At 47.6% G+C, this 62,376-nt stretch overlaps 3 protein-coding genes and 1 pseudogene across 3 annotated transcripts; 1 reads left to right on the top strand and 3 right to left on the bottom strand.

The window, feature by feature from the left end:
• Positions 1 to 5,533: 5,533 nt before the first annotated feature.
• Positions 5,534 to 9,436, top strand: CUNH16orf54 (chromosome unknown C16orf54 homolog). Its single transcript, XM_027404585.2, has 2 exons — positions 5,534 to 5,730; positions 7,329 to 9,436. The coding sequence occupies exon 2, from the start codon at positions 7,382 to 7,384 to the stop codon at positions 8,057 to 8,059; it is 678 nt and encodes a 225-aa protein (XP_027260386.1). The 5' UTR covers positions 5,534 to 5,730; positions 7,329 to 7,381; the 3' UTR covers positions 8,060 to 9,436.
• A 13,136-nt stretch (positions 9,437 to 22,572) lies between these two features.
• On the bottom strand, positions 22,573 to 54,243 carry Qprt (quinolinate phosphoribosyltransferase). Its single transcript, XM_035441614.1, has 4 exons — positions 54,123 to 54,243; positions 23,408 to 23,943; positions 23,038 to 23,169; positions 22,573 to 22,958 (listed from the first exon to the last, which is right to left on the bottom strand). Exons 1-4 carry the CDS (start codon positions 54,241 to 54,243, stop codon positions 22,740 to 22,742), a joined length of 1,008 nt encoding a protein of 335 aa, XP_035297505.1. The 3' UTR covers positions 22,573 to 22,739.
• Positions 52,366 to 55,951, bottom strand: Spn (sialophorin). The gene is made up of 2 exons (XM_027404582.2): positions 55,797 to 55,951; positions 52,366 to 55,421 (listed from the first exon to the last, which is right to left on the bottom strand). Exons 1-2 carry the CDS (start codon positions 55,926 to 55,928, stop codon positions 54,246 to 54,248), a joined length of 1,308 nt encoding a protein of 435 aa, XP_027260383.2. The 5' UTR covers positions 55,929 to 55,951; the 3' UTR covers positions 52,366 to 54,245.
• A 3,602-nt stretch (positions 55,952 to 59,553) lies between these two features.
• Positions 59,554 to 61,158, bottom strand: LOC100755494 (annotated as a pseudogene).
• Between the last annotated feature and the right edge of the window lie 1,218 nt (positions 61,159 to 62,376).

The raw sequence follows: 62,376 nt of genomic DNA, 5'->3' as shown, positions 1-62,376 counted from the left end.
AGCTAGTGAGAGATCACTGACTCTGGACTACAGCTGCAGAACCTGCATAGGACTGAACTAGACCGTCTGAATGCAGGTGGCAGTGGGAGGACTGGGAAGTTTATGAGGCCACTGGCAGTAGGTCCAGGATCTTTCCCTAGTACATGAACTGGCTTTTTGGAACCCATTTCTTATAAAGAGATACCTTGCTCAGCCAAGACACAGTGGGGAGGGCCTTGGTCTGGCCTCATTGTAATGATGGAACAGACTTGGTATGGTAGGCCATACCCTCTTTGAGGAACAAATGGGGGGTGGGGTGAGGGGAAGGTGTGGGAGTAGGATGAGAGGAAGGAGAACTGGGATTAACATGTAAAATTAAAAAGTAAAAATAAAATAAAGTAAAAAAGTTTCCCTTTACAAGAGTTGCTGTGGTCATGGTGTCTCTTTATAGCAACAGAACACTGATAAAGACAAAGTCCATTGTGGGCCACATAGCAGGAACTTGTTTCAAAAGAGGAGGGGTGGCAAATACTGTATATCCAGTCGGTTAGTAAAGTTCAAGCTACTGTGGATGGGTAAGTACGCATGTAAGGAAGCCAAACCATGGATTCGGAGACTGAATGTGGGGTCACAGTACAAATACCGAACTAAAGGTGAGAGAGCTGGTTTAGGGACAGATTATAAAGGATCTGTGTGCTAAGAGGAGAGATTGAACTCCATCTTGTTGGCAGCAATGAATCCTCATTTTAAAGCAAGGAGAGAATGAATGGGGCTAGATCGATATTTTAAAAGTTTTATCATATGTATTTATTCTTGTGCATGGGTGCTCACGTGCCATGGCACACACATAGAAGTCAGTGGACAGCTTGGGAGAGTTAATTCTCTCCTTCCACCATGTGGGCCCTGGGGATGGAACTCGGGTTATCAGGCTTGGTGGCACATGCCTTTACTCACTGAGTCATCTCTCTGTCCCCAGATCTATCTAAAAAGATGTCCTTGGAAAAGGTCAAGATGGCAAAGAAAGAAGAGAGAACGGAGCACATAGGGAGCAGTGGAAACAGACAGGAGAAGAGGGGCACTACTATGAGTAGTTCATGTCGCCACCCACACCAGGAGACTGATGGAGAAGATGGAGAGGTTGGATGTCTTTCATAGTTCTGTCCTTGCAAACTACACAGGTCACAACGCTGCCAATTCAAATAAACAGCAAGAACGGGCTTAGAGAGAGGAAATGGCGAGTCTTTCCAACAACCTTTTATGATGAAATATTACACGAACATAGAAAAGCACACAAAAAGAAATGGATTGCATGATAAGTAATAAAGCTATTTTTAAATTTTTATTGACTGTATCTGCCTGTGACCATGTGTGTCCCCATGTGTGTGCACAAGGAGGTCAGAGAACAGCTTCTGGGAACTGGTTCTCTCCTTCTGTCACGATTTCTGGGATCAAGCTCAGATAGTCAGGCTTAGCGGCAAGTGCCTTTGCATGCTGAGCCATTTCACTGGCCCTCTTCCTGCCTCTTTATTTTGAGTTACCTGTGGGATATAACTGGAAATTCTGGTCTGGAGCCTAGGAAAGATGCCACGGACCACATGCCCCATCTGGCAGAAAAAGTCCTAGGATTGCATATATTAGCACTTATGCACTTAAATTCAGAGCCAGAGGTATTTAGAGAGATGGCTCAGACCACGTGTTGCCCTTGCAGAGGACCCATTTTGGTTCCCTGTATGCACATGGTGGGTCACAAACACCTACATCTCTACTTCCAGAGGTTCTGATGCCTTCTTTTGACCTCCATGGCACCAGGCATGCACTTGGTACACCTAAATACATACCGGTCAGACACTCACACCATAAGATAAACAAATCCCAAAATATTAATACAGAGTACATGCCTGTAATGCCAGCACTTGACAGGTGGCAGCAGAAGGATCAGGAGTTCAAGTCCTTCTGGTTATGTAGCTAGTTTGAAACTAGCTTGTTCTATATTAGTGTACGTGCACACACACACACACACACACACACACACACACACACACACACACACACACCTCCAAAATGAACTAATGAAAATCTCAGAAACTCAGTTCAAACTACTTAGCAAAAGGGAAGTGTGTTACTAGAAGGAACTCAAAGGCAGGATTCCAGATGTCAAAAGGAACCTGGAACTCATGTTCAGTGTCATGAACACCCCCAGTACTCTTCTATGAACCCCCAACTCTTCTACTTCTCTGCCCACAAATGCAAGACAGGGCCACCAGTGGTTGCCAGCTTTTACATATAACACATTTGCTCCCTCAGAGAGCCATTAGTTTCACTTCTAAATTCCAAGGACATCTGGGACATAGCTCAGTGGTAGAATGCTGGCCAAGCATGTGCAAGTCCTTGGATTTTGTCTGCAAGACTAGAAGGAGAAAGTTTTGTTAAAGGTGAGTGTGGTAGCGTGGACCTACAATTAGCCCTTGAAAGGGAAGGCGAAAGAACTGCACATCTGACGCCAGCTAGTGCTTCACAGAGACACTGTTTGAAAGAATAGAAACACTCCATCAAGATGGAAGTGTCTGCCAGGTGTTGGTGGCACACACCTTCAATTCCAGCACTCAGGAGGTAGAGTCAGACCTTTGCGAGTTCAAGGCTGGCCAGGGCTACACAGAGAAACCCCCGTCTCAAAAACTGAATTGTTCAACTCAGAAGAAAAGAAACTGGAAGCTAAAGATGCCATGCAGTGAAACAGCACCCATTCAGAAAGACATCTCCTCAAAGAGACGAGAAAACTGGGATAATGGTCAAGTCCTAGGAGAGCTAGCTGCATCACTTGTTGTCCAGTCTCTGTGTGATGGGAAAGTATAGGGATTACCTGAAGTCCTGGATAAAGTAATCTATGAGCCTGGACCATCTCAGCTAGCAGCTTTGAAATTGTTCTGGATGTAGAATTTTGAGGAAACTGCAACAGAGGCATTCTGAGAGGCTAGATTACCTGGGCTGTTTGTCTTCATTGGAGCCTAGTCCTTTTTTTTTTTTTTTTTTTTTTTTTTTGTCTGAAAACACACAGACCAGAATTTCCAGTTATATCCCACAGGTAACTCAAAATAAAGAGGAAGCGGGCCAGTGAAATGGCTTAGCATGCAAAGGCACTTGCCACTAAACCTGACTATCTGAGCTTGATCCCAGAAATCGTGACTACTTTTTATTACTTTTTTAAATCTTTTTTTTTTATTTTTTACATTCCAATCCCAGTTCCTCTCCCTCTCCTTCCTACCATCCTATCTGCTCCTCAGAGAGGGGAAAGCCTCTCCTAGGATGTCAACTAAGTCTGTCCCATCACCATGTTGAAGCAGGACCAAAGCACCCTTCCCCACCCATGTCTAGGCTGAGCAAGGTATCTCTCCATAGAGAATGGGCTCCAAAAAACCAGTTTATGCATTAGAGTTAGATCTTGGTCCCACTGCCAGTGGCCTCATATACTGCCCAAGCCACACCATTGTCACCTGTGTTCAGGGGTCCTAGCTCAGTCCTATGCCAGTTCCCCAGTTGACAGTGTGGAGTCAGTAATCTCTCACTAGCTCTGGTCAGCTGATTCTGTGGGTTTCCCCATAGTGGTCTTGACTTCTTTGTTCATATTATTGCTCCTCCCTCACTCCGATTGTACTCCGGGATGTGAACACACAAACCTTTAAAGGTAACATACATGTCTGTATCGACACAGTGCGGAATGTATCATGTGCACAAGCCAGCTGAAGATGATTTTTTGTTCTATGTTTGAGCAGGTAAAAGGCATCTGTCATCTTTATAAGTCTGTTTGGACTGTATAACCTCTATCCATGCCATATGAAAGGATGACATGTAATAGTAAGTCATGAGCACTGCAGTCAACAAGATTTATCTTGTCTCATCCAGTCTCAGAGCTGTTCCCATGACTAGGGATCAGCATGCACATCATGTGTCCTGTAGTCTTTCTTGGCCTTTTTCCTCCATGCCTATAGCCAAGATTTTCAGGAGGTCTCCCCCAGTCAAATCTGATCTTCATGAATTTTAAAGGAATCCATAGTTTTTCCTGTTTCCTATGGAAACAAAAGCACAACCTCTCCACCAATGCAACACGCTTTCTGATTTCCATTATTAAGCTAAGACTTTCTTAAAATATATAGATCGTTTAATTTAGCAGTTTCCACAATCCAATATCTCTCAGCAGTTATTGTTTTTGTTTATTAGCATTTTAAAATTGGAATGTTGGTGCTGTAGAACTGTGGTAAAGTGCTTGCCTAGCATGAGAACTACAAACAAACACCCCCTCTCCCCAAAAAAAGAAAGAAGAGAAGAACGAAGGGGGGAAAGACTGAGAGATGGCTCAGTCAGGAAGTGCTGCTTGACAAGCATGAGGACCTGAGCTCAGGTCTTGGTGCCCACTTTAAAAAGCGGGGCACAAGCCGGGCGTTGGTGGCGCATGCCTTTAATCCCAGCACTCGGGAGGCAGAGGCAGGCGGATCTCTGTGAGTTCAAGACCAGCCTGGTCTACAAGAGCTAGTTCCACGACAGCCTCCAAAGCCACAGAGAAACCCTGTCTCAAAAAACAAAAAAACAAACAAACAAAGAAACAAAAAAGTGGGGCATAGCAATGCACACCTGTAATCTCAGGCTGGGGGAGCAGAGAGGATCTTTGGTGCTCACTGGACAACCAGTTTTGAAGAATCAGCTAGCTTAGTGTTCAGAAAGGGAGAGAGAGGTGGGGGGGGAGAGAGAGACTGTGTCTTTAAAAAGCAAGCTGGGAGCTGGAAAGTTGGCTCAGTAGTTAAGAGCATTTGATGCTCTTGCAGAGGACATGGGTTCAATTCCTAGCACCTACAAAGTAGCTCACAGCTGTCTGTCACTCAACTTCCAAAAGATCTGATGTTCTTTTCCGGCCTCCTTGAACACCAGGCATGCTTATGGCGCACATACATGCAGGTGAAAAAAAAAAAAACACCCAAATACATAAAATAAAAAATAGGGTGAAAACTAAATAGACATGACATAGACCCCTGGTCTTCACACACACATGCAAACGCTACAAACTGAAATTCAAAGATGGCTTAAGCAATGCCAGTTAATAGTTATTCTCATAGCATTTACACAGTATTAGGTATCTGAAGTAATGGAGAAACGAGACCAGGCATGGTGGCTCAGGACTGAAATCCCAGCTCTCAGAAGGCCAAAGCATGAGATTCAAGGCCAACCTGGGCCTGTCTCAAACGAAACAAAACAAAACAAAACAAAACAAAACGGGAAGTATGAAGGCAGCTGGATGAAGTAAGAGTGGTGCAGGGGGCTAGGTGGCAGCAGAGGCTTGCAGAGGCCCCGCTAGGGACAGGAACTGTGCACCCTCCCAGGAGCAGGCCGCAGGATGCACCACAGTGCTCTGGGAGGAGCTGAGCCGGTCTCTAGTGTTCGCCACCTCTGGGTGAATGTGCGGGCTCCGGGGTTGGCTATGGGGTGAGACTGACTTTAGAGCAGCTGCTCATTACGGCTCCACCTTACTCAGGAAGTGCTTCTTCACCACACTGACCACATCCCCAGGTTGCCTTGGAAACACTCTATGGGGGCAGGAAGAGTTGGGGCACAGTCACCCAGCAACAGGTGGTAGCCTCCCTTCCGCCTTCTTCTGAGGCCAGCCCTCCAGGGCCTTTCAGATAGCTACACACACCCTCCCAGCATGCACTCGGAAGAACGGCTCTGAAGACAGAGAAATTCAAGATCCAGTCAAGGTGAAAGGTGAGGTGAGGGGTTCAGAAGCAGCTGCAAATGGGGGGCTTGTGGCAGAGATGTGGACAAGTGGCAACAAGAGAGGCAAACGGGCTAGTGACTGGGCAGAGCTGGACAAGTTGGATAGGTGCCCAGGTCACAGACCTGGTACAGCCAAAAGCACAACAGAGCCAACAGCTGGGTCACCCTTTAGAGGGTTGGTAAGGTGACTGAAGAGGGGGTAACATAGGAGAGTACAACATGGGAGGTTTTCTCTCATTCCTGTCACCCCACTTCTTGAGACTGACAGCTGTAGACCTTGATCTGCCGTCCGGGGGCCTAGGAGGGGAAGTGAGGCCTGTGACTGTGTAGTGGCGCCTCAGCGGCTTCTTCTCTAGCTTCCCCTGGCTTGCTCTTGTCCTCTCTGGGTCCCCTTTGCTCCTCTCTGGTTTTGCCACCCATCCTCAATAAGCCAATTAGAGGAGACAAAATGACAGTGGGAAGCAGAAAGGAGACTTATTCAATGTGGCCACACTCTGGGGAGTGCGGCAAAGAGAGCTGGCGGGCGCTCATAGCGTGTACACACACACACACACACACACACACACACACACACACACACACACACACTCACACACATACACACACACTCTCACACACATACACACACACTCTCACACATACATACACTCTCACACACACTCATACACTCACACTCACATACATACTCACACTCTCACATACACACACACACACACACTCTCTCACACACATACACACACTCACACTCTCTCACACACACACTCACACTCTCACACATACATACACTCTCACACACACTCATACACTCACACTCACATACATACTCACACTCTGACATACACACACACACACTCTCACACACAGTCACACAGTCACACTCTCACATACACATTCACACATATACACACTCTCACACACTCACAGACATGCACACACTCACACTCACACACATACACACTCACACATGCACACACTCACACTCTCTCTCACACACACATACACACTCACACACAGTCACACACTCACGCTCTCTCTCACACACACTCACACACACACACTCACACATACACACACACTCACACTCTCTCACACACACACTCACACTCTCACACACACACTCACACTCTCACACATACATACACTTTCACACACACTCACACTCACATACATACTCACACTCTGACATACACACACACACACACACACACTCTCACACTCAGTCACAAAGTCACACTCTCACATACACATTCACACATATACACACTCTCACACACATACACACTCACACATGCACACACTCACACTCTCTCTCTCTCACACACACACACACATACACACTCACACACAGTCACACACTCACGCTCTCTCACACACACAAACACTCACACATACACACACTTACACACACAGTCTGTCTCTGAGGTCCTGAAGTGAAATTACAGTATAAGGCAAATGATTTGCAGTCCGAGTCAAGATGTGGTCCACCCACTGTCTGATCTTGTGAAGTGGTCAAGTTGTTAGAACGGTGTTGAATCTCTTTCCAGGACACAGGGTCCCCTCTCACTGGCTCCCTTTCCTTCTCTTAGCGGAGACATTCCCTGCTTCACCTGTTGTCCCTCCTCATCATTGAGTCTCCCAGATGCCTTCAACTCCTGGGCAGCCCTCAGGGCACACGGAGGGGGTCCCGGAGCCTACAGCGGAGGCAGCCATGTGGGCAGCATTCCCCTGTGGCCCTTGTATTCCCATCATGCTGGGCTTGGCCTCTCTCACAGCCTTCTTCATCATAACTACTGCGGTACTGGCTGAACGCCTGTTCCGCCGCCCACACCCAGACTCCAGCAAGCATGCGCCCACCCTCGTATGGCGTCCTGGAGGAGAACTGTGGATTGAGCCCACAAGCAGTGCCCGGGAGCGCTCTGAGGACTGGTATGGCTCCTCCATACCCCTGCTGATGGACAGGGCTCCAGACCCCCCAACTCCTGGGGGAACATTGGAGGGCAGAGCAACTGCTCCACCAGCCCCTTCAATCCCACACTCTTCTCCCAGCTCCTTAGTTCCCCAGACCCCACCAGAAGTCCCAGCCCAGAGCACCTTCTGGAGGCCTCAAGCCCAAGAGGAGAGGCTCCATGCCACAGGCCTAGTGAGCTGGGTCGAGCCTGACATGAGTCAAGAGGCTGGAATGCAGGTTGGGAGCCCCAAGTCCTGGAGGATGAGGCAGGGGAGCCTTGAACCTGACTGGGGTCTCCAGCCTCGGGTCACCCTGGAGCAGATCTCTGCGTTCTGGAAAAGGGAAGGCAGGACCAGTGTCGGCTTCTGAATCCTCAGAGCCTGTAAGACTAGCCTCCCATCTCAGATGAGCTGAAAGGAGTCAGCTGCAGCTTCAGGCCTGGACACCACTCTGGATGTTTCTCTAGGCCCTGCCTAGAGTCTAGGGACTTTTGTGTGGAAATTTCTATCTTTGGCACCTGGCTGGTGGGCAGGCTGAGAGTGGGGACAGCCTGTGCACTGTGGCTTGCACTAAAGTTCAGCTTTGGTTAAACTGTCCGGGTTGTGGGCCAGAAGGCTTCAAGATGGCATGTCAGGATACAAATTTACCTAAGACACCATGTCATCATGAAGAGGTCCTGTGTGGGATGCTGAGCAACAGTGAGGAACAGATGATTATGTGTCAATCACGTGGGCAGGAGATGGCAGGAATCTTGCTCTCCAGAGACACTGACCCTATCTGTGCCCGGACACTCTCACCGACCACTGTGAGGCCCTCCAGCAAAATAGAGACCAAGCCCAGGAGGAGTCTTTGACTGTATACAAACATTGGCTTTATCACATGGAGTTTGCTAAGCCAAGCTGGAGAGGCCGTCTCTTGACTGGAACTGGGCCATACTCAAAATGCATCAACAGGCTGCTCTGTCCATTGGCTTATGGCTGCACACATCCTAGAACACAGAGCTTTATTATTCGATGTTAAGGAAAGCCTGGGCTAAAAAGAACTAAATTCATTCCAATATGGAAATGAAGACTGTCGAAGAGAAGGAAAACTCCCCAAAGTCTGCCACCCATCCCCAGCTTGCTGGAGTGGCCCAAAGAAGCAGCTTTACTCCAAGACAGACTTACTTATAATGACCCATCCCATGGACACAGACCCCCAGATATCTGTGGACTCGAGGAGATAGCAGTAGGAGAGCAATGGAGTTTCCAGTCCCTGAAACTCTGAGCTCCCAAACTTCAGTCAAGAATATGAAGATTTTGCCATATTTGTTTACCTCTTGTATTTGCTTTATATTTTTACTTAAGTTGGTTCACTATTTGCTTAATAAATTTGTTTTAAAAAGGAACTTTGGGGGGTATGGCATCCATAAATGGAAAATCAGTATTACTTGACACAAGTAAAAAAAATAGTATGAAAATCAACTAAGCATGCTGATGGGGGAAGTCCTTCTGTGTATATGTTTGTCTTATTGGTTAATAAATAAAGCACTGTTGGCCAATAGGAAAGCAAGAAAGGTAGGGCTAGGAGTTGAAGAAGAGGATTCTGGGAAATGTAGTAGAGACGGAGTCGCCATGTGATTCCGGGAAGGAGAGGATGCATGCCACCGGCATCCTCAATAAATCTTTATAAAATATATAGATTAATGGTCATGGTTGATAATTAAGACTGAGAAAGTCAGTAAGAAATCCTAGTCATTGGCCAGCAGCAGTGTACCTAATATAAGTCTCTGTGTGTTATTTAGGGGCAGCAGAACTCAGTCGGCTGGAGGAAAGAGTTATCCTTACAGTATGCTAGTGCAGGCCTTTAATCCCAGCACACAGGAAGCTGAGGCAGGTGGATCTCTTTGATTTCCAGACTAGCCAACTGCTACATTGAGACCTGACTCAAAAGAAAACAAAAGCATGAAAATAAATGCAATGTAAACAATGAATTCCTAAGGAGACAGAGTTGCTTACTGGAGACGTTGACCTCAAATTCTGCTCCCAGTTAAAGGAAAAGAGGATGAGCTGGAGGTGGTGGCACATGCCAGAAATTCCAGCACTCTGGAGGCTAAGACAGGAAGATCCCCAGTTCAAGGTCAGGCTAGGCTACTTAGTAAGCTCCTGTCTCAAAGAAAGAAAGGAAGGACAAGAGGGAGGGACAGAGGACAGAAGGGAGGGGAGGGGTTCTCGCTGTGCCTCTGACTCATGAGCTGGGGGAACAGTCATTTCTCATTCGCCATCAGCTAACAGGACTGAATTTTGGGTTCTGCCTGTGATGTGTAAACAGAAGGTACAGGGTTTAGAACTTGCCCATGTGCATTGCAAGAACCCAGAAGAGGCATCTCGGTATAGAGGTCAAATCCAGGTAGGGCTCCTGGATCCTGACCTGACCTTTTATCATCTACTTGGAGACTTTAGAAAAAGTGCTGTGGATTTTTTGTTTTTTTGTTTTGTTTTTGTTTTTTGTTTTTGTTTTTGTTTTTGGTCTCATACTCTATCTGTACAATAAGAGAGTCCAGAGGTAGACAGGAGCTTTGCTGGGAATTCCCAGTTGTGAAGCTGGAGGGGAAGGTCCTATAAATGAAGGGCGGCTGAATGGAAGGATGGATAATCGGATGGAAGGAAAGAGGAGTGGATAAATGGAAAGATGGGTGGGTGGGTGGATAGCTGGATGGGTGGATGGAAGGAAGGATGGATGGATGGGTGAATACAGAGCAGAATGTGTCTTAGTTGGGGTTTCAGTTGCTGTGATAAAACACCGTGCCTGAAAAGCAGCTTGGGATGGAAAGGTGGGCTTGTTTTGCTTACACCTCCAGATCACTGTTTCATCATCAAAGGAAGCCAGGGAAGGAACTCAAACAGGGCAGGAACCTGGTGGCAGGAGTTGATGCAAAGGCCAAGGCAAAAGCTGCTCCCCATGGCTTAACCAACCTGCTTTCTTATAGCACCTAGGACTGCCTATCCAGGGCTGGCCCCACCCACAAAGGGCTGGGCTCTGCCCACACCAATCACTTACTAAGAAAAGAACCACAAGCAGGGTGGTGGTGGCGCACGCCTTTAATCCCAGCATTTGGGAGGCAGAGGCAGGAAGAGCTCTGGGTTCGAGGCCAGCCTGGGCTACACAGAGAAACCCTGTCTCAAAAAACAAACAGAAAGAAACTGGAAACTGATCAATAGATTAAAACCTGCAGCTCTGAGACCAGGCATGTCCCTGTGTCAGCAGTTCCAGTTAGCCAAGCTAGTCACCAGGCTGGGCGGAGGGGACAGCTTGAACGTTTGAGTTGAAGTCTAGTTTGAGCAGGATAATGAAATTCCTTCTCAAAGGAGAAAAAAAACTATGAACTGGAAGAATTTTCCTTCAAGAAGACAGAGGAATTGTGTTAGCACTTTCTTTGTTTTCACCACTTTGAGTGTAGATTTACTAAATAAAAGTGAGAACTCCCAAGAGTGGGGGAGGTCCCAGGGGAGGAATACCAGTTTGGTATATTTTTAAAATTAATTTCTTTTTCAGATTTATCTATTTTATTTTTTGTATGAGAGTTTTGCCTGTATCTATGTATCTGCACCACATGTGTGCCTACAGTTGGTTGTGAGCCACCGTGTGGATACTGAGAACTAAACCTGATTTCTCTGCAAGAACAGAAAGTGCTCTTATTTGCTGGGCTATCTCTCTAGCCCTTGTTTGCTTTTTAATACAATGCTGTGTAGTCCTGGCTGGCCTTTACCTACCAATCCCCCTGCCTCATTCTCCCAAATGTTGGCGTTACAGGCACACATGTAACCTGTGGAGGCCAAAAGTTTATGTAAACTATTTTCCTAGATCGCTCTCCATATTATTCAACACCCCACACACTCATACATACATCATGTATGTGAAGGTCACAGGACAGCTCACAGGAGCTGGTTATCTCTTTCCACCCTGTAAATCCTTGAAACTGAACTACGGGATCAGGGCTGGCAGCAGGTGCCTTTGCCCACTGATCCACCTCATTGGTCCACTTTATTTTTTTTAAGTTTTATTTTATGTGTATGGGTGTTCTACCTGCATGTATGCCTGTGTGCCACCTATGTTTAGTGCCCAAGGAGGCTAGAAGAGGGTGTCACATCCCCTAGGACTCAAGTTGGGGATATTGTGACCCACCATCTAGGTGCTAGAAATGGGACCTGGGTCCCCTGGAGGAGCACCCAGTGCTCTTGATCACTGAGTCATCGTCACTTTAGTCCAACCTTTGGCATTTGAGCATGCTGAGTTCACAGTCTTCCTGTCATCTTTCTCACTGAGGCATCTCTCTAGCCTGCCATTAGATGTGTTGACCCCCATCTTGAGACGTTCTCTTCCCTTAGCCTCTGTGATCTATGGTGCCTGTCCCTCCCTCTACCCCCACCCCATGTCTGCTTTCTTAGAGACTCACCTTGAATAGCCCTTCTCTGACTCTGAACACTCGTCCTGGGCAATTTCACCCATGGCTTCAACTTCAGCCGCCTCTTGCCTGAGTGACCCCAGACTCCCTACCTCCAGCTGCGGCAGATATAGCCCCTCTAAATCTATTCTCCCATTATCCTGCAGAAACAATAGTACAGGTTGTAACGGGCTTCATGGTCACCCGAAAGAAAGGCCCTGCTTCCCAGAATCTATTGCAGCTAAGAACGGCCATGTAACTGTGCTAGAATCCAGACATGGTGTGAAATATCACAGATGAGGGCAGTATCTCGGGGACAGCTGAACACTTACAGAGAAAGACCTGGAGGGCCTGTGGACATCACAGCAGGCCTGAATTGCCTGCTTAGTGATATTGCACATTAAAAACTACTGTTTTGTTTTTAGATAAATGACTGCCACTGTGGGTTTTTTAACCTGAAGCAGAACCCGTGCCTCCACTAAAATGCTTCATGTTCCCGCAGCCACTTTCCCTTCCACGAGTGACCATACCCTCGGGTCTCTCTCAGACTCAAGAGCCACCTAGCTACACCTAGTTATTCCCTCACAATTATCTCAGGTGCACTGCTATTCCCACACACACTCAGGGAAGCTTCCTTCATGCCCCACCCACCAGCCCAACCATTCCAGCTAGCCCATATTCCACCTACTTCCTTCCCTACCAGCCCCCTGGTCTCCTTCCTGTCTCCTTCCATTTTTCACATTGAATCTTGCCTTAGTCTCTTGTCTTATTGCTGTAACAAAATTCCAGACAGAAGCTACTTAAGAAAGGGTTCATTTTGGCTCCAAATTTGAGGGTTCCCTCCATGGAAGGGAAAGTGTGGCCTCAGGAGGTGAAGCAACTGCTCACATTCAAACCATAATCAGTGTAGTTGTTTGAATGAGAACCCCCCTCCCCCGTGCCGTGGGCTCACTTTTTAAATGTTTTGTTCCTAGGAAGTGGACTGTTTAGGAAGGATTCAGAAGTGTGGCCTTGTTGGAGGAAGTGTGTCACTGGGGATGGGTGATAAGATTTCAAAAGCCCATGCCATCCCCAGTTTCTCTCTCTCTCTCTCTCTCTCTCTCTCTCTCTCTCTCTCTCTCTCTCTCTCTCTCTCTCTGTGTGTGTGTGTGTGTGTGTTTCTCCCTCCCTCCCTCCCTCTCTCTCCAGTTTTTAGATCAGAGGTCAGCTCGCAGCTGCTGCTCCAGCACATGCCTGACGGCCTGCCACCATGCCCCCTGCCATCACGGTCATGGCTCACCCTTGGAAACTGTAAACAAGCCCCCAATTTAGATGCTTTCTTTTATAAGTTGCCTTGGACATGGTCACAGCCATGGAACAGTGACCGAGACAGTGGGAAAGCAGGAGTCAACCAGTGAAAGCAGTTGCTCAGTTCACGTTCCCCTTTTCATTCAGCCCAGGTACGGTCCACAGCTAGGGTGTGTCATCCTACCACACGTAACCTAATTAGAAACCCCACTATAGACATGCCCAGATGTTTGTCTTCCAGGTGGGTCTAGATCCTGTCAAGTGATCAGTGTTCACCACTGCATGTCCTGTAGTAGGAGACCAGCTACAGAACACTGCATCTGGCTTGGATTCCCCAGTAACTTTTGTTACTGTTACCTTTTGTTTGAAGTGTTTGATCTTATCTGAGTTCTTCCTGAAGAGTTCTGAATCTTTGCAAAACTTAGTTGTGAGAGAACTTGGCAAACCAAGAGGTCTTGTGACTGGAGATTGCTTGGGCAAATGGTTCCTTAAAACAGCTCCAGATAAGAGGTTTTGGAAAGCGGAAATTGCTTGCTAAAAGTATAAATTGTGTAACATAAAAAAAAATAAAAATAAAAAAAACTTTTTGTGAAGCAAGGGGCAGTCAGTTCACCAGAAGCTGGCTCCCCTGCTGTTGTAGCTAACCCTAAAATTCATCCTGGAGGGGCCCTTCTCTTTCACAGACCCTTATAAAACAGTATGCCAACAATGCTCACCTCCTAAATCTCAATAAATACTCCTCCCCCTCTCTGTTTTTTGATGTATGCTCATGTTTGTGTGAATGTGTGCACACATGTGTTTAGATACAAGTGCATGTGTGTCTCTAGGCCAGAGGTTGATGTCTTTCTCAATCTTTTTCCACCTTTGTTTTTTGAGACAGGGTCTCCCCCTGAACCTGAAAATCTCCAATTTGGCTAGGCTGGCCAATGAGCTCCTGGAATCCACTGGTCTCCACTTCCCAATACCCAGATTATAGGCTCATCCTTTATACCCGGCTTTTATGTGGATGTGAGGGATCGGAACGCAGGTCCCCATGCTTGGACAGGACTACGTTACTGAGATCTCCAAACCCTTCTCCTGCTTCTCACAATGTATCCCAGTCTGGCCTCAAACCCTTGACCCTCCTGTCTCCATCTACTGAGTGTCGCCAGAATATAGACATGCACCTGCTCATCTTTCTGATTTGTTTTCTTTCTTTCTTTCTTTCTTTCTTTCTTTCTTTCTTTCTTTCTTCTTCTTCTTCTTCTTCTTCTTCTTCTTCTTCTTCTTCTTCTTCTTCTTCTTCTTTTTTTTTTTTTTGAGACAGGGTTTCTCTGTGTAGCCCTGGCTGTCCTGGAACTCTCAATCTGTAGACCAGGCAGATCTCAAACTCAGAGATCTGCCTGCCTCCCAAGTGCTGGGATTAAAGGCATGTGCCACCACCTCTCGGCCTGATTTTCTAAAAGAAAGACAGAAATATATGTTTAGGTAAAATCAGATAAGACAATTTCTTTCTTTCTTTCTTTCTTTCTTTTTTTCTTTCTTTTTTTTTTTTTTTTTGGTTTTTTGAGACAGGGTTTCTCTGTGCAGAGATAAACTTTTAACAATGGTTTCCCACCTCCCAGCTTCCCAGCTAGACAGGTACAGCAGACAAGTTTTCTCTGTGGCTTTGGAGGCTGTCCTGGAACTATCTCTTGTAGACCAGGCTGGTCTCGAACTCACAGAGATCTGCCTGCCTCTGCCTCCCGAGTGCTGGGATTAAAGGCGTGCGCCACCAACTCCTGGCGATAAAACAATTTCTTAATGTATATAAATCTTTACCTCTAAGATCTAAATGAAATATATCTTGGCCATATTGATCATGTCAGCCATCAACCAAAAGTCCGTTCCACACAGAACTGAACAATTTGTCTGGAAAGTGGGTTGCAGAGTCCATTGTCTTGGTCAGGTCACTGTCCACCACTTTGGCACTATCTACATGTTGAGACAGATAATTCTTCCTTGTGACAAGCCTTCTTGGTATCTCAAAACTGGGAGCCAGTAACATTCCTCTTATCTATGACAATGTGACACTGCCCAGTGTCCCCCCTGGTAGGGGAGGAAGCAAGAGACATTGCTTTAAAGTAGTGGAATACTTTAACCAGTTCATAAAACTTCCTGAACAGCATGCAACTTGCTCAGATGCCAAAATAAGGAAGGTTCTGGAAACTAATACAATGACTGCAATAATAACAATTATTTTAATAGTAGTATTGGTATTGGGGATTGGATCCAAGAAGAAATATTTTTAACAGTTTTATGCTATAAAACAAAATGATTTTAAAAATGGGAAATAGCTGGGCATGGTGGCGGACGCCTTTAATCCCAACACACAGGAGCAAAGGCAGGCAGATTTCTGTGAGTCCAAGGCCAGCCTGGTCTACATAGTAAGTTCCAGGACAGTCAGGGCTACATACTGAGACCCTGTCTCAAAACAAAAACAAAAAGAGAAACAAAAAGCTAATTGATCAATTCATGCAACATAAAGCAGACAGAATTCCCAAAAAGCAAAACCAGAGGAAATGGAGGTGGGGTTGGGCGGGGGGACCAAACAGAGGTCTTTTCTGTGGAGAACCTCTGAGGCAGTAACGATGGTGTGTGTTTGTGCTGTTCACCCCCAGAGTACACTGCAAGACTCTGAGATTTCACTCCCGGATCCTGGGACTCCAGCTTCCAGGCAGAATGGAGCATCAGTGGCTGGATTTCTGCCACCACCACAGTGAAGACACACAATTCAAGAAGCAGCAGACCATCACGAGTGACCAGAGCAGTAACATTCCAGAAAGAAAGTGAACACCTAGGCCTGTGAGGGGCTGCCCAGAGGACTTTCTGAGCTGGAGAGACGGAACTGATAGTCAGGGAACAGCAGCAGAGGCTTCAGCTGCTTCCCCAGAGGACAGAGCTGAGCATCCCGGAGCCCCAGTCTTTACAGGGTTCTTCTCAAGTGCTCAGCAAGGAATCAATAAACATGTGTGTGTGTGCACTCGAACAAGCTACTCAAGGCCAGGGAAAGAGGCACCTGCAGGATCAGCCAGACCAGTGCCAGGACTGACACAAAGCCAGGGCAGCTCCAGCCAGTTAGACACACCCAGAGTTCACAAGATGATGGCTAGACTATTCAGGAAGGCCTTGCCTCAATGGTGGGGATGACTAACCCACGACCAAATACTCTATCTTAAAAATGATCTCAACCATATGCAAAGGTCTGGCATTTATCTGACAAGTAATAAAAGATTAGTAGGCATAAAAAGGCAGGGACGAGACAATATAGAGTGGGGAGAAAATATTTGCAAGCAGCGTTTTGATAAGGGGTCAATATTTACAAAGCATAAGGAACTTGGGCAGAGGATCAGAAGCCATGCTCTTGTTTGCATAGAGTAAAACCCACCAGAAACAACCTGACTCACAGAAGTGCACGGCAGAAGGGCGGACTCCTGGGCTGGAGGTTAGGGAGAGGTGGGGGAAGTGGCCAAAGGGTAGAAGATTGGAGTGAAAAAGAAGCTAGTGTTTTCGGGGAGGTATATGTAGCATATTCAATCATTAGCATTTCATACACTGGCAAAATAGAAAGATGGAAATCATGGGGACGTGGGAAGGAAAAGAGGCCCCTGAGTCTGGGGTAAAATTAGTCACAGAGATGTTTGTCTCCCTACAGAGGTCTCCAGTGAGGATGTTAAAAGCAACTAGCTAGCCAGTCATGGTGACACATACCTTTAGTCTCAGCACTTCAGAGGCAGAGGCCAGCAAATCACTGTGAGTTTGAGGCCAGCTTGCTGTAAATAGTGGGTTTTGGGCCAGCCAGGCCTACATAGTAAGAATTTGTCTCAAACAAAACAAAGTGAAAAAACAAGCCAGGGACCTGTGAAATCACTCACCCACAAAGGGTGCTTACAACAACTCTGACAGTCTGAATTTGACCCTGGGAACCCACATGTTGGGAAATTTTAATTCTTGTTTGAAATGACAGCCTTTGAATAATTGTAACGTAGAAAATCACGAAACTCTATTGAGCCATTGTAAAGACACTGAAGTGAAGTTCTCTCAGGGTCTTAAGACTTAAATGTCCTTTCTTCAGTCTCCTAGTCTCTCTCTCTCTCTCTTAGTCCCTGTCTCTCCGCACTCCCCCTCTCATTCCCAACACAAATGCTTAAATCCATTCAAAACACATATTTATTCCTTATCTTTTTTTTTTTTTTTGAGACAGGGTCTTACTATGTCACCTTGGCTGGCCTCAAACTAATAGAGTTTCCCCTGCCTCTGCCTCCTGAGTGCTGGGATTAAAGGTGTGTGTAACTATATCCACCCTTATCTTAATAAACTTGATAATGTGACTCCATTCTAACTTTTCATGAAATTCATGTCTGTGTTGTAGTCAAGAATCCAACCTTAGGGACTGGAGAGATGGCTCAGCAGGTAAGAGCACTGGGTGCTCCTCCAGAGGACCTGGGTTCAGTTCCCAGCACCCACATGGTTCCTTGCAACTGTCTGTAATTCCAGCTTCAGGGATCTGATGTCTTCATCTGGCCTCCACAGGACCCAGGCATGCACATGGTTCAGATACATACATGTAGTCAAAACACTATTTTTTGTTTATCTTGTTTTTAATTATTGTGTGCGTGCGCGCGTGTGCGTGTGCGCGCGCGTGTGTGCGCGCGCGTGTGTGCATGCATGTGCGTGCGTGCGTGCGTGCGTGCGTGCGTGTGTGTGTGTGTGTGTGTGTGTGTGTGTGTGTGTGTGTGCATGTCACTCGATGTATTTTGTCACAGAGCTACATCCCCACCCCTTGTTGTCTTGACTAGCTTTCCATATACTCCAGGCTGGTCTTGATCCTTTGGCCTCAGCCTTTAACATTCCACCTCGCTGGGCCTGGGCTCACTCTGTAGCACTGGGGAAGGAGGCTGCCTAGCGCCCACCACACTAGAGATCTATGATGATCTCTTCACCCACTGTTCCTGCAAGGGCTGTGCTGGTTTTCTCTGACCAGAGCAGCAAAATGCAAACACAGTCCATACTATCTGGAGAAATCTGCTGTGCACAGGGATAGGTGCAAATTTGCCAACAGTCTGGTGGTTAGATTATCTATAGTTCACAGTTAGGCTCACAGTGCTTCGCTACTTAGGACCTCAGAAAACAGAGCTGCCAAAAAGCAGGGAGATTCTGAAACGTTTGCACACTTTACCTCTGTCAAGAGCTAATGATAGGTAGTGTGTGTCCATATCATCACACGACAGTGAGATCTTTTCTAAGTGCAAAATTGTTTCCAGAAACGTGTTGGTTTGCTAAAAGGTCTTGTTGGTTTTAAATGCCTCCACCCTTCATTGGCCTGGGCACATAAAACCTCCTTTGAAAACTCATGTGTGTGGAGGTGACCCTTCTCAACTAAGTTTGCCCTTTTGTTGACCTGATGGAAGGCCTTCCACTCTGGCCTAACGTAGCTTCAGTTGGTGACCGGATTGAGTGGTAGGACCATAACTAAGAAGATGAAAGTGTAAGGGGCTGGGTAGGATAGGTGGGTGGGTGGGAGGGCAAATGGTGGGCAGGCTGGGTAGCCTCCTGGGAGTCGGGGAGAAGCTGATTGTGGAGGGGCGCAATCAAAGCACCTTGGAACAAGTGTGCAGGAGAATAAATGGAAGAAAATGTCGATGGGTTTGTGAGTGAATGAGTTGCCTCTGAACTTGGGCTTTGCATGCCACCAGGCTACCTTGCACAGTCGAATGAAGATCTGGGGACCAGACTGAGCTGGCAAATAGGTGGAAGAATTCCCATACCTTTCTACTCCCTCCCTGCCCAAGGTCTTTCTGTTTCATTTTGTTCTCAGTTTTGGGTTTTGTTTTTTGATTTTTGGTTTTCTTTTCGACAAGGTCTATGCAGCCCATTTTGGCCTCCAAAACGTGATTCTCCTGCCTATGCTTCTCAAGTGCTGGGATTCCAGGCCTTGCACACTAGGTCTAGCCCTAGCTTTCTCTGAAAGAGGGTCTCAGTCTGCAGCCCAGCTGAACTAGAACTGGCTGTGTAGATTTGACTGGCTTTGAACAGGTAGTCAGTCCTCTGGGCTCTGCCTGGTGAGCGCTGGGAATGAAGGCAAACTGTACCATCATCACCAGCCCAGTCTTGGGGAACAGATAAATGCTGTATTTAATGTTCCGAGCCAACTCGCCTATTGTCTTTTTTGAGTCCCCAGAGCGGGTGGAAATCAAGCCATGTGGTTGCATTGCCCTCTGGTGGTCATCAGGGTATTTGTGTGACTTTTCCTTTTTCATTGTTCTCTGCTCCACCCCAACCCCCATGCTCACTCAGGTAGTCTCCATAAGGACAAATATTTCCGTCTGCTTGCTCGTTGCTTTATATGCAGCATCTAGAATAGTGCCGGCACCCACGGAAAGGAGTGCAGAATGCTCTCAAATGTGTTGATATGTGACCTCCATGGCAGTACTCTTAACTCCATAGGCCTTAGCTTCTGTGTGGGTAAACATGCAGACACCTCATGCCTCCCCATCATTAATGGATGGGAGCTACACATTTGCAGCCAGAGCAGTCAGTCTCTGCCTCTTCCCTTCTCATCCACCAGTCTGCCCTGATGATACCATAGATGATGGCAGTCACCTTCACTCAGCAAGTCGTTTTCGCCATTTGTCAAATGGGCTTCACACTGGGCACGGGGCAGCCTGGAGAGATGCTGTAGCCCTAGTCCCAGGCTGGCCAGAAAACCAACCACCGAGTGGGAAGGGAGACCCCTCTTCTACCGTCTCCTCCCTCCAGCCCCCTGTGCCACACCCAACCTCTCTCTGCCCCCTTAGCCCTCCAAGAGGTTCTAGCCTCTACCCCAGTATTTCTCAACCTTTGGGTCTCTACCCCTTTGAGGGTTGTATATCAGATAATCTTCACATCAGATATTTACCCAGCGATTCATAACAGTAGCAGAATTACAGTTATGAAGTAGCAGTGAAAATAACTTTATGATCGGAAGTCACCACAATGTGAGGTACTGTATTTAAGGACCACCGCATTAGGAAGGTTGAGAGCCACGGCTCTACCCACACTGGAGCCTGTTCCACTAGCAAAACCCACACTCAAGCCTTCCCAGGCAGTTTCCTCCCGGCACCCTGCCCCTCTCCAAATGCATCTTTCTTCGGAGGACTCTGCACTGAAAATAGGTTTATCTCATTTTCTAGCTTGAATCTGATTGTTGTTGGGCACAGTCCAAAGCCTCTGACCTACCATTTTGTGGTCTGGAGCCAGCCCATCCCCTAGTCATCTCGTTTTCCAGGGCCCAGCTTCAATTATGTCAGCGCACACTGCAGGCCATTACTTCCTCTGGGCCTCTGCCTGGAAATCGACACCCCCTCTCTCTGCTTTGGCTTGCCTGGACTCTATTTGCTTTCCTCTGGTAATGGAATCCCTTCCCAGTTCACAGATCCAGAGAATCCTGGGAGGGCTATTCATTTCTGGGTTCAAAATTGAGCTTAAAATTCGGCCTGACAGAGTTCATTAAAAATAATAAGAACTGCAACACTAGCCAGGCAGAGTGACTTATGCTGGTATCCTAACACTCGGGAGGTGAAGGTTTAGGGATCAGTAGCTCAAGACATGCTTTGGCTGCATAGTGAGTTCCAGGACAGCCTGAAATACATGAGCTTGCATTTAAAAGCAAACTCAAAACAGCAAAGCTGGGGATATGACATGTGGCGGACGTGATGTGCCGCCCTTGGGTACAGCCTCTGTCTGTTCAAGCCTCACTGGCCAGTTTTTTATTCTGGAGCATGAGTTAGGGTCTCCTAATACACATTCCTCACTGATGTCCCTCTCAGGGTCTAATTTCACTCAGGATTCCAGATTTGGGGCTTTCTGAGAGCGTCCCTGGGCCCACATTTCCTGCAATGGGGACTTGCAGTGCCCAGTTCTCCCTCTTCAAAAGCGAGGAAGGGGTTGGGGGTCTCGAAGACCTGAGGGGTCTGGAGTTGGACCACCTTGCCAGTAGTGTGGCTATGCTACCCCTGGGGAAAGATCAGGGCCCAGGAGGGGGTCAGAGACAATAAGTGATGTGTCCATGAGAACAGCCCTGTCAGTCCAGAGCAGCAGCCAGCTCTGTCCATTATCTCTGCCAAGAAACTCTGGGCCTCCTGATGCCCAGCCTGCCCCAGGGCAGGAGTATGGATGATGCAGGCTTCAATCTACCGGGATTCAGACTGTGATGTGAGCTGAGGGTTCGCTTTTCCACGCCCCCAACGGACACAAGACAGGAAACATTTCTCAGTCAACCTAGGGCCCTTTGAATAGGGTCTTTGTGGGAAAGGGCTGAATTTTTCCTCTCCTTGTGGTAAAGGGTGAGAAGTGTGGGCTCTGAGAGGCAGAGGAACCCCCAGAGGCAACCCTTGGGAAGAGTCACCTCATGGACCACCAACACCTAGGACCGCTCATGGCCATGTTCCTCCTAGAACTGCTTTAGAAACTCCAGGCTTAGGTGAGGTCAGGTTAGTGCCTCAGGTACCAGGCAGGGGAATGTCCCAGGTGAGGGCAAACCTATGTCCCATGCTTTCAAATATAAGCTGTCGCTCCTGGTATAAAAAAGAGAACCACTACACATTCCTACCAGTGTCTTCTTGCTGCGCTCACAGCTTCTAATCTACACATGCAGGGAGGGTTGTTTTAAGTTAGGTGTGGTGGCATGGTCTGAGCAGCTGAGACAGCAGCGCATTTAAAGCCAGAAGTACAAGGCCAGTCTAGGCTACAAGGTGAGGTGGTGGAGGGCGGGGGGGGGGGGTTGTAGGGGGGAGAAGAAGAGAACAGGAAAGAAGACAGAAGGGAGGAAAGAACAAAGGAGCTGAGGATAGAGCTGTGTTAGAGCTCTTGTCCATGGCCGTGGCTCCATCCTCAACACTGCAGAAAGAGCAAAGAGGGCTTTGGGCGGTGCTAGCGGATTGTCTCCTGTCAAATGTCCCCAGCTGCATGCACATATAGGCCATGTGATGTCAGCTGCCAGCTGCTGGAGTTCTGCTATGAAACACCATTTGTTAAGGGGGCAACCTTTGTTTGAAAACAAGTTTACGTCTTAGAATTGGCGCTAATTTCTAGCATTTACTGCCCACTTGCTGTGTGGTAGTTGTCATCAACAGCCCAGTAAGACTGAACATTTATTAGACCTATTTTACAGATGAGGAAACCGAGGCAAGCAAAATCAAAGTCAGCCCTGGCAGGTCACAAAAGCAGGGGGTGGCAGAGCTATTGAGAAGCTCAGGTGTCAGGTGAGTCCTGCTGGTCTCTGAACCTAAAGAAATGTGACCGGAGGGGGTCAACAAACCAGAGTAATTTGTGCTGGTGGCTTTAGGACCGGCGGGCATGAGGCACTGGAGTGTCCCCTTCAGCAAACAGCTTGAGAGAGAAATCCAGGGCTGGAGCAGCCTGGGTCAGCATCCCCAACGAGATTACATCAATGTGGGTCCCACAGAACTGGGGGAGGTTGCCCAGGGTGACGCCCCCACTGGCTTCCACGGCCACACTGGGGAACTTGGCTTTAAGTGCAGCCGCTGTGGGGTGCAGATCCTGTAAGATACAAGTCAAGGAGAGGAGAGAGCTCCACCCTCCCACCCCAGGCCATGCCCAGGGTTGGGATCCATCTCACCTCAGGCTTGAAGTTGTCCAGCAGTACCAGATCAGCCCCAGCCTCTGCTGCCTGCAAGGCCTCCTTTAGGCTGCTGCATTCCACCTCTACCTTCAGGGCAAAATCTGCTGCCTGCCGGGCCCTTTGCACGGCCTGCCATGCCAATAGTTAGAGGGTAAGCTTGGGTCGCCTGGCACTGGACCCTGGAGGGTCCAGAGGACTGGGCTTTGAATGACATGCAAAAAGGAAATCGACTTCCCCCGCTTACAGATGGCATTCCTGACCCTGGGGACACTTGTCACCAGGCAGTGGCTGGTAGACTCTGGTGGAGGGACTGGAATGGGGTCAAATACGGACCAGAGTGGGAATAGCGGCTCAACCAGGCACTCACCTTTTCCACGCTGCCGGCTGCCACCACGTGGTTGTCTTTCACCATCACCAGCCCTCCCAAGTCATAGCGGTGGCTTGCAGCCCCACCTATTAAGAGCCCATACTTCTCCACCAGTCGGAACCCTGGAGTGGTCTTCCTTGTGCCCGCCACATGCCCACTCCAGCCGGTGCTCCTGGCCGCCTCCACAGCTGTCGCAGCCATGCTGGCAATTCCACTGCAGCGGGCCAGGGTGTTAAGGGCCACGCGTTCCCCCAGCAGCAGGTGGTGGGCAGGTCCCCTGACTTCTGCCACCTTAACCACAGGTACCAGCTTCGATCCCTCTGGGAGGAACCACGACACTTGGCAATTGAGCTGGGTAAAGATGGCATCAAAGAAAGGTCGCCCGGCCAGAACCCCTGGAGATTTGGCCCACAGCGCAGCCTGTGCAGGAGTTGACCCGGTGACCAAGGCTGCAAAATTGAGGCCGGGGCAGTCTTCTTGCAGCCAGCTGTTTGCCAGGGCTGCTAGGGTTGTAGAGGGTAGCAGAAGCTGCAGGCCTGGGGTAGGGTGGGGGGACCAGAGAGACAGCCATTAGGTTTGCACTTCCTCCCTTGTAGCCAGAGGTGACACCAAAATATTCAACAGCATGGTCAGTAGGGCGCTAGCCATTCAGGGTGGAGACTAGGCTGGGGTAGAGTGTGGGGTCTCAGAGCTGACCAGGCTGTCAGAGTAAATAAAAATACCCTGCACCTAGCTAAGGTTAAACGAATTTCAATAAGCACCAAAGAGATTTTTATAAGGAAGCTAGGTATGGTGGTACAGACCAATAATCCCCACACTCTGGAAGGCTAAGGAGGAGAACCTCACCAGAACGTGTCTCAAAACAGCAACAACAACAACAACTAATAAAATGTAGGTGAAGGGCATTTGCTCCTTCCTATCAAACCATGCCTCCTTTTTGTAAATTTGTTTTACATTTATTGTGTGTGTGTGTGTGTGTGGGGTGTGATGTGTATGTGGTGTGTGTGGTGTGTGATGTGTGTGGTATATATGTGTGTGGTATATTTGTGGTGTGTGTGTTGTGTGCATGTGTGTGGTGTTGTGTGTGGTGTTGTTTGTGTGTGCGTGTGTGTGTGTGTGTGTGTGTGTGTGTGTGTGGTGTGTGCATGTATGCAGTGTGTGTGAGTGGTGTTGTGATTTGTGTGTGCATGTGGTGTGTGTGTGTGTGTATGTGTGTGGTATGTGTGGTGTGTGATGTGTATGTAGTATATATATGTGTGGTGTATGCATGTGTGTAGTGTGTTTGTGTGTGTGGTGTATGTGGAATGTGTGTGTGTGTGTGTGGTATGTGTGGGGTGTGTGTGTTTGTGTGTGTGGTGTATGTGGAGTGTGTGTGTGTGTGTGTGGTATGTGTGTGTGTATGTGTGGTATATGTGGAGTGTGTGTGTGTGTGTGTGTGTGTGGTATGTGTGCAGTGTGTTTGTGTGTGTGTGTGGTATGTGTGTGTGTTGTGTATGTGGAGTGTGTGTGTGTGGTATATGTGGGGTGTGTGTGGTATGTGTGTGTGTGTGTGGTATATGTGGAGTGTGTGTGTGTGTGTGTGTGGTATGTGTGTGTGTGTGTGTGTGTGTGTGTGGTATATGTGGTGTGTGTGGTGTGTGTGTGTGTGTGGTATGTGTGCAGTGTGTTTGTGTGTGTGTGTGGTATGTGTGCAGTGTGTTTGTGTGTGTGTGTGGTATATGTGGGGGGGTGTTTGTGTGTGTGTGTGGTATATGTGGAGTGTGTGTGTGTGTGTGTGGTATTGTGGTGTGTGATGTGTATGCAGTGTATATGTGTGTGTGTGTGGTGTATGTGTAGTGTGTACATGCAGAGTCATTGTTTTTCAGTGGAGGTCAAGTATAACTTGCAAGAGAGCTGGTTTTCCAAACCCTGTAGGTCCTGGGCTCTGATTCAGCTTGCCAAGCTTGACAGTAGCCCCTTTTATCTACTAACTCATCTCCTACCACACATCCTGTTTTTAACTTTAATTAAAAAACAACATGAGGTGAATCTCCTAACACACTTGAGTCCAGCAGTCTTACTAACGTGACACAACTTTCCCCCGTCAGAATTTTTTTGTTTTTTGGTTTTTTTTTTAGAGACAGGGTTTCTCTGTGTAGCTTTGGAGCCTATCCTGGCACTCACTCTGGAGACCAGGCTGGCCTCGAACTCACAGAGATCCACCTGCCTTTGCCTCCCAAGTGCTGGGATTAAAGGAGTGTGCCACCAACGCCCGGCATCCCCCTTCAGAATTAAAGCTCTGGACCCTGAGCAGCAGCTGCCTCCTCTTCCCGTTCCTGCCAACTGCCCTTCTGCTTTCTGTTAGGACATCTGAGGATGTAGGCACTGGGATCATTTCTCTGTATACTATGTCCCAGGTGACACATTTAACAACTTGTAAGTAACCATGACCTGTTAATGAAATTCAAATGTAACTTGTGTTTTTATGTATCAACCCTACTGTTGGGTCCAAAGCTTTTTATTCACCAATAAGATATTTAATAACCTGTTCTTTGGAGATGTGGCTTGCTTAGGTAGCCCAGGACAGCCTTGACTGACTCCCACTCATCCCACCTCCTTAGTGTCAGGGGTTACAGACATGTACCACCAAGGCCCTCTGTATTTAACAGCAAGGGCAACTAATGCAGACCTGAAGGTTGCCTGCCTCCATTCCATCCATCCGTGTTGCTGAGGATAAGCTACTTATGGCCTGAAGTCCTCCAGCAGGCTGGGAACTCTTGTCTCTTTCCTCCTAGCTTTCCCTGGAACACCAAGGACTTTATTTATGTAGGGACCTAAACCAAGGCCTTGGGCTTCTAGAAAGTGCTCTACCACCGATCCTCACGTACAGCCAAACGCCAAGTATTGTAAAGCTGGAAGTTCAGGTTGTCACAACAACGTGTATGGCATCAACCAAGGACCTTTCAGCCTTTAGTGCTGCAGAATCTGACCACTGCAGAGACAGACCCAGACACGATACAACAGTGCCACCTGTCGGTCTGTAGAAGAGCTGCAACCTTTACCCAAAGTGTCTGGTTCCCTCAACTCCCGCTCCCACCCCACCCCCTCTCCTTCACCCCTGCTGTCCTGGAATTCACTAAGGAACCCAAGCAGGCCTTGAACTCCAGGAAGCCAAGGGCTGGGATTACAGGCGTGAGCCACCACATCCAGTTCCCCAGTACTGTTGGACTTCCATGTTAGTCTCTGAACGGCAGTTTTGCTGAGAATCCTGTTGAGTTGATGCCGCCAGAATGACCCCCTTACCTCTAGGACTTCCCGCTAGTGATTCTGCACCATGGGGCCCTGCTGTGCTCCCAGGCTGTGAACCACTTGCCCACACTCAGTGAGAGTCCGGGTGATTCTGCGCTGTTACTTGCCTTCTGTCCACTTCACTTTTTTTTTTTTTTTTTTTTTTTTTTTTGATTTTTCGAGACACCTCTTCTCTGTGTAATAGTCCTGGCTGTCCTGGAACTCACTGTGTAGACTAGGCTGGCCTGGAACTCACAAAGATTTGCCTGCCTCTGCCTCCTGAGTGCTGGGATTAAAGGTGAGAGCCGCCACTGCCCTCTGCTGTCTTTGACAACTCTGCCACTATGGAAATTCCAGTTCACATCCACCACACCTGCTACTTGCTTCCCATTGGTTGTTTTGACACTCCTGACTGAGCAGGACCATGGGGATGGGGTGGTGTCTTCCTGCCACTCTCAGGTCTCAGCCTGAGCTGGTTGGGCATTGCTCCTGGCCTCACAGTCCTTCCCCTTGCTCCAGTCACCCTTTTCTCAGATCTTTCTACAGACCCCTGCTGGGCGAGAAGGTCCCAGCAATCTTCAGTATGCTCCTGTCCAGGCTTCTGCTGTATTCCAGTTGCCTGGCTCAGCTGGGGGTGCAGGCCTGTCATTCCAGTATGTGGGAGGGTAAGGTAGGAGGATTTCAACAAGTTTGATGTCAGCCTGGTCTACATACAGTTAATTCCAAAACAGCTGGGCTACTGTGTAAAATTCTGCCTCAAAAACAAACAAATAAAGCAACCAAATGCCCAGTGTGCTGAGCTGTACAAATTTGCAAAAATTATCCAGGCAGTGGTGGCACACACCTTTAATCCCAACATTTGGAAGGCAGGTAGAACTGAGTTCGAGGCCAACCTAGTCTACAGATCGAGTTTCAGGACAGCCAGGGCTTCACAGAGAAACCCCATCTAAAAAAAAAGAAAGAGGGGGGGAGGGGAGAGGGAAGGAGGGGGGGAGAAAGGAAGAAAGAAAGGAAGGAAGGAAAAGGAAAAGGAAAAGGAAAAGAAACAAATTTGTAAAAATGGCCAAATACTGACAGGTTCACACTGCTATATAGCAAATACGCAGTGGTACTCATGCCACAGAGACTCCAGGACATGACCTGAGTTCCAATAGTTCCTCAGCCTCTTTCAGCTCAGGCCACAGCTCAACCTTTTATTGTCTGTAAGGGGGTTAATGATGCAGAGAGCCTGAACTACTGGCAAACAGTAGGTGTTGGCTAAAGAAATGACTGAAGCACTGAAGTGTGGTGGTTGCTGGAGGGGGTGACTGCATGTTCCTGAGAAGGGTGAGTCATGTTTGCCAGGCAGAGGTGGCTGGGGTCAAAGGGATTTGAAGCTGAAACACCGCCACCACCAAGGAGGAGACTCTGGAGAAATGGGAAGTGAGCCAGAGTCTAAGAGGATTGAACTATTTAGCTTGGGAATCTGGGCTGATCCCAGGAACCACCAGAGAGCTGGAAGTGAAGCTCTGTGATTATATTCTTTTCTAGAAAGGCCACCAACTGAAGATGGAGGAGGAGACAAAAGGAAGCCGAGGCAACCAACCCAAGTGGTAAAGCTCCAAAACTAGGCGGCAGTGTAAGAAAGGGAGAGCTGCTTCTGAGGTGGAATCGACCAGACGTCAGATGTCAGGCTCGTGTTCCAAGCGGATGAACACAAACACACAAACAGCAGGAGTCACCCACGAGAGGAGAAATTTGGGCAAGAGGACATCCGAGGAAGGTGGGAAGAGCAGGGGGACCCCTGGTGTGTGGGCACCACAGAACGCTGCTGCCTCGTCTCAGCCTCCCCACAGGGGTCATTTCCACTTCTAAAAGCGTAGAAACCACACCTCAGTGTAGGGTGCTGTGTGGTGAGGCTTCCAGGCAGCACAATTGATGAGGGAACCGGGCGGCTCTCTGCAGGTGCTGACGTAGATGCCCAACGAGAAACATGACTGGTGCATAAACAGAGGAGGTAGATGGCTCTGTTCCCAAGAGATGGAGCGAGGAACAGTGAGACTGTGGGCATGGTGTCAGAGCACAGCAAGGGAGGAGGTGCAGGCAGAGGTGTGGCTGACGAGCACAGAGAAGAGTCAATAAGTAGTGCGTGGGCGGAAACCAGTCAAAGACTGAAAATGGGTCATTGGACTTAGTAACTTTGTGACTAAGAGGCCTTGGCTAAGGCAGTCTGGATGGTGTGTGATGGAAACAGAGCTGCCGGGTCACAGTCAGAATTTACACTGTGAGGTGAGGAGGTGGAGGTGGTTAGTGTGAACCACTGGCTTCAGGCGCTGAGCAAGGGCCCTCATCCAGAGCAGCGTGGCTGGGGTCATCTGGAAATCGTCACTCTCAGCTGCCTGGGCTTCTTGTAGATGGACTGCATCAGAATCTGGTCTGGGGGATCCCAGGTATCTAGGTGTTCCAAGTGCCCCTCACATCCCAACAAAGACTGAGATTTCTGAAAGTTAAAAGCAGTGCTCAGAGCCAGCAAGATGGCACAGAGGGTAAAGGTACCCACTGCCTAGTCTGATGACCTGAGTCTGATCCCAAGACCCACATGGAGAAAGGGAAGAACTGACTCTCACAAGCTGCCCTCTTGACCTCCCCATGTACACACACACACACACAACACAACATACACACACACTGTTCACTGCAGCACTATTCAAATATCTCCAAGTCATGGAGTCAGCCCCAGTGCCCATCAACAGGATGGATGGAGAAAACATGGTGTAAAGAAGCCTTAGGCTCAAAGAGAAACAAAATTATACCATTTGCAGGACAATGGTTAGAACTGGAAATCATATTAAGACAAACATTACACGTTTTCTCTCAGATGTGGATCTAGATTGAAAAGTAAAACCAGGAAAGTAGAAGGAAGCTATCTGGGGGAAGGTGGGAACTAGAGGGAGGCATGAGAAGAACAAGAGGGTGATGGGATGAAGAAAATCAATGTATACTGTAGCCACGTATGAAACTATCTTGTACAAATAACACGTGCTAACAAACATGAATGAAAAGGGGGGAGGGATAAAGACAAAGATGCAAGGATGGGCGGTGGTGGCACACGCCTTTAATCCCAGAATTTGGGAGGCAGAGGCAGGCGGATCTCTGTGAGTTTGAGGCCAGCCTGGTCTACAGAGTGAGTTCCAGGACAGCCAGAGCAAATAGTGAGACCTTGTCTCAAAAGAAGGAGGAGGAGAAAGGGAGGAGGCGTCTCCAGCTGGAGAGGCAGTTTAGGGGAGAGCACCAGTACAATGTGCTGTCCTGATTGTAACCAGTGTCCACCCCCAAAGAGCCAGTGCTGAAACCAGTGCTTAAATTGGTGGTATAAACCAGGAATTTGGGAAACCTGGGAAGGAGGATTAGAAGTTTTGAGGCCAGCCAGGCAAGGTGGCACATACCATTAAACCCAACACTTAAGACGCAACAGCAGGTGGATCTCTGTGAGTTTTAGACCATCAGGGGCTACATAACTAGACCTTTAACTCAACAAAACAACAACAACAACAACAACAACAAGAAAACAAAAAGTTTGAGACTAGGGCCAGCGAAATAGCTCATTTAGAGAGATGCCTGTCACCAAGTTAACCAACTGAGTTCCATCCCAGGACTCTACAAGATAAAAGGAGAAACCCACTCCTATCCTCTAATGTGCACACCCAAGTAAATAAATAGATAGATGTAATTTAAAAATTAGCTGGGCATGGTGGTGCATGCCTTTAATCCCTGTCCTCAGGAGGCAGAGGCAGGCAGATCTCCGTGAGTTTGAGGCCAGCCTGGTCTACATAGTAAGTTCCAGGACAGCCAGGGATATGTAGAGAGACACTGTCTCAAAAAATAAAATATAAAATTACAATAAAAAATATAAAAAATGTGGCCGGTGGTGGCGGCATACACCTTTAATCCCAGCACTTGGGAGTTCGGAGGCAGGCGGATCTCTGTGAATTCAAGGCCATCCTGGGCTATAGAGCTAGTTCCAGGACAACTAGGGCTGTCTTAAAAAACAAAAACAAAAACAAAAAAAACCCTCTATATATTTGAAAACACCAATGCTTGTGTAATATGATGCCATCTGACTCCGCTTATATAAAATGCCAGGAAAGACAAACTGATAAAGTCAAAGTAGTGGTTGCTGGAAGCTGAGACTGAACTAACATGGCTGGGACCTTCTTAGGGTGAGGAAGGTGCTCAACTCAGTGATGTTACTAAAAATCCTTGACTTACCTATGGAAGTGAACAGGAACCAGTGTTGTGACCAATGTCACAAGCCATTCTCCAATCGAACAAAACAATGGCTCCTAACTGAGCATAAGAAAGAGAGCACTCAGGACACAAGAAACTCCAGGAGACAGGGTGCAAACCCCAGCACCCCTGAAGCTGAAGCATGAAGAGAGCTTGAGGCCAGCCTGGGATGCGAGTGAGACCCTGCCAAGAGAGAGGAGGAGGAGGAGGAGGAGGAAGACCAAGAGTAGCTGAGTCTAGGTGCAACCACCTCCTTATCACTATGGTTTGAGCCAAGGCCTCTCACTTGCCGGGTAAGCACCCATCACTAAGCTGCATCCCATCCCTTACTTCAGGGATTTTTTTCGGTGGTTTCATCACACAGGTCTGATGGGTTCTCAGCTTCCTTCTGAGGCTTCCAGTGCCAGGAAATTCAGATGGATAAAGAACTGGGTTGGGAGACTGAATATGAGGCCGGAAACGGAAAAGGAAATTTCTTAAAGAGCAGAGCTGGAGAGGGATGTAGTTGGAGCACCACAGGCAGCGATTGCTCTTGCCTCTCCACAATGAGTGCTTTCAGGAGAACCCAGCTGCTTCAGCCCCCAGACTTCCCCCACACAGACAGCTTGGAGATGAGAGGACCTGGTTGCCTGGTGCAGGGCACACTGTTCACACTATTTCCACTCGGGGGAATAAACAAACACATCTGGTGTCCTTTAAGCCCCACTGGCTACCATTTCCAACAAAAGGGATTCCCGAGAGTGGTTCTGAATATCCAGGCTCTCCTAATTAGCAGCTGCCCCGAGAAGGCACTAACTCAGAGGGAAGCTGAGATTCAGGAGGCGGCAGAGCCCTGCTGGTGCAATGAGCTGCCTGGTGGGGACAGCTGTCAGCCCAACTGATTGCAGTCCTTGCTGTGTTGCCGTGGAGAAGTTCCTCCTGGGTACCTGGACTGCCTAGAGGACAATTTTACCCAGCTGGAAACCTCGACTCTCAAGGGATACCTTTCTAATTGATTGTCTGGGGTGAATAAAACTGATAAAATTAACATGGCAGGGATGGGGTGTGGCTAATTTGGTGCAGTGCTTGCCTGACATACAGGATGTATTGGGTCCTGTCTCTGGCACATCTGTAATTCCAGCATTCAGAGATGGAGGCAGGAGGATCAGAAGTTCAAGGTCACCCTCTGCAGTGTAGAGGGTTTGAAGCCAGCCTTGATTATATGAGACTGTTTCAGGTGTGGTGGTAGAAGCCTGTAAACTCTAGCTACTACAGACAATGAGACAGGAGAAGTTCATGTTCAAGGTCAGCCTGGACCATCATTGGGACATTCATGTGAGGTTTAGATTTAAATACAGGGTGAGAGGCATGCATAAACTAAGCTGTCGTTGTCAGGGGTGGTCCTGCCCATCATGTCTGTCCCTCCACAAGGTGCTCTGACCAGTAGCCTGGGGCAGTCTTCCTCCTAGAGACTTGCTCCTCTGACTGGTCCTGAACTTCAGCATAAGCTTCCCGGGAAATCCTAAATTTTTGCAGATCATTATTTCAGTAATGTCACAGGCAAGAGAAGACACAAATGTCTCCTTCAAGTGTCTCCATTCTGACCTTGGGAGATGGCCCAGGGGTAAAGTGCTTGCTGAGGAAGCAATGAAGATCCCCACAACCCACAAATAACACACATGGAAAAGCAAAGTAAGGTGAATGGCTCCTGTGGAAACACCTGAGATTAATCTTTGACCTTCACATGTAAGCTCACCTCCTCTGAGTCCTGTCTGCAGTCACCTTGGGTCCCAGGAAAGACAGGGCTGCAGACAGAAATCTGTAGACAAAGGACCCAACCTGCCTCAAGGACCAGCCTCCCACAGGCCACTGTCTGTGGCAATGAGGCTGCACCAGAACAGGAGCTGTCCTCTGAGGGAACCAGAGTACTCTCCCGAGCCCTTCTTCTGGGTCAGAAAAGAGAACATGGTGGACCAGACCACATGCTATATCAATACAGAGTTCTTCAAGCAACACCCAAGACTCCAGGGCTTTGTGAGCCAGAGACATCTGGATTGCAACCCTGACTCCATCCCATGCTCCCTTGGGCTCTCTGAAAGTGAGTGTCATCACAGGGGGACAGTTGTGAGGGCAAGGGGACAATTTGCATCTGTGTCTAAGACCAGGCTTGGCCACCAGCCTCAGGACTCAGGACTTAGTCTCACAGCTTTGTTCTTGCTTATTTGTTGATTCATTCAACAAACACCAGGTGGAGACAGAGGCAAGTCTACACTGCAGCTTCCTGACAAATTCTTTCCATTGCCCAAGTGCGCCCCCCCCAACAGAAATAACTTCCAAATAGGACCCAGTAAAGCCCCCTATACCAAGTGCTGAAACGATGAAATGGCACACACTGGACAGTAAAGAAAGATTTATTAATGGAGTATGAGGGCAAAGGTGAGGTTGCAAAGAACTGGCTCTGAAAATAGGTTAGACTTTGACCGGGAAGAGTGCTCAATGGCAGAGAGAAAGACAGGGAGGCCACAGGCACCCAGGAGAGGTGGTAGATACTGTAGACAACATGGTTCCATACTGAGAAAGCTTGAGTTGTGGATGAGCCAGGCAGAGTTGGACTTGGAGGAGAGTTCAGAACTAGGCTCTGCTCACTGGGCAACAATGAAGATTGACGTTTCCATATTTAAAGACCAGTGAGATGGGTCAGTGGGCAAAGGCAATGATTTGCTGATTTAATCCCATAGCCCATGTGATAGGAGGAGAGAACTGACTCCTGGAAGTTGTCCTCTGACTTCCACTTCATGGTACATGCTTGCCCTCACACAGACATACATTTAAACTGTGTCTAGGGTTCCTGGTTAGAAAGCCATTGAAAGGGCTTTGGCAAGAAGCAGTGAGCCAGAATGCACTGTGACAGCTGGGTATGCTTTTCAAGGTCACAGGGACAGTGCTCAGCCACTAGGATGCTCACATGGGTTCTCCTGTACTCACTCCTTGGCCCAGTATAACCACTTGACCTTTGTCTACTGGCTTCCAGCAGCTTCTGCAGCACTCTGGACTGGTCCCTTTGTTTCCCTGGCTCCACAGGTTGGGCCTCACTCCCTTTCATTGTTTACCCTCTCGACTTGTTTCATGCAGGTCACTGGCCCTCCCCAACCTTCTGCCTGAGCCCAGAGTCAAGCATCAGATATCACATGTGTAAGGAAGCAATGTACCAGAACCTTGAGGATAGGATGCTCCAAAGAGGCAAACAAAAAAGAAAGGACCAGGGATGCTGTGGAGATAACTCCAGGGGATGTAACCACTGGATACTAGAGGGCAATAAAGTGAGCCGGTACCCTCATCTCCAGTTTAAGATGATGACAAAGGGGGAAGAGAAGAGACATCAGAATAGCTGCTCAAAGGGGAAACCGTGAGTCTGACACACTAAACATGGAGATGGACAGTCCAGGTTCCAAAAGTGGAACCTAATCTCTCAGGAGGCAGAGGCAGGTGAATCTGTGAGTTTGAGACCAGCCTGGTCTACAGTGCTCCAGGACAACCAGAGCTACACAAAGAAACCCTATCTCAAACAACCAAAAGTGCAGAGGCGAGACGAGAGACCCCTCACTAGCCTGCTTCTGGGTATGCAGCCCTTTGTGGTAGTCTTTAACCCTATAACCCTTTGGGAAGAAGGCACTGTTTTAAATTTACCAACAGGGAAACTTAGCATAGAGTATCTAGTCTAGGTAACATAGCTGTCAGGTGGCAGGGATGGAACCTTACATAAGTGACTCTGAGGTCACCTCTAAGCTCTGTGCTAGGGAGACCATGGAGATGTCCACAAACATCTGTGTGTGTGCACGCTAGCACACGTGTATGTGTAGACCAGAGATTGACAAGCTAGTGTCTTCTCCTTCTCCTTCTCCTTCTTCTTCTTCAAGACAGGGTCTCACTATGTAGCTTTGGCTACCCTGGAACCCACTATGTACACCAGGCTAGCCTCAAACTCATAGAGATCTGTCTGCCTCCTGAATGCTGGGATTAAAAGTGTGCACCACTAAGCCTGGTTAATGACTAGTAAATTTTTCTATCATTTTCCACTTTTTTAAGACTGGGTCTCTCACTGAATGAACCTGGAACTCAGAAACTGCTAAACTGTCTGGCCATTGAGCTCAAAAGATTGCCCCCCCCACACACACACATTCAAACACACACTCACACACACATTCACACACTGTGAGGATTATAGACCAGCTTTTGGATCCAGGGGAATCTGAAATCAGGTCTTTGTTCTAGTGAGGCAGTTAACCCACCGACCCATCTTTATAGATCCTATCCTTGAAGTTTTGAGGTTTTAAATTATTCTTCTTAAAACTTTGGGTCTGGGGCTGAGTGTGGTACACACACCTGCAAAGTCAGCACTTGGGAGGCTGAGGCAGGAAGAGCATAAGTTCAAGGTCATCCTGGGCTACATAGGGAGTTTCAGGCCATTTTGAGCTGTGAATTTAGATACTGAAGATATGGCCCTGCCTATCAGTGAGGCCGGAGAGATGGCTCCTAGGTTAAGTGCACACTGTTCTTGCAGAGGATCAAAGTTCTGTTCCTACCACACGCATCAGGTGGGGAGCCAATGCCTATGACTTCTGAGCACCCCCAAACGTGTACCCACCTCCTGCCATATATACACAGAATTTAAAATAAAAAAATAAACATTAAAAGATAGCCTGTCTTAAAAGTGAAGGAAGCCAGCCATGCACTTGGGAGGCAGAGGCAGGTGTTGCTGAGGGTTCGAGCCCAGCTAGGGCTACATTGTGACACCCTGGCTCAAAACTAAGTGAATAATCAGGCCAGAAAGACAGCTCAGGACGCACCTGAGATCCATCCCCAGAAATGTGCAAAGGTGGACGGAGAGAACAGCCTCTGAAGAGGTGCCCTCTGACCTCCATGCTGTGACATGTGACACCCACTATGCACTCACTCACAATAATGACAAGTGCAAATAGTAAATTTAGAAACCTGGATCTGGTAAAAATTATCATTATGAACCTCTTTCTCAGGAAAAAAAAAAGAATGCATGGCTGTTTTCTCAGAATTTCCTATCCATGTTGGGCGTTCGTGCCCTCCCTGGAAGTAAAGAACTCGTCCCTCCAAGGACCAGCCTGGACATCTGCAAAGCTAGCTAAGTTTTCCTGCAGCCCTGCAATGTCTTCCAGATGCAGAAACCCAGGATTCTACAGGGTAAATAACTTCCCAGAGTCCCCACAACTGTGAATAGCCCTCAAACCCAGATCATGTTACTTTAGAAGGGAAAGGCAGACCAGGCAAAGTGTTGATCCCAGAACTTGGGAGGCGGGGCCAGGCTGGGAGGCGGAGCCAGGCAAACCAGTAAGTTTGAGGCCAGCCTGATCTGCACAGGGTGCTCCAGGGATGCTATCCAGAGCTACAAACCCAGAGCAGGCTCCAAAGTCAAGCCAGAGGAGGTGTAAACCAGGGTGAAGGGCACAGGATGGGGAAGGAGGCCCCAGGGAGGGAAAGGAACCAAAGGATTCAAGTATCAGATGCATACAGGCTAGGATGGAACACGGGGCCTCAAGCACAATGAGCAAATGCTGGACCCTTGAGCTGCACCCCAGCCCCGATGCTATTGTCATTTTTACAGATGCAAGAAAAAGAGGCTGTAAGGATGTAGAGATCTGCCCACTGTCCTGCAGCCTGTCCTTGCTGCACTCTGGACTGAGCAGGCGCTCTGACTTCCAAGCCTGACTCCTATGGTCTGAGCACAGGCTCGGACTTCATCTCCTCCCCCACCCTGCAGGGAAGAGGCAGGACTTTGCCTCGGCTTCTCTTGGCTGCTAACAAGGGGCAGAGTCCAGGACTGTTCCCCTTTCCAGGTTCCCACTACCAGTCCATTTGTCCCCAGCACCCCGACCTTCTTTTCATTCCCCAGTTTCTGTCCTTAGAGCTCAACACGGAAGGCACGGTGAAGCAAGAGAAGGACTTTGGGGGTTCAGCCAAGTCGGAGAGAAGGGGGCTTGGGAAGAAGGTCCAGGAGAGACCAGAGGGGAAAGGGGGTCTTTAGAGAAGAGAGTAAGATAGAGGCGGCGGGAATCAGGAGAGGGACAGGCAGTAAGGAACATGGGAGACAGGGACATAAAGCGAGACTTATGTCACCTTCAGGGTCCATGGTGACTTGGAGCAGCCAGCCGGTCAGTGTGTCCACCACTGTTTAGATCGACGTTTCCAGAGGCTGAGGCTGGGGGTGGGGCTGCCAGAGAGAGTGGGGAGGGGCCGAGCTGGGCTAGTCCTTCCGGAGAAGCCTCTCCGTCCTCCTCTGAGACCCTCGCTCAGCCAGTCCCATTGTGAACCCCAGGGTCAAGAAGAAGTGCTCACCCGTGAGATTTAGAAATTCTGCCTCCTCTGGAACCAAACAGGCCCTGTTTTCTCCCACTTCCAGCCCTCCTGGAGTTCCCTCAGAGTGCAAGGCTATGAATGCCGGACTTCACTCTCCTGTGAGGGCCAGTAAGCCTTGTTAGTGTCGCACTGGGGACATGATGGTTCTTAGACCTGCAGTCAAATCCCAATTCCATCCCCCCATCCCAACCCCTGGGAGTGAGTCTCACTGTGGAAATCCACCTGCCTGTGACCCCTGCGTGCATGCTAGGATTAGAGCATTGAAGGACCCCATCCCATCAGAGGATTCTGAGGGAGGGACAGAAAGTCACTCTCCCTGCTGGTAGGTTGCTCGTACCCCAGTGGGACACGCACCATGTGCATATGGGCAGTACCAGTCGGACTCAAGGGGTTACTGATAACACAAAAAAGGAAAAAAGAAGATTGAAATCTGGAGGGAGTTGCTGTGGGAGCACTAAGGGGGGGTCAGAGATAGTGGTTGATAGATATGGTCAATGTCCTTTGGATAAATGTATCCCTGGGACCACCACCACCTCTCTCAAAACAGGATCTCACTTTGCAGCCCTGGCTGGCCTGGAACCCACTGTGTTGACCAGGCTAATCTCAAGTTTATGTTGATCTGTCTGCCTTTTCTTCCCAAGTGCTAGGAGTGAAGATACATGCCACCACAAGTGGTTAGTGTATGATCTTTCATATAATAACAAAATATTAATTAAAAAATCTAGCCAGGCAGTGGTGGTGCACACCTTTAATCCCAGCACTTGGGAGATAGAGGCAGGTGGATCTCTGTGAGTTCAAGACCAGCATTGTCTACAGAGCTAGTTCCAGGACAACCAGAGATATTACATGGAGAAACCCTGTCTCGAAAACAAAAACAAAACAAAAAAACAATCTAGGGGCCTAGAGAGATGGCTCAACCGTTAAGTGTCCTTGCTGCTCTTGTAAAGGACCCGGATTCAGTTCCCAGCATGCACATAACAGCTCACAATCATCGATAGCTCCAGTTCCTGGGGGATCTGACACCCTCTTCTGGCCTATGAGAGTACCAGGCATCCACATGGTTCACTTACATACAAGCAGGCAAACACTTATATAAATAAAAATGAAATAAATCTTTTTTAAAAATCTGGGAGCTACGTGTGACGGTGCCCATCTTTAATCACAACACCCAGAAAGCAGAGGCAGGATCTCTGAGTTGGAAGTCAGCTTGGTCTACATAGTGAGACCCTCATCTCAATACTATCAACAAAAATCTGGCAGACGGAGCTTTGCTTCATTTCCTTACTAGTAGATTGTTGGCTAAAATACATAAATGTTTAATGATACAGGTAAATATGTTAGGGGCTGGAGAGATGGCTCGGCTGCTCTTGAGGGACTAGTGTTCAGCACCTCCCGTGGCTCACAAACATTTGTAACACCAGTTCCAGGAGGATCTGATGCCCTCTTCGGAGGGCACACATGTGATGTCCACACACACACCACACACACACACACACACACACACACACACAGGCAAAACACTCATACACATAAATTTAAAAAGCCATGTTGATGATTAAATATGTATGCAACAATAAACCTTAACATTATGCTTATGTTTAAAATTTTGATTAAATCGTATTTTTAAAAATTTTTAAGAAGAATGAGGAGGAGGAGGAGGAGGTGCAGAGCTTGCATGCTCAGGGCTCTGGCCATGTGATACCCTTCCCTGACATCCACTGGCACCAGGCACACGAGTGATACACATACATATATGCAGGCAAAGCACTCATGCACATCAAACGTTAACTAAAGATTTGTTTATTTATGTATTTTATGTGTATCAGTGCTCTATCTGCATGCATGCCTGCACACCAGAAGAGGCCATTGGATCCTATTACAGATGGTTGTGAGCCATCATGTGTTTGCTGGGAATTGAAGTCAGGACCTCTGGAAGATCAGTTGGTGTATCAGACACTGAATGATAAATACTTTTTAATGTGTTTTTTAAAGAAAAAGAAGGGAGGGGGAGGGAGGGAGAAGGGGGAGGGGAATACTTAGGGCAGGGGTGTCGAGCTGGGGACTTTTCACCTTCCTGAGAGAAGTAAGCTCAAGTCTAAGAAGCTGCAGGGTCTCCGTTTCTTCGCTGGAAACCGTTCTTGTACAGTCTTTTGGGGACTGATTGCTAAAGCCCATGGTATCTTTCAGCTCACCACCACCACCACCACCACCGCTTCCTCTGCCTCTTGACTGGGGACTAAGGTGAGGCAAACCAGGCACAGGGTGGGGGAGGGCGGTGCAAAAATTAAGGGTTCCTCACTGCAAGGGCCTTTCACCCCAGCGCCTTGCTTGCCTCACTGTGAATCCAGGAAGTGCTTCCTACAGCCCTTCACACTGCTCTCCCAATCCTGCCCAGCCAGCCTCATCTACACAGCAAGATCCTGTTTCAAAAGCCAAAACAAAACATCACAACAAAAGGTCAACCAGGAGAAAATGATGCTGGCAGGGCAGGATTATTTCTCTTTTGTTTCCAGGACACACAACTAAACTACATCTCCCAGCATCCTTTGGTGCTGAGGCTGACACAGCACTGGACTCTGGTTAATTGGAGTATGGGTACAAGTGCTATTGGCCTCTTCCAGACCTGGACTGAACAAGCTGTTGGACTTCCTCTTCTTCCCTCCCATCAACTGATAGCAGAATAGTTCCTGACCCTCACAGAATGACAGGAGTACAAAATGGAAGGAGACTGGGTCCCCAGATACTCCCGAATCCTGGCAGTAAATTGTTAAACGAATAGAGAAATATCTCTGAGTATTCTTCCCTTTCTTCTTCCCCTTTGACTCCTCCTTGTCATTAAAAAAAATTAAAGGTTTATTTCTAAAATTAAAAAAGTATGTATGTGGGTGTTTTGCCCGAATACATGTCTGTGTACTCCCTGCACGCACGGTGCCCAAGGAGGCCAGAAAAGGGTGTCAGATCCCCTGGGACTGAAGTTATGGTTATGAACCATCACGTGAATGCCGGGAATCACACTGGATCCTCTGGAATTGTAGCCAGTGCTGTTAACAACTGTGCTGCAGTCTTGGCCCTTTCAAATTTTTAATTTTTGTTTGTTTGTTTGTTTGTTTGTTTGTTTAGAGCAGGGTCTCTTTATGTAGCCCTGACTAATCTGGAACTCACTCTGTAGACCAGGCTGGCCTCAAGCTCACATAGATCTACATGTCTCTGTCTCTGCTTAGATTAAAGAATGCACCATGGCTCCAGACCTTAAAAAGAAAAAAAAAAATCAGTCTTGATATATATGTATATATGTATATATATATTGAATATATATATGTATATATATATTCAAACTGGGTTGGTGCCTCAGCCTCCTGATTGCAGGGATTATGGGGTAGGCTCCGATGTAACAAACGCACCCCAAATGTCAACAGTTTAACTCAAGGGAGTTTTTCTGCTAGGCACAGGGCATAACTGTTTAGTAAATGATAGTACTTCTCCATTTATACACCACACCATTATTACCACTGTTCACAATCTGGTCATCATAGCTCATGCCTATAATCCCAGCTACTCTGGAAGGCACTTGAGTCCAGGCTGGGCCACACAGTGAGACTACTCAAAACAAAGCAACAAACAACTAGAAACCTATGTCTAACCCTGAAGGCCTCCTCGGTGTTAGGCCTCTAACCATCTCCAGAGCATGTTTTAGAGTTCACTCATGCACATGTACTTCTGTGTAGTAACCATGCATCCGGCAGCCCTGGGTGTTGGGCTCCAGCATGCAAAGATGATAGATATGGCAGCAGTGAAGACCCCCTGCCCTGACATCTTCACAGCCACACAACCTGGCCTTGGATCTCAGTTGGTGACTTGCTTGCTCAGAAGGCACAAAGCCCTGAGTGTGACCCCAGCACTACATATGCCAGGCATGGTGGCAAACACCTGTAATCCCAGCACGCAGGAGGAAGAGGTAGGAGGATTACAAGTTCCAGGTCGGGGACTAGGGAAGGGACTTCCTAGGTAAGAACACTTGCTGTGCAAGTATGAGGCCCTGAGTTTGGATTCCCAGCACCTATGTGACAAAGCTGGGTGTGGCCATGCTCTCCTGTAACACCAGTGCTATTAGGGGTTAGGGGAGGTGGTGGAGATAGAGGGTCACTAGTACTTGCTGGCCATCAGCCCCCCCCCCCAAAAAAGCTTAAGAGCTCTGAGTTCAAGATCATCTCCTGCTATATAGTGAGTTCAAAGCCATCCCTGGGTTATATGATACTGTTCCCCCCAAACAAACCAACAACTCAAAAATCATAAAAGCCACGTGGCCTAGTCATTCATAGCATCACAGGAGGTGCTGTAGGAGTGGAGCACCATAGGAGTGAGTGGAGCACTGTTGGAGTAGAGCACAGACAGCAAGTCTGTTTGCAGAGGGGGCAAGGCAAGAGGGCAACTGCACTAAGGCATTGACATTTGAGTCAGATCTTTATGGTTGAGGAGGAGTTGGATGAGAAGTCAAGCTGGGTGTACTTTGGGGACAACTGGGAGTGGGCTGGCTTGAGGCAGAGCCTGTACAAATGCAATGGCAAGCAGGTGGCTTTTTTGGCCAACAGTTGGTTCTATTTTAACTGGGACCTTGGCCAAGGTGCAGTCAGCCTGTCTTGATGTCACAAACCGTAGGGAGGGAGCCAGGCACATAGAGTCTACTTGTAACTCACTGTTGAGAACAACTAGATGGCTCACCCCAAGTGTCTGCCCACTGTACACGTTTGTCATCCTAAATAAGCCATTGGGGTTTGGACATTTTTCTCCTGATTTTGTTTCTACTTTGGGATCTCAGAACCATTTGGTTGTATTCCTTTCTTACTTATTAATAGTGGGAGATCTGCCTCCTGCCACACAGCCTGAGTATGGTGGGCCGGTTTTTCAGAGCTTAGAGGGTACCTCCATCCCTGCCACAGGGAACCCTCTTTCCTTCCAGGCTTTGCGTATCCACACTGGATAAACACAGTCAGGGGCAGAAACGGGAGAGCAAAGAGAAGCATCTGTGAACACTCATTGTTAGGAAGAGAGACCTCTCACTGCCCCCTCTCATGAGGGACTGTATTAAACCCCTCCTCTCCAGATTTCTCTAGGTGGACTTTTCACAATTCCTCCCTCTCCCTCTCCCTCTCTTCCTTTCCTTCTCAGAACTGAGGTTAGAATTCAGGGCTTTGCATACACTAGGCAAGTGCTCTAGCATAGAGCTACGTTCCCAAGTCCCATAACCATGATCTTAAAGTACACCTTAGAGAGTAAACAGAAACTTGAGTTTTATTGATTTGTGACGTTTATTTTCTTCTTTGAGGTAGTGTCTTATGTATCCCAGCCTGGCCTTGAGGTCACTACAAGCCAAGAATAGCCAGAGTTTCTGATCCAACATTGCTTCTTGAGTGCTGGGATACAGGCATGCACTGTGTGTGTTTGCGTTTTATTTATGGCCTCCTGAGTGCTGGGATAGAGGCGTACACAGTGTGTTCATGTTTTATTTACAGATTTGATGCCATTCTGGGGTAGAGATAAAGACTGTCACTGAGCTACATGAACTATGCTGCTCTTTGTTAGGCGTGTGTGTATGCATGCCTACATGTATTTATACGTGGATTCTGTTCTTGAAGAACTTTGGGGCTTGGGATATGGCTCTGTGGGAAAGTGTTTACCACATAAGTGTGAGAACCTGAGTTTGGATCCCCAGAACCTTCATAAAACCAGATGCAGTTGTGTGCAAATCTGTAATCCCAGATTTGCCACAGTGAGAGGGAAGAAAAGCAGAACAACCTCTGGAATCTAAAGGACCACCAGCCTTGCATACAAAGCACAAGAGAATGTGTCTTAAGACAGAAACGAGGACTGACACTTATGTTTGACTCCCATACAGCCAACAAGACCCAGCCTGACAGCAATCCCTGCAGGCTCTAAAAAAGGAATTGGACTACACCTCCCCGACTACACTGGATTCAACTCACTCCGTTTTGACTGACACTCCAACCAGAACCTCGAGTAACGACTTCAATCAAGTTGAGGATTTCAACGTAGATCTTCAATCAAACAAATCTCATCTAACATGGACTAGACATAACTCATTAGAGACTTTCCCTGTACTGGCATTTTTTTTTCCACAGGGCCCCCACATGACCATCATCGTCCCTTTTCAGCAGGAAGTAACCTAGAAGATGCTACGCCCCCGTTCCCCATTATTGTGTATTAGGGTAGTGTAAGCCTAGTTAAGAATGACCTTCTTATTGTTTAGAGTTGGGATTGGAAGAAGGTGTTCAAGTTAGACACTTTTTCCACATGACTTTAAGACTTAGCTAAAATAGACATAGGATGTATCATAGCAGATTATTGTATCTTCTTGTATTCCACCCTTATGATTGTTAGTTTTGGATATTTTACACTATTAAGTTTTAATCCTCTCTTAGACTAAAAGGGGAATTGTAGGGAGTCACCCTAGCCCCGCCCAATAGTCCTGGGGCAGGTACCAGGTGGACCCGGGGACTCATAAGGGCGTGGTGAAGGAAAGCCGGGATTATGTAAGGGAGCTTCTTAAGGGGCTGCACGTGGGGACGCAGGCCCCTTTTTGTTCTGGCCGTGCTGGCTGGGTTCTATAACCTAGCTCTGGCCTGTGTTTCACCCTGCTGTCTTCTGAAATAAAGAGACCTTAATCCAATAGATCCTGGTTCCAACCCCAGCACCACATAAACCACTCCTAGAGGCACATGCCTGTAATTCTAACATTGGAGAGACAGAGGCAGGAGAATTAGAAGTTCAAGTTCATCCTGGGCTTTATAGAGCAATCAAGGCTGGCCTAGGCTACATGAGAGGCTCTCAAAAAACAAAAACAGGACCAGTGAGCTGGATCAGCTGGTAAAGGTGCTTGCTGCCGAGACTGACAGCCTGAGTTCAATCCATATTCTAGGAGAGCTAACTCCTGCAAGTTATCTTCTGACCCCCCCACACACACACACTGTGACATTCAAGTGCCCACTTACCACACATACAAATAAATAAGTAAATAAAGAAGAAAATATAAAACCAAAACCAAACAAACAGCAAAGGGTTGGAGGAGACCCAGCTTGCCTAACCTGCTCAAGGCCCTTTGTGCCACAAAAGCAGAAACAAAGACCTTAGAATAGCCTGGTAATTAGGGTTTTTTTGGGGGGGATTGTTTTTTTGAGACAGGGTTTCTCTGTGTAGCCCTGTGTCCTAGAACTAGCTCCATAGACCAGGCTGGCCTCCAGCTCACAGAGATCCATCTGCCTCAGCCTCCCAAGTGCTGGGATTGAAGACAAGCACCACCACTACCAGGCTGCAATTAGATTTTTTAAAATTTATTATTTGTTTGTTGAGACAGGGTCTCTATATGTAGCCCTAGATGGCCTAGAACTTGCTATGTAAACTAGACTGATTTCAAATTTATGGAGATCTTCCTGCCTCTCAAGTGCAAGATTACAACTGTGGGCCTATGGCTTTCAGAAAAGGGGAAAATGTACATTTGTTTAGTGTTTGGACAAAATAAACATTTTCACACTTCTTAATGAAGGAGCAACAAAAGTTTGATGAGGCTGGATAGACAGCATGGAGGGTGCAGGCTGGCTATAAGGGGATGAGCAGAGGAGAGGCAATACAGCCTTAAACATTTCTAAGTATACTTATTGTGCTATTGTTTTGGGAGGGTGCATATCTGCCATGGCACACATGTGGAGGTCACAGGACAACTGCAAAAATTGAGTCTCTTTATTGGGGGTTTGGTGGAACATGTCTTTAATCCCAGAACTCAGGAATCAGAAGACAGGAATCAAGGCCAGCCTCGTTTACATAGAAAGTTCCAGAACAGCCAGGGCTACACAGTGAGATACTTTCTCAAAAAAAAAAAAAAAAAAAGCTTTTTTAAAGGCTGAATCTTTCCTTCCACCATTATATCTGAAGGATTGAACTTGGCAGCATCAGGCTTGGTGGCAAGTTCCTTTACCCACTGAGTCATCTTGCTGGCCCAGAGCTCTATCCTGATGGCCTCTGATGCAGACAGACCCTCCCCAGACAGAGTGGCTTTCAGGAGGACCCTTGGTAGCCTTCAGATCTTGGCTGTTATGAAGAGTGTCGCCAATGTCCTTTCAAAACTGCTATTTCATTTCCCCTGGACCTAGTCCCACAGTGAGGCTGTTGGGTCATCCGGCAGCGCTGTTTTCGCTTTTGAGGAGCCTCATTCTGTCTTCTCATCAGTTTGCTTTCTCACCAGTGTGAGAGCCTGCCGCCTGCTCATTCTTGACAGTACTTCTTGTCTCTTGTCCTTTTTTTTTTTTTTTTTTAAAGATATGTATAGGTATCCGGGCGTTGGTGGTGCACGCCTTTAATCCCAGCACTCTGTGAGTTTGAGGCCAGCCTGGTCTCCAGAGCGAGTGCCAGGATAGGCTCCAAAGCTACACAGAGAAACCCTGTCTCGGAAGAAAAACAAACAAACAAACAAAAAGATATGTAGGTGTTTTGCCTGCATGCATGTCTGTGCATCACACGCTTGCAGTGATTGAGGAGGCCAGAAGAAGTCACTAGATTCTTCTGGAACTGGAGTTACGATGGTTGTGAGTCACCAACCATGTGGGTGCTGGGAATGAACCTGGATCCTGTGGAAGAGCAGTCAATGTTTTCTTTTCTTTCTTTTTTTTTTTTTTTCTGTTGTGTAATATTTTGATTGCATTCTGACGCTCCTGAGACTGATAATTAAGTTCGTTTTGAACCAGAAGGTGGAGCTAGCTTCTAGTAGGGTGGGGCTTAGAGAGGGTCTTGGCCCTTTTTGGATAGAGGAATGACAGAGATGGGAAGTCACTGGTCATTTCTCCACTTCTCTGGTCATTCCGGTTCTTACCCCTACATCTGACTCTCAAGTTTTTATTGAAAAAGAATAATTAGGTAAATGCATCATCTGGCGTCCAAGTCGGGGCACAAAATCCCAAGATATCCACTCACCCCTGGCTTTGCAGCCGCTGGAGCTGCCACCACCGGCTGGCTCTTTTCTCTCTCAACCCAAACCCTCTAAGCGAGTCTGGGATTTTCCTCTGGCAGCCTCTCTACCACAGTCTCCAGCTGCCACCCATTCTTGGCCCCAAACTCCACAGAACCCAAACTCCACAGGCTCCTGGGTTCCAAATGCTGAAGTTAGCTGCCCACCACCAGCTGGCTCTGCCTTCAGGCAGCCTGTGCCCTCACTTCCCGCCACGTGTGCTTCTCGGGCACATTCCCGTGTCCACTTCTCAGACGGCTGGCTCCCTCTCCCTGTGAGTTGTGGGCTTCCCCTGGACCCCCTCCTTAGGCCGCTGCTACACCAGGTCAGACACCCCAACACCTGCTTGTGCTTCTATTGCTGTTGCACGCTCTCTCAGCTCCCAGATACACGAAAGCAGCTGTAGCTGCCCTCAGCCAGGCTGTGCACTGCCTGTGTTCTCTGCCTAGCAATGATAAGCAGCGACAGCCAGCCTCACATTTCACCGTCATCATCAGCAGATCGGGTGAGACACCTGGAAATTCTTAAGGGGGAGGATTATTTTAAAGAAATGTTGAAAATGGGAAATATTACAATGCAGGAAGTTAGGTCTCTGTATAGTTCCACAATGGATGATCTGAAAATGGAACAAGCAAATGAAGGAATAGTAAACTTGGCTGGGGTTGACATACTATCAGTTATACTCATTATTAGTTTGGGAACTCGTGTTTTATCCCAAAAAAGTTGTTTGATATCAGTGCTAAATATGAAAAATTGACTGATAAGATACAATTCTTAAAAAGACAAACTAATGAAACTAAATATTCACACACAGACAAAGGAGTTTAGAGTAGAAGCTACTGAAAATTATGAAACTGAAGAGGAACAGCCCAAGGTTATTAGAAAACCAACCTTAATTTATCCAGTTACCATTCAAGAAAGACTACCAGATGATAGGACCCTCAAGGCTATTTAGAAATTAACCGTGATCCTATAGAAATGTTAGATTTAAAGAGATTTAAATTGTTTCATATATTATGCATTCACCTTCTGTGAAGCAGATGTTAAATTCATGAGACACTTGGAACAGAATTATTCCACAAGTCTGGAAAGATTTAGTTATAGCACTATTGGAAGCTGATCTCAGTTGCAATGGCAAAAACATGGTAGAAAGACAAAATTAGGGTCATTGAACAACTTGGTAGGGTTAGAGGTTATAAGATTTCCCAAGATCAAATCCTTGGTGAGGGCCATTATGCTGATTTACAAAGACAGTCTATATATGATGATCACACCTTGGCCCTATGCCATACAGCAGCTTTGAATGTTTGGGACAAGACTAAAGAATCAGGGGAGATGACTGAGCCATTTACTAAAATTATACAAGGCCCAAAAGAAGCCTTCTCTGTTTTTACAAAGAGTAACTTCAGCTATAAATAGAACAATATCAGATCAAGAAGTTAGAAGAATATTAATTGAATCTTTGACTTTTGAAATGCTAATTCAGAAGGCAAAAGGGTGATCAGTCCTTTAAAGGCGAGATCAGCACACACAGATGAATGGATTAGAAATACAGTTGATACTAGATCTCGCGTTCACGATGATACTTAGATAGGAGAAGTGATTTCTAAAGATTTTAAGAAAAATCAAAAGGTTAGATGTTTTAATTGTCATTTGAAAAAGGATTATAGGCAAAGCATTCCTAGGAACAGTGTTTTGTTTTTTTTTTTTTGTTTTTTTTTTTTTCCCTAGAGATAATCCAAACAGAAGGGCCCGTATTCTTCTGGACTATGCGAAGGTGTGTCAAAGGCCAACATTGGACTAATGAATGCAGATCAACATGGGACAGGCAAGGTAACCTTTTGCCATTTGGAAATGCCTTAGGGGGCCTCTCCCAGGCCTCTGGGCCAAATTTGATTCAGTCATTCCCTGTCAGCATTGGAGAAAACCCTCCATAGAGCAATTACAAGACTTAATGCCTATTGTGAGAAACCATACTGCTCTGGATGACAGAACAGCTTGAGAATATAAAACAAAGTTTTCAGGAGAAACCATAAAGCAAATACTTTTTGGAGAATGGTGCACACCTTTAATACCAGCACTCAGGAGGCAGAGGCAGGCAGATCTCTGTGAGTTCGAGACCAGCCTGGTCTACAAGAACTAGTTCCAGCACAGCCTCCAAAGTCACAGAGAAACCCTGTCTTGAAACCACCCCCTCACCCCCCCAAAAAGAGAATATATAAATGATCAAAGACCAAAGTTAAAAATACAAACAAATGGCATTGAAATGGGAAGTTTAGTAGACACAGGGGTAGACGTAATAATTGCACCAAAATCTTGGAATCCATATTGGCCTCTTCAGGAGGTTAAGTGTTCAGCTTCTAGGAATTGAAACTTTATCTCAGGTAAAACAAAGCTCAAGATGGGCTGAGTATATAGGGCCAGAAGGACAGAGAGGAAAATTAAAGCCATATGTGTCTAACATATGGGGACATGATTTGTTAAGCAATGGAAAATCCAGACTAGCATTCCTCTAACTTTCTTTTTCTCCCTTCCTTCATTCCTTCTTTTTTTTCCACAGGGTTTCTCTATGGAGCCCTCGATGTCCTGGAACTCACTCTGTAGACCACGCTGGCCTCAAACTCATCACCTGCCTCTGCCTCCTGAGTGCTGGGATTAAAAGTATGGGCCACCACCACCTGAATTTACAGTGCTCTTAAAGGCTGAGCATCTCTCTAGCCCCATCTCTTAATTTTTAAAAGTATCCATTCTGACTAGGGTGAGGCACCATCTCGGTGTGGCATCATTTCCCTCAGGATGAACTTTCTTTTTCCAGGCAGACCTCTTGACCACTTGCATGTCTTCTTTTGAGAAATATCTATTCTGGTCTTTAATACAGTTTCTGGCTAGATTATTATTAATTTTATGTATGTGAGTGTTTTGCCGGAATGTATGTCTGTATACCATGTGTGTGTCTGATGCCTGTGGAGGCCAGAAGAGAGAGTCAGGTCCTCTGGAACTGGAGTTGCAGCTCACAACTCTCTGGGAATTGAGCCCCAATCCTCTAGAAGAGCAGCTGGTTCTCTTAAAGGATTAGCCATTTCTCCAGCCCTGTGATTATTTTTGTCTTTTGAACTATTTGAGTTTCAAGTACCCATCAGTAGGAGAATAGATAAAATTTGTGTGGTTATATATGCAAGAATACTATTCAGTAATTGAAGTACTATTTTAGGAAGTGGAATCTTGTCGTTGGTAACAAAATGTAGGAATCTGGAGACATTGCATGAGTGAGATTAGGTAGACACAGAAAACCACTGTGTGACTTGAAGCTAGGTATGGGGGTAACAGCTGTGTGCTGGTTTGAATGAGAATGGCCCCATAGGCTCATAGAGTTGAATGCTTGGTTCCAAGTTGGTAGAACTTTTGAGGGAAGGATTAGGAGGTATGGCCTTGTTGGAGGAGGTGTGTCACGGGGGTAGGTTTGAGATTTCTAAAGCCCATACCACTCCCAGTTAGTTCTCTCTCTCTCTCTCTCTCTCTCTCTCTCTCTCTCTCTCTCTCATCTGTCTGTTTCATGGTTGTGTCTCAAGATGTAAGCTCTCAATGGGTGTTGGTGGTGCACACTTTTAATCCCAGCATTTGGGAGGCAGAGGCAGGCGGATCTCTGTAAGTTCAAGACCAGCCTGGTCTACAAGAGCTAGTTCCAGGACAGCCTCCAAAGCCACAGAGAAACCCTGTCTCGAAAAAACAAACAAACAAACAAACAAACAAAAAAAAAAGAGCAAGCACCATGCTTGCTGCCAAGCTTCCTACGGTAATGATCATGCACTCACCTTCTGAAACTGTAAATGATGAGCCCCCAGTTAATTACTTTCTGTTATAAATTGCCATTGTCACAGTGTCTCTTCACAACACAACCTGTGATTCTAGAACTTGGAAGGCTAAGGCAGGAAGTTCAAGAGTTTGGCCAACTAGAGTCTCTGTCAGTACTCGTGTGTGTGTGTGTGTGTGTGTGTGTGTGTGTGTGTGTGTGTGTGTGTATAGTCTCAGTTACATGTGGAATCTAAAAGTAAATCTTACTGAGTCGAGTAGAATTTCTCAGAAGCTGGAGAAAGGATTGGATGCTTAGGGTACAGAGCTGTGACCAGGAGGAGGAAGTCCTACCATCCCAATAAGCATGACTGTGGGTCACAGTTTGTTTTTTGAGACAGGTTCTCATGTGGCTCAGGAGGGCCTCAAGCTTGCTCTGCAGCCCAGGATGAGCCTAAACTCCCAATCCTTCTGTACCATTTCCCAAGTTCTAGGAGCTACTCGTTTTTGCCAGCAGGGCTGGTTCATGGTTTATGTTTCAAAATGACTAGAAGAAAGGATTTTGGATGTTTCGCTATAAAGAAAAGTCTGAGTTGATGGGCATGTTAATTACCCTGATATGATTACTATGCATTGTGCATATACTGAGATATATATATATATATCTCAGTATATGTATCCCCATAGAACTGAATAATTATTGCACACCAATTCAAACTAAAATAAAACTTCAGCCAGGCATGGCTGAGGAGAGTTAAGTTCCAAGAGACCTGGGCTACATGGTAAGACTGTGACTGTCTCACAACAAAGCAAAACCAGTAACTCCAAATAAACCTTACCTCCTCTAAAAAAATGAAAACAATTGCTGAACATGGTGCTGGGACCTGCAGAGAAAGCCGGGACCCAGGGGGAGGAGGGACAGGTGGAAGAGGCAGCTGGACCTAGGCCTGGAAAAGCCAGGGAAGTGGTTTGAGGATGGCTCTAAGACATGTTGCCAGGCAGCTGAAGAAAGAATGGCACTCACTATCTACAGAGGCCCGTGAGGTAGAGGGGACACCCGCCTCCTCCATCTCAACACTCCCAGAAGCCAACTCAAACTTTCTGAGACTCTGACGTTCTCTACAACTCTTTTCCACCCCCCCCCCGCCACGGCTGTCTAAGGAACATCTCTTTCATCAATATACCTTTTAATGATGTGCTTATTTTTATGTGTATGGGTGTTTTGCCTGCACGTATGTATGTGCTACATGCATAGCTGGTGGCCTTGGAGGTCAGAAGAGGGCACTGGATCTCCTGGAACCAGAGCTACAGACAGGCTTAAGGGCTGGGAACAGAACTTGAATCCTCTGGAAGAGCAGTCAGTGCTCTTACCACCGAGCCATTTGCCAGCCCCCTCAGCAACATTTTTCATACATGTAAAAGTAAAGACATTTATTGTGTAAAACTTGAAAACCACAGAAAAGTAAGTTGAAAACCACACTTAAATTCCCCCACCTTTCCGAGGACCACACTACACATTTGGGATGTAACTTTTATTATGAGAACCACATGTATTTACAGATTAATATCTTCCTCCCCCCACCCCCGCTCCATGTCAGCTGCAAGCATTTCTGAGGTCATTATAGTTTCTGAAAACATGGCGAGGATGTCACAAACACAAGCCATTTACAATTATTTAATGACTGGTGGAGTTGAAACGGCTGTCATGTTTTACATTTCTGTTCCTGTTTACCTCCCTTATTTTTTTCTCTTTTGGGGTTTATATATTGCTTGCTACTGTTTTTCCTCTACTGAGCTGAAGGACATCCATCTATTTTGTGTCTCACCATGTTCCCTGCTCCACTTATATACTTTTGCATCCTCTAGTCCTTGTGCTCAAAACCTTCCCCCTTCTTAGCTTTTTTTTTTTTTTTTTTTTTTTTTTGGTTTTTGGAGACAGGGTTTCTCTGTGTAGCTTTGGAGCCTATCCTGGCACTTGCTCTGGAGACCAGGCTGGCCTCGAACTCACAGAGATCCGCCTGCCTCTGCCTCCCGAGTGCTGGGATTAAAGGCGTGTGCCACCAACACCCGGCTCCCCTTCTTAGCTTTTTTTTTTTTTAAAGATTTTATTTATTTATTATGTATACAACATTCTGCTTCCATATATGTCTGCACACCAGAAGAGGGCACCAGATCTCATAACGGATGGTTGTGAGCCACCATGTGGTTGCTGGGAATTGAACTCAGGACCTCCGGAAGAGCAGTCAGTGCTCTTAACCTCTGAGCCATCTCTCCAGCCCCCCTTCTTAGCTTTTAAAGAACTTTTAAATGAGCTTACCTCATTTCTTCATCCATCCATCCCTCCATTCACTCACTCATTCATTCATTCATTCATCCATATGAATGTACACTGAACACCTGCTTCTGCCAGGCACAGGAGCCAATGGGACATGGGATGCAGCCGAGACCCTGGGATAAACATGAAGCCTCCTTGTCTTCCTTTAGAAGCACTGTGACACTTCCTTCTTTTGGTGCCCTTGTGACATTTTTGCCTGTCGCTCAATTTAGCACTCAGAGCCTTCTGACCCTGTCTGGGCTGAAGTCCTGTTGGGTTCCACCCCCCATCTCTACCCCATTTCTTCAACCTCCCTCCCTCCCTGCACCTGAAAACCAGAAACAGCCCAGGAAATGACTGGACGAGGGAGTCAGAGCCCTTGGCCTCTCAGTTTCATGACATTATCCTCTAACCCTGAAATTGGGGCACTCAGCTTGGCAAAATCTCCCACAACGGCAGCTGTGCCCCTTTCCATTCCTCGTCTATCCTCCCCTCTCCAGCATACAACAGGTGAGCCGCCTGGGCTCCATTTCCCACCTTCCCCTCTCCCGTGTAGGCCACACACAATCACACTCACACATCTCTTTTTGTAGGTCAGTCTGTTCTCAAGGACTGTGCCCTCTGACTCAACAACTTCCTCTTGCAAATCTCCTCCAGCAACCACCTTTGGACCACGTGTCTTCTTGGGTTGTAGCCTGGGCCAGTATCAAAGGCTACAGTGGGTCAGAAGCAGCACAACTGGGGCCTGTCCTCTCTACCTCAGACCCTCAGAGAGCCCCTAGCACCCATGTTCCCGCCCCTGGGCCTATATTCTCATCTAACTCCCTCTTTCTTAGAAAAGGGAAGGACTTCAGCCCTGGAATGGAAGAGGAAGCAGACAAACCGAGCCTGTAGGGGAAAGGCATCAAGGCCAGAGGGTTTGGCAGCACCCAGTCGCCACGCTGGGCTGTCACCTCTCCTCTTCTAGCATGTATGCACGGGTGGGTGGATGGGTGTTGGTGTAAGGGCGCCTTTGAAGGGAGGGTCTGGCAGCTTAGTCCCCATCGAGTTTGCATTCTTTTGGAGGCTGCACACAGATTAAGGTTTTCAGCTGTTCCTGTCCTGTCTGAGCAAGATGAAGGCACCGGTGTTCCCAGTCGTTCCTGTGTCCCTCACTTTGCCAGTCCCTGCCCTGCTCTCTCCCACCATCTCTACTCACCAGTACTGTTCACAGCCATCACCTAAGGGTCACATCTTGCACACAAACCACACCTCTGAATGGACACAGCAGGTGCCTGGGCTTCTTGGAACCAGAAAGTCTCATCTCTGCCCCAAGGAGAAGTAGCCGATCTCTGGCAGCCTCAACCAGCAGCTGTCAGCCAGCCCAGAGCCAGAGTGCTCTGGGAAAAGTCACAGGTCACAGTTCACCCAAGAGCAAGCTGGATGGCCCCATCCAGGCTCTAAGCTGACCCCTGAGCAATGGGAGTCCTGAAGGGGCCCTATGGGAGGGGGGTGCCATGTACTTCACAAAGTTTCATTGTCGGAAGTTTGCTGGTTTGTTGCTTCATTCTTCTTGTCAGACCCCAGCATCCCAAGGTGGATCCTTGGAGAAATTGTAGGTCAACTAAGATTATTCTCATGGAAACTGATTCCAAAGGGAGCATGGAGGAAGGGCTGGGGGGTGGGGGGGATGAATGAATGAATGAGTGCATATGGCTCACAAATATTCACAAGTGTAGAGTGTGAGGATGCTAGGAGGATGCTAGGAGCAGGATCCAGGGTTAAGGAGCAGGGTCGGATGAGGATCTCCTGTTGCTCATAGGCTTTGAGGTGTAGCCCCATCTTTAGCTTCTAAGAAGCCCATCAGAAGTGGAGGTTTCCACAGCCTCATCCTCACTGCCCACCAGCGGCTCCTCCTCCCCCTTTAGGTCGGGACCTGGCCCAGACTTCAGCTCCTCCAGTACTAAAGAGCCCTGGCGAGATTTCCGTCTGCTAAAGAAAGTGGTGAGGGTGGGCCGCTGGCCGGACCCCTCTTTTTCCAGAGCTCCAGAGCCCTTGTTGCCCCCTGGCCCTGATGACGCTGTTGCTGTTGCAGCCTCTTCATCAGGAACCCGGGCTGGCCCAGCCCAGGCATCCACTACCCCATTGCGTTTTACGCCTCTGCTCAGGGTCAGGGCCCCGGTCCTCCGCTTCTGCCGCCGGCGCCACAACAGCAATAGCGCAACCAGAGCCAAAACTACCAGCAAGGCCACAAGCATGGGCACTAGTAACATGCCGCTTGATCGCTGGCGTGGCGTCCTGGTGGTTATTGGCTCTGGGGTAGACATCATGGATATTTTTATGCCAGAAACGGGGGTGCCACCCGCTACACTAGAGCTCTCCACAGAACTGGTTGCTATGGTGGCAGGGAGTCCATGAGTCTCACTGGAGAGACCCAGAGACCCAGTAGTCATGGTGACAGGGGGACCACTGGTCTTGAAGCTTACTGTTGTAGTCACAGAGGATCCACTGGTCTCACTGGTGCTTGTTGTCATGGCGACAGGGTGTGCACTGGTCCCTTTAGAGTTTTCTAGAGAGGTAAATGTCACAGTTCCGTCTGTCACAGGATTGGCTATTGTGTCAGGAGGGTCACTGGGAACATCTGTTGATTCTGGAGGCTTCACTGATGTCTTGTTGGAAACTTCCTGGGAGGTTGTAGGCTCAGGTACAGGGATGCTCATGCTAGCACCAACGGGAACCCCAAGAGAAGACAATTCAGGAGTTCCAAAGGGGGTTGAGGAGGGTGGGGGTGTGATGTGACTCCCGATGCTGGCAGTCTCTGCAGGGTCCACTGTGTCTGTCCTAGTAGAGATTGTTTGGCTGACACTCAAGGCCTCAGAGATGTCTGGGGCCTTGTTATGTGGGGTAGCAGGTGTCAGCGTCGTTGTGTTCTGCAGATCTAGGTTGCTGCTCGTCACCTGGATCCAGAAGCCCCCGAAGAGGAGGAGAAGCAGGGTCATCTTCAGAGCAGGAGCTAGGACCTGAATGTAGGGAAGTTACCGAACACACAGGGGTTGGGGAGGGAAACCTGGCCAGCCCCCTCCTTCTGCCACTTCCCTGCCAACTGCCGAGCCCAGCTTGTGGTTTAACGGTTTCTGAATTTCTTTTTTTTTTTCCATTCTTGCTTTTACGATTATCAGAAGCAGCAAGGGGACAGATGGTGGCAGTGACTCCCCACCCTGGCCCTGGCAACTGATTCCAGCAGCAGCCATGTCCTCCTGGCCGTCACTCATTCTGTTCCAGTCAGTGGCTCTTGACCCCCTTTGCCCATCACCCTACCCATCTTTTCAAACTATAGAAACATCCCATCATCCTCTGAGCCCCCAACCCCACACCTCTATTATATCTAGTCTTACCAGCTTAATGGACATGGCGCAGGGCCAGGGTGAGCACCTCCAGCTCCTCCTGAGGCTTGGTCGGGACTGGGACAGACTGAGCCCCAGGGGGAAAGGAAGTGGGTCTTGGCTCCACCCACCCAACCCCTGCATCCTGCCCCACCCATTCCTACTCCCACAACTGCCTGGGGGACCCAGGAGCTCAGTGAAGGCATGAAGGGATACTCTGGTCCAGAATGACAATTTTTAGATTTTCACTGGGGTATAGAATGTCAAGCAGTCCCAGCTGGGAGATGAGAAGATATGCTAAGGACTAGGAACTGAGAGAGAGGAGGATATGGAAGGAGAACCTGTTGTCCCGCAAGCCATTTGGCCAGGACCTGAGGTGATGCATTTCCTGCTAAGATCTCCCAGGAAGTAACAGGGCCAGGGAAAGCCCGCTGACTTTGCTCATACCCCTGAAAGGTTTTTCAGCCTGCCAGAGTCACAAGGAGCTGAGGTCACTCCAGTGGCCATCAGTTGAGGCTAGTATAACCACTGCATATAATATGGTCTTAGAAAACCATGCGGGCTGGAGAGATGGCTGAGAGGTTCGGAGCATGGGCTGCCCTTCCAGAAGACCAGGTCAGTTCCACGCACCGGCACAGTGTGACTCACAACCACCAGATATCCGGAGAGTCTGACGCCCCCTGCTGGCCTCCAAGGGCACCAGCACGCATAGGCACAGACAAGCACTCATGCACAGAGATGAAAATAAATACAGATTTACTTAAAAAGAGAAAACTTCTAGAAATACCTGTACTATGAAATTAACTAAAAGTCTTCAGTTGAGTGTGAACTGAGGGTTTGGGGTCATTTCTGCAATGCTGAAGATCAATCCCAGGGCCCTGGTTCCACACACATTCTCTACTCTGAGCCACACCCCCAGCCTTGAATAAGGGGCTCTTTGCATTCTTCCTTTGAATGATTTCTGTTGCCTGACTTGAGCTAGCAAATGGATCCTTTTGGTAGTTGTCTGTTTGGGAACCTGGCCTTGCCTTCTGAAAACCCATAACTGGCTGGGCATGGTGGCGCACACCTTTAATCCCAGCACTCGGGAGGCAGAGGCAGGCGGATCTCTGTGAGTTCGAGGTCAGCCTGGTCTACAGGGCGAGTTCCAGGACAGCCAGGGCCACACAGGCCTGTCTCGAAAAACCACAAGAAACAAGCAAAAACTCATAACTGATTTTTATATTGTCAAAACAGTTCTGTGCACAATATAACAACAACAAAAACAGACAAAATAAACAAACAAACAAAAAGGGGTCTCTCCTCTGAGGAATCCATACCACTCTCTCGGTCATGTCTTTCTTTCTGAATACTTTTCTTTCTCTTAACCATAGTGTTTACATATCTACATTAAAAAATCTCAAAAGTAGAAAAGAATTTTAAAAATCTGTAATTTAATTAACCCAAGTTCTATAAGAACAAAATGACTGAAATAGGTCCCTGGCAGAGTCTAGGCTCCTACTGTAGCTACTCACTGCTGAGTTAAGGTGGCATGAGACTTGGGGTCAGAAGCAGGACTACTGTGCTCACAGAACAGCAGGCAGTCTAAGCATTCATCTGCCTGGACATCCTTTACTCAAGGTCTGGGAGATACAGAATGGCCAGAGTTCTGTCCTGCACACAGTAGGTCCACCCTGGAACACAAGGCTTGGGGTGAGGGGCTTCATTTATAGCACACAAACGCAAGCTGCTCAAGGAAAGTACACCTTGCTCACTGCAAACTAGAAATGACTCAGAGGACAGAGATCAGGGCCCTGCATGCTAGACATCCCCAGCAAGCATGCTCAGGGATGCTCAGACCCCATGGGTTGCTTCTCCCAACAGTCAGCAGAGGCTCAAAGAAAAAGCAAGTTTACACATAGCACTCAGGCATAGTGGCACATGCTATGGTCTCAGCCCTATGGAGATTTAAAGAATAAAAAACAAAAGGCCAGGCCTAGTAGCACACACCTTCAATCCCAGTACTTGGGAGGCAGAGGCAGGTGGATCTCTGTGAGTGCAAGGTCAGCCTGGTCTACAGAGTGAGCTCCAGGACATCCTGGGTACACAATGAGACCAGCCCTGTCTCAATAAAACAACAAGGCCAGCTTCATACTCAGCAGCAGATAAAGCTCCCATCAGTGTTGCTGTGTGTGCAGGTTCTGCATTCCATTGTACACTTTTGTTCCTGAGACATATTTCTGTAAGCTCCCTGGGGGCATATTGCACGTCTATCTGCATAGCTGCCTGGTAGCTCATGGCAGGCATCATGCTGGAAGTCATCTCTCTTGATGAGCCTTCACGTTGTTTACATTGTTTCCAGAGTTTCCTGATTAAAACAAAGCTTCAGAGAGCCAGCACCTTCAATCCCAGCACTTGGAAGGCAGGTGAATCTCTGAGTTCAAAGCCAGCATGATCTACAGAGCAAGTTCTAGGACACCTAGGATTACACAGAGAAACCCTGTCTCAAAACACCAAATAAACAAATAAAATTTAAAAGCCACACACACACACACAAACACACAAAACACAAAGCTACAGAAATGGTCTTGTTTTCTTCCTTCTTTTGTAGTTTTGTTTTTTAGGTTTTTTCTTTGTTTGTTTGTTTGCACAAGGTTTTGTGTATTCCAGGCTCAATATGCATCTGAGAATGATCAGATTCTCCTGCCTTTGCCTCCAGCACTTTGGGAGGTGTGTCACCGCCCCTAGTTTATGGGATCCCGGGAATTGAACCCAGGGCTTTTTTTAGCCAGCTTAGCTATATCCCCAGCCCAGCAATGATTATTTTTCTGTGTTTATTATATCTTATATTTGTTTTTTTCAATATGTATGGGTGTCTTGCTGACATGTATGTCTGTGCTCCATGTGCTCAAGGAGGCCAGAGGAGGGTGTCAGATGCCCCTGGAACTATGGATGCTTGTGAATCCACCAAGTGGCTTCTGGGTATTAAACCTGTGTTCTTCTTCCAGAACAGCCAGTGTGCTTAACCCCTGGGACACCTCTCCAGCCATGTATTGTTTTAAAAAGAAAGACCCAGAGATGGTGGAGGGAGAGGCACAGGATCAAGAGTTCAAGTCACTCTTGACTACATATTAACTTCAAAGTCAGACTGTCTGATACATAAGATCCTGTCTCAAAAAAAAGAGAGGAAGAAACAGGGAGGTAGCAGGAGCTGGGGGTCACAGAAAGAGCAAACAAGAAGGAAAGTGATGGGGGGAGGAGGGAGGGGATGAAGGGAGTGAAGGAGAAGGTAAGATAGAGGTAAAAACACCCCGCTGTTGGGTGTGTGTGTTTCTTTTGCCCCTGCAAACAGAAAAAAAAGTATATATATATATATATATATATATATATATAGAGAGAGAGAGAGAGAGAGAGAGAGTCAGCTTGTCACATCAGATACCTATCCTGTGCAACTACAAACGACTCCTTTAAATTCTGTAAGAGTTCCTGTAACTTACCAAAGAAATTGGGGGCTTAACCACTTGATACCAGATCAGCTTGTTGGCTGGACACAATGCATATCCAATGAACTTACCCAGATTACAGGCCACCTCCAGAGCAATAATACCCTTATTTACCACAAAGCTTTGTACAAGACCCTTCTGTTCAGAAACAAAAACTTTGTGTCATCTCCATCATTACAAGTTAAAAATAAGCAGCTTCCACCTTCTACCCAGACCTTACCCTCAAAGCACCCTGGCCCTGTGTTGTCCTATCAGTATGCTGCAGAAAGCAGCAAAGGGTCCCACCCTTACAGCTGCAGATGTGGAAGCAACGAGTGCAAAATTCTCAGCCTGTTTCTAGACACTTGCTTGTGGAAGTTCCTCAGAGTTCAGAAATGCACTCATCTGAAAAAAGGAGAGATAATTGCAGTTTTCCAGCAGCAGTGGCAGAACACTAGTAAAAATGTCACTACTATTGGGAAATTCTGTGAGTTGAAAATAAATACAAAACAGCCTTTCAATGACTCTGCTGGCTCTTCTGGGGATTTTGTTCAGACTCTTGTTCAAAATAATCAAGAGGAAAGAAAGACTTCATACAACCCAAGTACAAATCAAGTACTAGACACAAATGTCACAAAAGAAAAGCTGGTGAGGGATATTAAATCACTAGTAGAAATTAGCCGGGCCATGGTGGTGCACGCCTTTAATCCCAGCACTCAGGAGGCAGAGGCAGGCGGATCTCTGTGAGTTTGAGGCTAGCCTGGTCTACAAAGTGGATTCCAGGACAGGCTCCAAAGCCACAGAGAAACCATGTCTTGAAAAACAAAACAAAACAACAGCAACAAAAAATGTTTTCAGAACTTATAAGCAAAATTAAAATTAATAAAGACCTTTTGATGGCAGCTGCTTGCAGTAAAACAGCTTTATTCATCAACCAATAAGAGAAACATACATTCACAGCATACAGAAGGACATCCCCCATCGCATACCTACCTACCATCCCAGGGCCAGGAGTGGGAGGGACAGGAAGGTAGGTGGGACTTTCTGGCCAGTTAGCAGAGCCAAAAAATAGCAATATGTTCAGTGAGAGACCCTGTCTGGAGGAAATAGGTATAGAGCAACAGACAGAGGAAAACAATCCTCCTCTGGCTTGCACATACACACAGCAGACACTTGTGCCAACATCAACTACACACAACACAGACACACACAAAATTGTTTTTTTTTTCAGAATCAAACAATTTTATTTTCATTAACTCACAAAAAATAATACAGTTGGTTCAAGGAGGCCATCACTTGCCCAGTCCCCAACACTGCAAGCTGAGTGAATAACTATACAGTGAGGACTCTCCCATGGCTATTCTGAATAATGGAGCTATTAGAAATAAGGTTTGTTTACTCAGGGTCCACACTTGCACTAAATTAGGCAGAGCCCATTTCAATTTCTTCAGCTTGAACTTCTTGATTAGATTAAACCATTTGCAATTCTGCACTGTCACAACACCTCATTGAAGCCCTAGCAGAGTCTGATGTTACTCTGGTTCTGGGCACATTCCAGAAACTGATCTCAAGAGAGCATGGCCCTGCCGGTCCAGCAGCTGGTTTCCCTGGGGCTCCTGGTAAGTGATGTCAGGCCTTGCAGGCTCAGCATTGCCATCTCCACTGAAGCCCCCAGGGATGGCATGACCCAGGGTGTGAGCCCCCGCAGAGCCCACAGCCACACCGGCTGTAGTGGTTGCAGTCTGGACCATCAGGCCTGGCTGCCTGGGTGCAGCAGGAGGTGAGCCAACTGCAGATGGTGCCAGAGGCTGAGCTGCAGGCGCATGTCACATGTCTAGGAGCAGCCCTCATCTACGGGCCCGGCTGGCCAGAGGGGCCACCTGGGAAGAGCAGCTTCGGCTTCCACGCAGCATTCTTGGTTATCACACACTTCTCCCCCTCCCCTAAACTCCAGCCCCTGAGTTTTAATTTCCTTCCCCCAGTTTCATTTTTTTCCCCTATATAACCCAGCCATTTTGACCGCATGACGGACGTCTTGGTTCCCTCTTTTTGTCACCTCTCTCATGGCCCTGTTCATAATGAACCCTTCCAGATGCCTCTGGCTGTTTTCTCGCTCAAGTCTACAATGTCCTCATTTTCATTCAGTAGGGACTAAGACATGAAGGTGCTCCCGGTGTCTGCTGTAATATTCTGTAGTGTTCATGTGGACCCGTGCTGCTGCCTCCACTCTGGCCTCCCTTGTGTTTGGCCTCATCTTCTCTCAAACCATTGTTCCCAGCAGCCAATGAAAGGCTCAGGCATTAATGCTGACCCGCTCTACCTCCCTAAAAGACAGACGCTGCCCCCTGACAACAGTGGGAGCCCACCCCTACTACAGCATCACCACTCATCATCACGTTTTATGGACCTGCCTGAGGACTCTGCGCATGCCTGGAACCTCAGTGCGCATGCGCGATCTTCCCTTTAAAAGTCCCAACTTCCCTGCTTCACTCTCTGTCTCTGACGACCAACCATGGTGGTCAGCCATTAACTCTGTCTCTCTCCTCTCTTACTCTCTGTCCTGCTCTGTTCTTCTATTACTCTCTCTGCTCTGCCGGGCCTATAATAAACTATCGTTAATGTATCTCTATAGTCTCATGTCTCATCTTGCTTCTCTCTTTCTAATTTAAGCAAAAGAATAACAGCCACTCCTGATCAAAGCACCTAATTTCATCCCTCTTTCTCTCTAAGCCATGACACAACTCCCATCCAGCTCAGGGTAAAAGCAGAACCTTTTTTGTTTGTTTTTTGAGACAGGGTTTCTCTGTGTGGCTTTGGAGGCTGTCCTGGAACTAGCTCTGTAGACCAGGCTGGCCTCGAACTCACAGAGATCCGCCTGCCTCCCGAGTGCTGGGATTAAAGGTGTGTGCCACCAATGCCCAGCAAAAGCAGAATCTTTATCAGATTCATCCCAATGGCTACTGTCCTGGCTCCTGCTTCTGCCTCCAGATTTTGTGTTAGTTACATTTATTGTTGTTGGTTTTTTAAGGCCTGACAAAAGCAACTTGAGGGAGAGGGATTAATTTGGCTCCATCCCTGTGGCAGGGTAGTCCTGGCAGCCTCGAGTCATTCTGTTCCTGCAGTCAGGAAGC

Source organism: Cricetulus griseus, chromosome 3 (assembly GCF_003668045.3).
Source record: "Cricetulus griseus strain 17A/GY chromosome 3, alternate assembly CriGri-PICRH-1.0, whole genome shotgun sequence".
NCBI classification, from domain to species: Eukaryota; Metazoa; Chordata; class Mammalia; order Rodentia; family Cricetidae; genus Cricetulus; species Cricetulus griseus.
Note: the sequence above shows the minus strand (reverse complement) of the source record. Positions and strands in the feature narration are given on the sequence as shown.

Coding starts and splice junctions, on each gene's coding strand:
- CUNH16orf54 (XM_027404585.2), top strand. CDS start 7,382: ATGCCTTCAACTCCTGGGCAGCCCTCAGGGCACACGGAGGGGGTCCCG.
- Qprt (XM_035441614.1), bottom strand. CDS start 54,243: ATGGGGCTACACCTCAAAGCCTATGAGCAACAGGAGATCCTCATCCGA. Junction 23,944..54,122: donor CTCTACACTTGTGAATATTT/GTGAGCCATATG, acceptor ACCCTACCCCAG/GCCTGCAGCTTCTGCTACCC. Junction 22,959..23,037: donor TGGACAACTTCAAGCCTGAG/GTGAGATGGATC, acceptor TGTATCTTACAG/GATCTGCACCCCACAGCGGC.
- Spn (XM_027404582.2), bottom strand. CDS start 55,928: ATGCAGGGGTTGGGTGGGTGGAGCCAAGACCCACTTCCTTTCCCCCTG. Junction 55,422..55,796: donor GCGCCATGTCCATTAAGCTG/GTAAGACTAGAT, acceptor CCCTACATTCAG/GTCCTAGCTCCTGCTCTGAA.